The sequence below is a fragment of the Myripristis murdjan genome, chromosome 10 (assembly GCF_902150065.1).
Source record: "Myripristis murdjan chromosome 10, fMyrMur1.1, whole genome shotgun sequence".
NCBI classification, from domain to species: Eukaryota; Metazoa; Chordata; class Actinopteri; order Holocentriformes; family Holocentridae; genus Myripristis; species Myripristis murdjan.
Genome location: NC_043989.1, coordinates 23,218,934 through 23,279,881, shown reverse-complemented (window position 1 = coordinate 23,279,881; position 60,948 = coordinate 23,218,934). Strand labels below are relative to the sequence as shown.

General features: G+C 43.6%; 2 protein-coding genes across 2 annotated transcripts; both read left to right on the top strand.

Annotated features, from left to right (window-relative positions):
• Window positions 1–888: 888 nt before the first annotated feature.
• On the top strand, window positions 889–26,708 carry jakmip1 (janus kinase and microtubule interacting protein 1). The gene is made up of 23 exons (XM_030062000.1): window positions 889–1,377; window positions 8,265–8,587; window positions 9,661–9,993; window positions 10,455–10,616; window positions 11,790–12,002; window positions 13,225–13,338; window positions 13,619–13,765; window positions 14,054–14,221; window positions 15,462–15,521; window positions 17,424–17,552; window positions 18,030–18,158; window positions 18,936–19,019; window positions 20,012–20,074; window positions 20,379–20,477; window positions 21,700–21,801; window positions 21,937–21,990; window positions 22,109–22,174; window positions 23,077–23,145; window positions 23,413–23,490; window positions 24,629–24,838; window positions 26,146–26,211; window positions 26,427–26,502; window positions 26,641–26,708. The coding sequence occupies exons 2-22, from the start codon at window positions 8,432–8,434 to the stop codon at window positions 26,475–26,477; spliced, it is 2,553 nt and encodes an 850-aa protein (XP_029917860.1). The 5' UTR covers window positions 889–1,377; window positions 8,265–8,431; the 3' UTR covers window positions 26,478–26,502; window positions 26,641–26,708.
• Window positions 26,709–26,862: 154 nt separating this feature from the next.
• Window positions 26,863–41,692, top strand: LOC115366511 (rootletin-like). Its single transcript, XM_030061999.1, is given in 19 exon segments — window positions 26,863–27,244; window positions 27,751–27,971; window positions 28,379–28,526; window positions 29,152–30,021; window positions 30,787–31,305; window positions 31,596–33,098; window positions 33,212–33,319; window positions 33,727–33,882; window positions 34,112–34,228; window positions 34,639–34,758; window positions 34,865–34,921; window positions 35,168–35,728; window positions 36,414–36,647; window positions 36,854–37,630; window positions 37,633–37,648; window positions 38,528–38,658; window positions 38,769–38,822; window positions 38,926–39,112; window positions 40,424–41,692. Coding segments are annotated over 17 exon segments (5,661 nt in total). The 5' UTR covers window positions 26,863–27,244; window positions 27,751–27,801; the 3' UTR covers window positions 39,046–39,112; window positions 40,424–41,692.
• The last annotated feature ends 19,256 nt before the right edge of the window (window positions 41,693–60,948 follow it).

Here is a 60,948-nt window from a genome sequence, read left to right as displayed (position 1 = left end):
GTCCACTGAGCGATGATCAAAGAAGAGGAAGATGGTGAAAACACCCCCAGACAATTGAAACTCATCCCTGGCTGTCTCCTCATCCTCTCCTGCTTCCTGTGTCCCATGCACAGCCCTGCAGCAATAGGCCGCATATGCTGCTGCAGCCGCAGAGAGTGCTGATGTGTGTGGCGCTGCCTGTGAATGCCAGTCAGAGAGGCAGAGATAGGCAGCTGGGCGTAAGTAATGCATCCGCCAGAATCTGGGTCACACTGGCACCACACACACCCTCTCATATTGTCAGATTATTTCACCTACTTTTGTGATTTCATAAGTCATATTGGCCTAGATAAACACACTCAATTTTGAGGCCCCATCTATATACACCTGTGAGAGCTTCCCCCCTCAGGTTGAAGCCTTATGGTTGTAATGCGTCTATATAACAGATACAAACAGTGACTATTTCAGACACTTAGAGAGCGAAATGGGAATATCCCTATATGATGATGACACTGACAGTGGTGGTAGACATTTTTGTAATTTGGGTGAACTGCTCCTTTAAGAACAGATTCTTATTGGATTCCAAGTGATGGCTTGGCAAAAGGGAAGAAGCTGGGAGATTGGAAGAATAGTGAGAAAACAACAACAATAATAACAACAACAACAACAACAATAATAATAATGATGATGATAATAATAATAATAATAATAATAATAATAATAATAATAACAATAATAATTATAAAGCATATTTTAGTAATACAGAAAGTCTGTGTGGGGGTAGGGGGGGTTGTATGGTATCTGTACCACCGTACGCTCTGACGACGTACGTTCCTCCCGCACCGGCGTGTGCACGCATTTTCCACGCGCGGTGTCATTCTTGAACACGCAGTCAGGTGTCGCGGTTCTATCACGCTACCGGTGGCGACGCCCGGCTTTCCCCCCACGTCGCACTGCCAAGGAAATCGTCTCAGGTTTTTTTTTCTTTCCTTTTTCCTTTCCCTCTCCCCCTCTGTCATGGGGCGGAATAGTGTGTTTGAAATGTATAGAAGCGGGTGACGTCGTGTGTGTGAGTGTGTGTGTGGGCGTGGAAGAAAAATGTCAACGTGCGAGAGAGGAGAAGCCCGGAGCTGAATCCGGTCGGAGCCCCTGCCCGTGATTAGTGCATATTAGCGGAGGGGATACAACTTGAGCCGCCGCGTTAACTGTAGGAAGGGTGGACTGTGGGGCGAAATAAAGTTTGTAGATGCGCCCTGGCTTTGCGGACAGCTCGGCATCTCCAAATGCATGAGGTGCTCCACCGAAGCCCAGCCTCCCTCCCCTTGCCTGGATGTGAAACAAATTAAGCAGCAACATTTCAGCGTCTGTCGGCTCTTCACCGCTGGACCTCCGATTAAAGTAAGTTCTTCCAGTCTGTCTGACATCTTCAGTCGGCCAAACTGTAAAGTCAAACAGGCAAATAGGTGCCGTGCTAAACGGCTTGAAACGGTAGGCTTGCCCACTTCATCATATGGCCACATTATGTGCTTCCTATAACCCCAGCTTCGTGTCAAGACAGTTAAATATCGTGTTTTGGCTGCTAACAGCTGCAGTGTGAGCCCGGGCGACACCTCCAGCCTCTGGCAGGCACAGATACCCCACCAAAGAGGAAGTACGACGGTGCGTGAAACATGAGCATAATGTTTCTTGGCATTATCTGAGCCATTAACGAGGCTTTTGCTTTTTGCCTGCTTAGTCGTATCCCGGTCTAAGAGGCCACCGGCGGCGAATGGACCCCGCTCATCAGTAGGCGCTGTGTTCGCACTAAGGCGTCAAAACAGCTCGGTGAGCACGGTACATGACAGTTGCATGCCCACATATATCAACGCATCTGACATGCAGTTTCTGTGCAAGGACATCCGACCTCCGTGGTGGTCGGATGCTGCAGCAGCAGCCGCACGCATATCGCCGTGGGGTGTGGTTGGCCAGGCAGGCAGACAGGCTGTCAGCTGCAGCAGTAAGCAGTGTAAGTAAGTCCTGCCGGCAGCAGACCTCCACTACCCTTAATCTCCCATGCAGCCCGGCCGATTTGACAGCTCATTAGAGAGCTCGCCGCCTCGCATTAGGCCATCCCCATTCTCCCGCATATCCCTCTACCAGCCCATATCCCCTGCCCGTCCCCTGTGTTCGCCGTCAGGGTCCCCTGTCTGTCATAACAGCTCTTGGAGATGCTCCGGAGGCTCATAAATCTTCCCCCGGTGGACAACCAACATGTGTTGCACACTCACTCCTGCCTGATCAGCCTGCTGTGGGCATTTTGTTGAAGACTTGACACATGCTGTTGTGCCAGTATGTGGCCAGTGTTTATTGCAGTCAAATTGGATAGGACTGGACACTTGACCTGAGTGATGCTATAATAAATGTCAGAGGCGCATTGTGCAGATAAATTCATGTAACTCCGCATTGGGGTGTAATTGAGATCCTAATGGTGGAAAAACAAAACATACAGCACAATACAGTGTTATTGTTAACAGTAGAAGGGCTGGTTAAGGTTCTCACAGTAAATGTTTCTTCGTAACTGGGGTTCAGTGCAGGGTAGGGATACAGATTTTGTTTTAAATCATATTTTTGTGGTTGAATGCTCAACAGTGTTTTTAATACTCTGACCTCAACCTGTCAAACTGCTCCACAGTAGGTATAACATCTTCATGAATGCTGACACTGGCTGGGATTTCCATTTGTGCCTCTGTCTCCCTCTCCTATTTCCCTCAACCTCCTCGCCTCTCTCCAACCTTCCCTCTCTAACTTAATCTATCCCACTTATTCTTCATTCATAATCCTATCTCTCCCTCCATGCCCCTGCCTTCCTCAGCGAAAGGACTTGACTGACAGGCCACTAGCGGGATAATCCCAGGGGTCTATACTCATATGTGCAAGCCTCTCTTGGCATCATCATAGTGTTTTTTAACCCCGTCGTCAAGATATACAAGGCTAATTCTTCCTAGAAAGAAATTTCTGTGTTTACATGCGTTTGAGCAAGAGGCTGAAACGGCTAACTAGCACTGACTGATGTAGTTAAACAGGGAAGCAGCCTTAATCACATTACTGACTGCAGTATCATGTCTTCTCGAAGAGGGAGAGGCAACACACACATTGATGTTTTACATGGATGCATACACACATAACTCAGTCACACTCAAAAATGATTGACCAAATTTTGCACAGATCTAAGCCTATGAATCTGGCACTGACTTGCAGCGTGCACTGCAAATGTTTCTTTGTTCTAAGGAAACTGAACATATAAAACAAAGTGGGAAGGTGGTATATGTGTGTGTGCGAGAGACTTTTTGTTTATTTGTTGTGGTTGACTAGTCATTGGGGTCAGCAGAGTCAGCCAAACTAATTTTTATGTCACATGGTCCGCTACTGTTGCCCTTGGCTGGGTTACTCAGCTTCTCAATGGGATCTTTAGAGTGCCTTTGGAGTGTCAGCTCTTTGCCTGCTTTGTGCGTGCGTTTGTGTGTGTGTGCGTGTGTATTTGTGTGTGTAGGTGCAGTATGTATGGAGTCTGGAGTGTAGCCAGACCCGTTCTGTCACTCTACACTCTCTGCTCATGCTTTGCATCACTGATGCTCTGACTTGGCTAGAAAGAGAGTGAATGTGTGTGTGTGCGTGTGTGTGTAAGTCTTAAGAGGCTTTGTAATGAATCTACAGCATGTGTAGGAGTGTCACCTCTGTCCCTCCCCCACCTTGTTGAATTTTTTTTAAACCCAGACAGGGAGTGAGACATTGCTCTTTGACTGCACTTTTGCAGGACTTTTATTGTATTTATTGGGCATGTGTGTCTCACTGAAGGCACTTCTAGTTGATGTTTAACTCTCTGTGTGTGTGTGGTCTGGAGGAGGTCCATCTGTGTTTGGGTAATAAGCTCTTTGTAAGGACATCTGTCTACCTACACTTAAGCATTTTATTGTACTTCATTTAACAAAATCAGTTTTTGACTAAATATTCAATTCATATTCTATTTTTCTCATAATTGCAATGTATTAATGTATTCACCCGTGGGAATTGTTCAATTGCTGCATCATCTGGTTAAAAAAATTAGCATCTTTAATTCTCTCCACAGACTTTCTGTCTGTCTCTATATACTACACTGAGGACCAGCTTATTAAACTACTGTAGATAGTCATGCCAATTCACTTGATAGTATTTTAGATTTATAATTGCACGATAGTACACACAATAGGATATATGAGGTTTGCAAACCCGATAAGATAAAAATGGGCTGAAATGACATTGCTTTTTATAAGGAGATAGAGAAAACCACTGGTAGCAGGACATTAACTTTTTGCCCCCATGTTTCTTAGTTAAGTTTTTTTTCTGCGTCCAGAATATATCTTTTCGTTAGCCTTTGTGTGTCAAAATAATTACACGTTGTTGCCACGTGCTGGATTTGAATCGTTCAGTCAAAAGGCAAAACCAAGGAGAGCCTACACACTGTTTAACGGTTGTAACCCTACGCAGGTCTGTCATTTCACAGAGTGAAAAGGGATTTCCTGAAGCTGTTATGAAACCACACGTTTGTTTTTTCTTGCTTTTTCTTGTTCAGCCTGTTGGGAAAGACTGAGCATGCAGCGTCAGCTATACGGCTGGACAGGTGTCAGCCCCAAGCCTTGATAAAGTTGTGCTTATTTATTAGTGTGTGAGTTAAGCACTGGTATGTTGCACATTTTTTATGACTCCAGGAGTCTCGCCCAAGTTAACTTCATTTCTCAATAGGGAATTAATTGTGAAACTCCTTAGGGACTGCAAAATTTCAACATTTTTTTTCTTGCCACAGTTACTGTCACGTGATTTAGCTCCATTGTTTTATTAAGAAGATTGTCTCAGTGCCACATTTGCAACATTTGAATAGGCCTTGAAGGTGCACTAGTGTCTCTCGCTCTGTTTCCCAATTTATAGCTCGTTGCAGAATAAGACTTGTGAGAACATTTGATGAGTCATAGTGCATGAATAGTTCAGTTCTGAATGTAGGATCATGCCATCTCTATCCACAAGGAATGATGTGAGGAGTGATAACATTAATCTGAGCTGTCAGTTTTGTCTGTCACAAGGTTTTGTTTTTACCTTGAGGCCTCCTAGCAGAAGACAAGCTGAGCTGAATGTTTATATTTGGACTGGACGAGTTAATCTTAGGTCTGTGACATGAACTGGCTTTTGTTTGCTTCTGTGAACATTAAAGGTGCTTGTTAGCTTCTTGATGCCCCTATAAAACTTCCCCAGTTTCCCATTATAACATTCCTGGTTTTCCATGGACCATAAACTTAGAGACTTGGCTGCTGGCTCCTAGCATGGGAACATGTGGCTCCAGGATGCTTTGTGGGAGATGGATGTGTTTGATGTGTTACCTTTTATTGTGTGTATGCCTCTCTGTCTACCTGTATCTATGCGACAGGAAAAAAAATCCTCAGCATTGTAGACATTATGCCAAATATGTAATGACTAGGAATTCTGTCCTGATTCAAGTCTGTTCTGTCAGTAAATGATCCTGGATCCAAAATGTGTAGAGAGATATGATCACAAGGAAGCAACCAAATAATTTATTAGGCCACTCTAAGAACTGCCCTTATTGTTATTTCTGCCAGGCGGCAGCCTGAGGGTAGATCATTTTGTGGTGTGTGTCTTTCTGTGTATCTGTTTGTGTGTCTGTCTGCACCTAATCTTGCATATTACTGGGCCTGTCAGCCAAATATTTTTTGTGCATAGCTATGAGTGAATGATCAAGGACCTCTTGTGCTTGTTTTGATTCAAAACTTTTGAAAAACCAATTTTATACCGCAGTTTATTGTTATCTCCTCAGCTGGTTTTTCACCTAAGTCTGAGCACCAGAGAAGGGGAGATATGCCTGGTGGAGATCCTCACTCTACTGAGTGCTTTCTTCTAGTTTCATTATTAAAAGGTTTTATGCTCAGCCCAGATGTTGGTAAGATGAGTGTCTCAGCCTCCTGCCCAGACACAGGCATCCATGGTGCTCCGTCTGAGTTGCTTCAGCCTGAGTGCAGCTCGGTTTCTGATGAAGTACAGACAGACCTAAAACATGTTAAAAACAGGCCAGGAAAATGGACACGATTCACTTCATTGCTCTTGTAAATTCAATTTGCACATTTCAGTACTCATGATTGTGAGTCAAACCCGTTGAACTGCTGTAAACAAACAAGTGTTCGTTGGTGTGAATCAGTGCTGACACCTTTTTTGTGCTGATGTCAATGGATGTCAGCTGAATCTGTCCCTAGTTGTGCTCTGTAGGACTTAGAGAATGTGCGCTTGTGCCTGTGCTTTTCTCGATGTGAATGATCTCTGTCTGTGTCTCTCCCTGTCTGTGTGTGTCTCTCTGTATGAATGGAAGTGAGATCACTGAATGCCTCTGCTCTGTAACATCATCATGCCAGCTTGCAGGGGGAGGTGGGGAGTGGAGAGAGGTTGGAGGTGCAGAGAATGTAGGCCAGCATGGGGGGAGAGAGGTTGAGGTCCATGTTGTTCTCCCTCCTTTTCTCGTTTGCTGCGCTTTCTTCCTCTCTGCCTCGTTCCCTTTCATTTCTCTACCATTCTGTCTGTCTTTCTTCCAGTCTTGCTCCTCGCTCTATGGGAATCCATGTGGTAGAAAGCTTCCCTGCCCTGCAGCATCAGTGCATTTCTGTTTCTCAGTGAACCTCGGCACAGAGATGGGAGCCAGATAAAGAAATCATGCGTGTGTTTTTTACAAACGAGCCGTGTGCATATGTGTGTGTGTTTTTCAAATGTGTAGCCCTATACAACGTGTGCGTGCGCGTCAGTCAGTGAGTTTGTGTGTGCATAATCAAATCCACCATGAGGCTCGTTCCTCCCTCCCATCATCCTTTGCTGTGGGAGGAATGGACTTTTGAGAGCAAGGGTTGCCTTGGTAACTATTTCAGCCATCTGTATGTATTGTATAAATGTGTGTGTGTTTGGGAAAGGATGGAGGTGCCTACGGTCTTAATGCTTCATGTCCCTCGTTGTTGCATTATTTATCTAATAGTCAGCAGAAAGACTGGAAGGTCACTGGGTTACAGTTCATTCCAGGAAGAGATTAGAGGTATCCACTTCCTGTGTGGTGAATGCCTTACATGTCATAAACAGAAATGCAAAATATAGATTGCTGAGACATTACTGTAGCTGCCTTTATAGTGGAAGTCCTTTAATATTTGCCTCAAATTCTGCATCTGGGTTGGATGTTTTCCTTTTTCTAAAAGTGCAAAGAAAGGGTGTTGTCTGTTGCTTGCATTATTACGCTGCTTTTTATGCACATTAAAGTCATACATACACACTCTCCAGTATGTCTGGAGAGGAGAAGGTGGAGCCAGATGCTGGAGGTGTGTTGCACTGATGGATGGAGTGTGAGGATCAAATGGCAGTAATTGAGGTAGCTGCCATCTATATGCACCTGGTGCATATAAATGGGATCCATTGTGCTAGACAGAAGCAATCAGTCTCAAAAATGTAAATCCATCTGAAACAGTACTTTTACTCAGGTTGAGAAAGGAGTGAAGATAAAGCAGGGAATGGAGACAAATGGATGACCAGATGGAAATGAAAGAACGAGATGAAAGTCTGACTAAGAGCTTACAGTTTCCTCAGGAGATTTCTCTGGGACACAAAGTGTGCTGTGCAAGGTCGATTGGTTGAGGCTGTGAGAGCTCCGGGCATTCACGACTGAAATATCAAAGGAGGGTCGATAATCTGATTTGTTTTCATTTATGTAAACTTGTTGTCATGTGAAGTGAGCAGTCATGCAAGACCAGCACGCGTGCATACAGTTCCACAGCAGGGGAGATGGAGGCATCTGTGGGCGGAGGGGTTTAGAAAATCACCAGTAAGAGAGAGGATTAGTTTGTCCGTCCATAGAACAAGAAGACGAGAGGGAGAAGATAGACAGAAGCTAGGGACCCAAACTATTATGACCAGACACATTTTCATGCACTGTGGAGCTTCTAACCATAGCCGAGGGAGTGGAATCTGATTAAGATTAATGGCCACAGAGCTGCCAGTGCTGGATGCATGTGTATTGTGAGAATGAGACAGAGGGCAAGAGAGGAGAGTGTGTGAATGTTAGACCCAAAAATAGGCCATTTTCCCCTGGCTGTAGTGCGTCATTTTGCTTTGGGCTTGGAGCTCTGTGCAGAAGTGTCATGCTGACTGTAGTTCTGTGTAACCCAGTTTCAAACACTGACTCACCCTTTTTCCACCTTCTCCCTTCTTCTCTTTGTTGGTCTGTCTCTCACTCGCAGGACATTTGAGCGCCTTCCAGCCATGATGTAGAAGTGACAACGATGATGATGATGATGATGATGATGTGCAGGATCAGCCGTGCAGGGAGGAAGAGCAGCATCTGACTCTCCTCCATTTACCTAGACCCGCCACTCTATGTCTGTCCGGAGTGGGCAGCCCGAGTGCTATGTCATCGACCACGCCTCCCTCGGCCCCACCCCTTAAAAAGGGAAGGAAGCCAGAAAAATCAGAGGCGATGGCCGACTCAGTGCAAGCTACCAACGAGGAGCTTAGAAGCAAACTGATGGACATCCAGATAGAGCTGCAGCAGGAGAGGGGCAAGGTGAGGGAAGGGAGAAGGAAGAAGATCCACTGGGGAGAAAACTGATGATGATAGTGATGATAAAAGAGGAAGTCCTGTACTCTCTGGGCTGAGGATGACACTGGAATACTTTATAGTTTCATCCCTAGACATCCCATTTCCTGCATCCTTCATGGTTGCACTGACAGGGGTAGTGGTTCAATTCCCACTGGGGCCAGGATGCAAGGAATGTATGCACTTGTGGTAGTGCCTTGGATAATAGCATCCACAAGATGGCATATGGAAGAAGGGGTGTAAGGATATGAAAGAAGTGTGTATGTAATACTGGCAGTTAGAGTTGGACAGCTGGATGAGTGCAACAGATGTACATTTCCCCAAATAATGTTTTGCTTATTAAAATTAATTTAAATTGCTTATTTGATATTTTAAAGGACCTTATTGGTCCTGTTTCACAATGTGATTATATGTGTATCTGTTATCTGTATGTGTATCCGTTGCACATAGCGTGCACAGAATATATTTTGGTATCTTAGAAAATCAGGCTAACTTACCCCAGTTCACTCCCATTCATGTTGAAAAAAATGCGAAAAGTGAAAGCTGAAGTTGCTATGCATTAGTAATTCCATCTTGTGAATACTTGGCTGTTTTACTGTATTATAAATTCAGTTAAAATTCATGCATTAATGACAAATGTGCTCCACGTTCCTGGAGCACTCGGGAGTGAACAACAAGTAGAGTTGTAGTAGAGTGTAAGACACTTAACTGGTGAGGCACAGCCAGGGATAAAAAATACTCAAGTTGATTTTATATCCATTCAGCCCAATATACAAAGTAGCCAAAACACGTCCTCATTTAAATGACTTGTGCTGTTGCTCTTTGTGCTGCAACCTGATAATATCTATCAGATTTTTCTTGACTGTCAGGGCTATAATTATAGTTTCAATTATAATTTTAGTTCAAGTGCACACTCTGCTCCACACTGTCTGCATGTACGGATGCATACACCATGGACTGCTGAAATACAGGATGATGATTGACAGGAGGACGTGCACTACTGCTCAACCCCATTGGAAACTCACTTTTGTCCGTCTCAGGTGTGTAAGCTTCGCGAGCGGCTCCAGGAGCAGCGGCAGGCCCGAGAGCTCGAGCAGCACAAGCATGCCGTGGCACTCACCGACCTGCGTGCCAAACTCCATGAGGAGAAGCTACGTGAGTTAGCTGCCGCCCGTGAGGCCTTAGCACGGCAGCACGAAGCCGAGCTGGCCCGAGCCATCAAGATCCGGGATGGAGAGGTGCAGAGGCTCCAGGGGCTGGTGAACGCGCTGCGGGACGGGGCGGCCGACAAGCTCAAGAATGCCCTTCTGGGAGAGGCCCGGGAAGAGGCCAGGAGGGCCTTCGATGGAGAGAGGCTAAAGCTACAGCAGGAGGTAGGTTATCTTGTGCATATGCAAGAGAAATAAAGCAGTTAATTGTGTTTTGAACTGAGGTTGTAACATCACAACAATGTGTAAAGAGTGTATGAAATGGAATACCTTCTGAAGGCACTGCCTGTGGCTCCTGGCTGACCTTAATATTTTGTTTTGTTTTCTAGTAGAAACTTTGCATCCTCACCTCTCTTTCTTAGTTAGTGTTAGGGTTAGATATGAGCACACACATGTATGGGTGTGTGTCTGTTTGTGTGGAAAGTTGACATGGGACTTGTAAATTTCCTTCTGAAAAACAGGAAGCCGTATGGAAAGGCACTCACTGCCAAGCTATTGTTTCACTGTCGCCTTTCCAAAGAAATAGGGCATCTGTCATTACCGTTGTTTGATGGCATTCAACCTGTGTTTATATCTGTGTGCAAAATGGGTCTCTTTGTTGTTTTTATCTGTGTGTGTCCTCTCAGGTCCAGGAGCAGAAGACAGCCAGGAAGCAGGCCGAGGAGGCGCTGGCCAACGCACTACAAGCAGACAAGGCCAAAGCAGCCGATCTCCGCTCCGCCTACCAGCAGCACCAGGATGAGGTGCATCGCATCAAACGGGACTGTGAGAAAGACATCCGTCGACTGGTGAGCACATGACCACCCTGGAGAATAGACCTTTTCCCACTGCATCCATTACATTGATGTCACGTTCTTTAAATCACAAGATATGGATGGAGGTTGTGATGTTAATTCAGATTGCTGCCCACCACAATAGGCTGACATGACAGGCTTGCATGACAGACCCTGGAGTGCGACAAAACCCTAGTCTTCCTCTACATTACTAGTCTGTCCCAACTGCAATTTGAATGTCAACATGAGTTCCAACACAATGACGCCTATTCACCCTCTCGCTGAAGCCCAGCTCCAGCTGGGTTTATCTCACTGACATAGTGTGCAGGTTAGAGGCTAATTGCTGCACTATCTGCCTTGCCCTGGCTTTTATGTCACTGTGTGGCTGAGCTTATCTGCATAGATTAAAGACCATATTTCTACTGCTACCCATTACCCGCATTGCCTGCAGTAAGGACAGAATAAAAGGCATTATTGATATCAAGGGAATGTTTGAAGAAGGGGGCTTTTTGTATGCATAATCACACTTGGAAGCTGAAAGGTTATATGAATAAAAAGTTGGCTGATTGATTGAGAATGAAGAATGCAGGAAATGCCAGGAGAGAAAGAACAAAAGAAGGAGGGAAGTAGAAATGGGGACAGTTGTAGAGGAAGTTGTGTTAACTCAGAGCATGAACAAAGCTTCATGAATTAATTAGAGCCAGAGAACAATATTTGTCCCCAACATAATTTGTTAGTCCCGTGCTCTGTTCCTGAGCTCGAGAGCACACGGCTTTTTCGTTTGAAGACAGGAAGGGAATGAAAGTGAGCTGGAGTGGCTGGTAAATGCCCTTTTAACCGAACATGTCTATACATGTATCACACAGAAAGAAAGTTTACTTGATTTATTCTCTGATTATTTCCAAAAGGGCAGTAAAAAGGTGTGATAAGCTCAAATTCGCAAAATTTTAACAATCTTAAATTGCAGTTTTGAGCAATTTTTGGCCACATTTGGTTTGACCCTTCACACTTTTGTACCACACATTGTATTTGCATTTAATGTGAAACAAATTCAGTAACACTGATGGTGAGTGAATGGACAATATTCACTCTAAGCAGAATATTACTATAATGTAATTATAATAATCTCTTCCCACTATTCCCATCATATACCGTCCACCACCCTATTCCCCTCCATCCCTTTTCCAGATGGATGAGTTGAAGGCGAAGGACCGGGTGGTGTGTGCCCTGGAGAGGGAGCTGGGTGCGCAGGCGGGCTATGCCCAGAAGCTCCAGCTCCAGAAGGAAGCCCTGGATGAGCAGCTGGGCCAGGTACGAGAGGCTGAGAGGCACAACCATGGCAGCCCCAAGAGAGAGATGGTGCCTGGGCTAGGAGACACTCCCGACCTGCTCAACAACCAGGTACACGAACCACACACACACATGTATGCATGCACATGTGCACATGCAAATTCGCATGTAAGGCAATTTTTGAAAGCCGATATTCTTTAATCGTTGCTGCCAGTAGCCAAGATATTGTGCGGATGTTAAATATCTTTAATTTTACTATTTTCATGCCGAAAAGTAGGGAAAACTTCTTTTGCAGCTTCAATATGAATAAAAACATTAAGAGGCACATCAGAAAACATAAAATACAATAGAATTATCAAATAACAGGGATCCATACATCTTGATAAGAATTTAAAGCATATAGACTTCAAACCAGCTGGCCTATGCAGATCAAGTGAGTTTGTTTAGTAGTATCATAGCTCTTGGTACCATACAGTTCCTACATTAATCATTTTTCACCAATGAGCCAGGGAACCTCTTCTCTCATGGGAGGAGAACAAACTCACTGCAGGGAGGGAAAGTGGATCCATTAAAATGCTTTTCTGCCCTCCTCATCAATGTGTGGTTAAAAAATGTGGACAGATTACACTGGGATCCCCGATGAGTTTCCCGCTAATGTTTAAAATCCTTGAAAATTCATTTAAAGCACAAAATTCCAAAGGTTCCATGTTTCTCCTAGAAATTGAGTATTGGCATGGTAGAAAAACTTTAAACAACATTTGGAACAGTAGGTTATGCTGAAACATTGAAATTCACATTATTTTTTGTTGGGTTAGCAGCTCTTTAAAGCAGGTTAATTCACCACGCCTATTCAGAGGGAGAAAAACTTGGAAAGGAAATTGAAGGAGGAATTAATGATTGGCAACTTTTCACTTCAACAAGCAGGACAAACTTTGGTCAGCGATGAAGATCCGTCATATTGGGGTTGGACAACATTACTGGCCAATATCTAGTTTCTAATAAAGTTCAATACTGGCCCGATATATTCATCTGACTCCAGTGTCCACGACATTCTGTTTGCCAACATATGCATATGCATAACTACAAAAACTACAAAAATATGCATAGACAACAATGAAATTTCAGGCACACGTCCAGTGTGACAGATATGCATGCACACATTGCACACATGCATGTGGAGCACTGCATTGTATACAGCACAACAACATGCCAACTCATCTCCCATCTCATTACCTCCTCCTTCTCCTCCCATCCACCTCCACTACCTGCATGCATGCCCTCCCTTTCTCAGTTTGTGTCTTCCTCCTCCTCCTCTCTCCCCCCTCTCCCCCAGGAGGTTGAGGAGCGTGATGTGAGGAGGTTCCAGCTGAAGATAGCGGAGCTGCACTCGGTCATCAGGAAGCTGGAGGACAGGAACACACTGCTGGCTGATGAGAGGAATGAGCTGGTAAGGAGCACACATGCTGTGTGGTGTAGTCTTACAGGTACACACGTTCACACACTCACAAAAACAGACATACACACAAATATACTTGTATGTAAAAACACTCAAATTTGTATTATCATACTTGTGAGGGCAATTCATTGACTTCACTCTCTTACACCCTATAGCCTTGATCTTGCCAGTCACTGCTAGCCTGGAAGCTCTGTGTCACTAGTAGACAATGACTAACACAACAGACTTTCCCTTCCCTCTGTTTCCTTCCTCTGTCTGCTTTCTTCCTCAGTTGAAACGGGTGCGAGAGGCGGAGAGTCAGATGAAGCCCATGTTTGAGAAGAATAAGCGGCTTTCCAAGAAGAATGACGACCTCCTGCAGACACTGCAGCGCATGGAGGAGAAACTTAAGAACCTCAGCAGAGAGAATGCTGAGATGGTGAGGGGGAACCCTTGACTTTTTACTGTCATTTTCCTATGTCCTTTACTTTCGTTATTAACCAAAGATAAAGTTCAAATACCAGAAGGATGAAGTACATGCCCTTATTTTAATCATTGGGAAAAGGGGAGCTCAGCTGTAGGATTTAATTTTGGTTCTCATGGAGGATTTCAGCCCAGGGAAAGCAAGACCTCCAGTGGCCATTTGAGGAAAATCATAAGAATAAATGCTCACTACTGTTCTCTACACAAACATAATGTCGTCTCTGTCTCTGTGTCCCACCCTCAGAAGGAGAAGGCCTCCTCCTCTCGGCCCCAGTCGCAGCAGTCCCATCAGCCCCAGCTGAAGCGGCCAAGCTCTCTGACAGACCTGAGCCACGCTCATGAGGAACAGGAAGTGGAGTTCCTCAAGCTGCAGGTTGCTGAGCAACGCGGCATCATCGATGAGCTCACGCAGGTTGGGATGTTGCTAAAAACAACCAGTCACATGGCCTGTCAGTGGGTTGTTGAGATTAATATTGGTGCCTTAAATGTAGGTGATATATAGATCTGTTTTTAGTGGGGACCAAGGACCCTTGAGAGCCTTCCAGGGGGTTCTCAGTGAAATGAGGAATACTTTAATATCACTATTATTTAATTCATCAGAAATTGTTAATGATACAAAAAATGTATGAGTGATTTTTTTTTAAGGGTTATGCTTTCACCTGAACAGGGGTTAAAACTTAATACTTGAAACAAAATACCTTTTTGTATCACGGTCCTAAGGGCACAGTTGTTCAAAATGGGGTCTGAGGGTTAATAGAACTTAAATTGCAGGGTCCAGAACATGAGAAAGTTTGAAAATCCCAAGTATATATGACTATGATTACATCAGGCATCGGTGTAGAAGAAAAAGTATGTTGTAGTCGTCTGAATGGTCAAAATGCTGTGAATGCATGCATCTTCTGTAACCTCAAACTGTTCTTTGATTGTGATTGAAGACTCAACTAAAAATGGTGACATTTCCATATACAAGTACCAATCATTCATTCCAAGTGGCTTTTTTCTGTCTCAGACCCATACATTTTTACCATTTGATCAAACATTTTCAGTAGGGGCACAGTGGGCATGAAAGGAAATAAACTGCTTGGCTGAAATAATGCAGAATATTGTTTTGCACTAAAGCCACGACTAACAGATTCGTGCAGCAGAAGTTTCCTGCCAGGGTTCTTGTATTTTTCCAGACTTTCTCCCACCTGCCCACTCACCTTCACTCATCTGTCTGCGTCCCCCGTCCGCGTGACCTGTCCTCCTCAGCCCATCTCGTTTAGATCAGTGTAATCAGTAGCTGCTAATTCCCTCATTATGTAGAGCTTCCACCCACGCGCGCTCTTCCTCTGATTATATTGTTCAGTGTTCAAAGCCTAACATTATCACTCCATCCAAATTATCAGTGAAAGTTGGAACCTTCCTTAACTAATTCACATTTACACAATTAGATCTTTATAATGTTCTGTTGTCAACGCTTATATTTTGTGGAAGTAGCACTGACACTTCCTCATCATTTAATATTTAGACAGTGCTTTCTGTTTTGATTAAACTCTGTGTACCTGAACCTGTGCAGCTCACAAACTAGAATATTAACTCTAGACACGAGGCTGGCGGTGTGTCCCACGGGTGAAGTGTGAGACACTGATCTGCTGTGTGTTTCTCATCAGGAACGTGATCGATTGGTGATCAGCAAAAAGAACAGGAGGAAACCTCTCAAACTGTCTAAAGTAAGTTTGCGTGTGTATGCATGCATGTGTGTATAGACACACTGGTGAGCATCATTAGCACGATGATATGAGATGTGTTTGGGATAAATGAAGAGAATGGCGTGGTTTCACCGATTTGACATACTGATTGCAAAACAAAAATATTGTTATTTTACTATAAAATGGCTGATATTGACTGATATATAAATGCGTGTTTGATCTGAGCATTGTTGAAAAGGAAATTACATATTGGGAATGGAGAAAGTACGCTCCATGACAGTGTGCAAGTAATGATGGAGAACTAAATACTTGTAAGGTTATATTTGATGTCATTGACATAAGTGACAACTATCAGTGTTTTACGTTTGTTGTCATTTCTTCACTGTGTGTATGAGCGTTTGTGCGTGTATTATGCACCCGGCCACACACAGTTACTTCAGCGGTGTTGTCACTAAGCAACCACTGTATGTGTGGTTGACTGATCCTTATGCTCTGTTTTATTGGGATTTGGATTGTGTGTGTGTGTGTGTGTGTGTGTGTGTGCCTAATTGGGCTCAGGAGACAATAATGACAGCATCCCTCACAGCTTAGCACACCAAATTGAGGTAGTATACACACACACACAGACACAGACACACACACTCATACAACTCCCACAGCTAGTGTAAAATGCCATTATTTCACTGTTTCTTAAGTTATACTGAAGATTCAACAATACAAAACTATAAAGCTGAATTTGTGCTGCAGCAGCTGGTTTGGGGATTTGTCTGTGGTTCTGTGAGTGTGTAAGGCAGCTGAGTGGGAAGGGGATCTCTAATTAAATGAGGTGGCTGTTTTTGAGATAATTGCTTAGATAGGTGTGTGCGTGTGTGTCAGTGATTAGGCTGGACCATCAGGGGAGCCTGCAGAGTCTGTGATGTTGCTAGGGGAGGAGGAGTTTGTAGATTGGCGACACATATTTTCTCCCTCATCTCCTCCTGTTGGAACCAGTGGATACAGGGATGGGCACGGCTGCTCAGCGCTGGGACGTGGACCTGGAAATTTGTCTGTTTTTGTTGGGAATTTAAAGCTGAATACATAAATTTGGAGACACGAACTAGAACAGACTACTTTGTTTCTCCAGAAGGAGTAGAATGGATGCTCCCAAACTTTTTATTGTCTGATCTTTTGTGGTGTGTGGGAGTGCGATCGAAAGTACAGTTCTTAACTCATTACTCAAGGCCTGCGGTGCGCAGTATAGATTGGCTGCTATAGATCTGAGCATGATAGATGTATTTTGGGAAGGTCCGATATAGCTTGTTACTGGCAACCTTAGCCTGTTTGCAATATGACAGAGTACCTCCTCCTTATCCTCTACTTCTCCTCCTTTATCTGCCTATGTGCTCTTGTCTGTCTCTACTTCTCTGGCTGCCAGGAGATGACATATAAGCATGATGGTAAGGGCTTTTTGAGGTTGAAGCGAAGCTAATAGCATATGGTGGACTTGACCTGACATGACCTGACTTAACTTTAGTTGACAGAAAACAAATGTATCCACTGGCTGGATTGATGCTCTGTTGTGTTTTGGTGACATGTAATAGGGCAAGATTCATACCAGCCTCAGTATGAAATGTTGATGAGTAAAGTTACTGTACAAAGGAAGCATCAGTGTCAGTGTACGGACATGTTTTTTTTTTTTTTTTTTTGCATTTTTTACAAAGTAACTAGGCTTGTGAAGTGTGGGGGCATTGGACTTTATTGGGTTGATGCTGTAAACCCATAAATCTGAGATTTGGATGGATGGTGGCTTTTTCAAAGATGCAGATTGGCTTTCTTGGTAGTAACACATTGAGGCTGATGTTAATGGTGCCTGTTTTCTCTGTGTCATAAATTTTATGTTACAGCATGACTCCCATTTTTTCCTTCCCCTGTTCCTTTTTGTAGAGGCATGTTGTGGAGACATATTTTGGATTTGATGAAGAGTCCATAGACTCTGAGACCTCGTCCCTGACCTCCTACAACACAGACCTGACTGACCGCACCCCTGCCACTCCAGAGGAGGACTTAGAAGAAGTAAGTAATTCCTCTATGTATACTATTCAGAAAAAAACTAATTCAGGTGAAGAATTGTCAAAAAAGAAACTTGACATAGGTTTTATGCATTTTCTGGGTTTATTTACCAAAGGACTACCCAATGACCTCTCTCTGACATTTGTAAAGTGATCCTGTTTCAGTATTTGTGCCATACTGTAATGTCTCTCATTTAATAAACCCATAAAATCTATGTCAAGTTTCTTTTTTTTTTTTTGATAATTCTTATTTTCACCTGTGTCAAATTTCTTTTTGGAAGAGTATATACTGGGCGAAGCTACAATTTACAGCATATTATAGGATGTTTTTATGGGCTCAAAGATGCTTTGCCTGCCCTCAATAGTAAGGTAACAGTGAGTATGAAGATAAATGAAGATGGTTTGTGGTTGCAAATAAGTTAGGGTACAGTTGGTATTTTATTTCTGGTGTCTTTGACCCCATGACTCTTTGTCACCACAGGGCGTGACCCGTGAGGAGTCAGAGCTGCGTTTCCGTCAGCTGACAAGAGAGTACCAGGCTCTCCAGCGGGCCTATGCACTCCTGCAGGAGCAGACCGGAGGCTCTCTGGATGCTGAGAGGGAGGCCAGGGTTTGTAACGTGTTTACTAACAAAACTCTCTTTCTTCAGCTGTGATTTTTCTTCCTTTGCCCCCTCTACCCCTCCAGTGGTTCTCAATGTGACCTCACAAAAACAAAGCAGTGCTTACTTGCAACCCATCCGTGCTTTCCCTTATCCAGAGCACAAGTGTACGTTAAATATGATTTCAAAGTATTGTGACTAACAGTATACCCAGAGATAAAGGAAGATATTACATCTACAAAAAGTGACTTTGAGTGCTAAACAGAATAAAATCAGTAATGTAGGGGTCTCTGGGACCCCTACATTACTGCAGGAACTATTTATTGTGAGTTAGTGTGCTTAGCTGAATGAAATCTGGAACCATTTAGGTTATATCATTCAATTATGCAACCAGTCAGTATCATATAGCCTCAGTGCTAGTGGAAATCTTTTGAAAATCTCATCATTTTACGACCACTAATTGCACTATAGCTTATAATTATGTCTTCATTATAAGCACTAGGCTGAGTAGCAATGACAGTAATAGTGCAGTTACTTATAAATTTTTGACATAAACTGTGATTATTTTATACCATTTAGCTATATTGAAGCTGTCGGCTCTGTGTTCTTTTCTGTTTTGCAAGTGCTCAGCACTGCCCCCTGATGCCCAAAAGTCTGTACTGCACTTTTTTCTGTCTGGGAGCAGTCAGTGGCTGTTTGTTGTTGTTGTTGGTCTGGTTTTCTCTCTCTATAGGGTTTGGTACGCCTTTATAGTTTTCTGTGATTGGTTGATCTCCCCTTCCACAGACACGTGAGCAGCTGCAGGCCGAGCTGAGCAGCTGCCAGGCAAAGATCATCGACCTGGAGAAGGCCCTGGCCGAGAGGGGGCAGGTAACAAAGACTAAGGGCGGGGACAGGAGCCCCCTGGTCCTGCTCTCATTGGCCCTCATCCTTGTCTGTCTGGCCGCTCTGCTCCTGGCCTGGCGCTATGCCGACCGGGTCTGCCGCAGAATCCTGTGATGTCACTTCTGCCTGTGTGATGTCACAGCTCTGTGTCTGCACGCTCCGCCTCACCCTCTCTCCCTCCCGTTGTTGGTTCCTTTTCTTTCTGGGCCTTTCAGTGCTGTCGACCTTGGAGAAGAGGCTGAATCAACTTTGATCGGTCATAAATAAATAGATTGATACATGCAAAAAGTCTTGATCCAAACATAACTGCCATATTACAAATATGAGGACACAAAGGAGAAGTTGATATTAGTTTATTTAATACCTGGGAAAGTCATCATAAATCAGTTCATTGTCTAAGAACCAAACTGATTGATGTGCAGTACACTTAAAAATGTGTCATGCTGAATCGATAGAAAGGTTTATTGAATATCATAGGGAAATATCATTATAATGCATAGTTCATAACTATCCCCTTAGTTTTCTTTTTTCTTTATTTGTCACTGCATGTTCACTGCATGTTGCCTGTTCCACTGTGGCTTGATCCAGCACTGTCTGCAAGTGTTATGTTGCACTGCTGTTATTCACCTCAGAATGCCTTCTCTTCCTCTGTTTTTGTGAACACTTGATGACTGTGAATGCAGCTCTTTCTCCTCTGTAATCTTGGGAGTGGACTTCCTTTCTTTGGATCAATAAACTTGTGTTACTGCCATTCTGTCCCTGTCTGTTTGTGTCTGCGTTTGCATGTGTCACCTGGCATAACAGTAGATGGTCACTGTTATGATTTGGGCGGGAGGTTTTGGGGGTTGATTGATGGTGGTATATTTTATTGTCGGGGATCCTCTGTCTCCGTTCTTCTCCTTTTTTTTGTCCCCTGCTGTTTGCTATGCATCTGTTGGTGTATTTCTTGATGATGTTGTGTTTGGTTGTGGTGGCAGGACTCCAAATGGGTGGAGGAGAAGCAGTACTTGCTCAGGACCAACCAGGAACTTCACGAGAAGGTATCAAAACATTGCTTTATGTGTAGTGCTCATATGACGCCGGTACACTAACTGTCATCCTATTTATCTATGAACCTTTTCATGGATAAAAAAGGCACCATCATCAGCCAAAAGTGGAATTATTGTGTAGAACTGTGGAGATTTGCATACTTGGCAAGCATGTACGCACTGATACAAAGTTACTGCCAACTAATTTGTGTCAAACAGACCTTTGATTGTATTTTATCACAATTATCACTTTTCGATTTTTTTGAGTGCATTTTTTGTTTGACAGATTTTTATGTATGTGTGTGTGTTTGTGCAGATGTGTGCATTGCAACAGGCTGAGTCACGGCTCCAGGCGGAGGTTCAGGACGCACGGGACCAGAACGAACTCCTGGAGTTCAGGGTGCTGGAGCTAGAAGTAAGAGAGTGCACCAACGTCAAACTGTCACCAGGGGGCGACACCAACAGCATAACCTCCAGACGCAAGACCTACATACAGTGACTGACCAGACAAATAGAATGCGCACACTTTTTCACACAACCATTCCACTGTATTGTTCCTGCATTTCCTTGTTTTTGCATCGCAGCTGCCTGCACACCCCTCTCACCGAACTGGAAATTTTTTTTTAATGGAAGATGAACAAGAATGTGTTGAGTTGAATATAATTTTTAATGGAATAAAAATGTATTTAAGTTTACCATCCAACTCCATCTTTGTTCATTTTGTCTCTGATTTTTGCATGCATATCTTAAGTTTTGCTTAAATTGTCCCCAAGATAATGTCTGAGGTCTGTGTATACTACAGTATGATATAATCCCAATCCAGTCTTGGATTGTCCCTGTAATTTATCTACTCAGTAACTTAAATCATCAGCATTTAAGTTCTCAATATACCTGTACATTTCCTATATTAAGCTGTGTAATACATTTATATACAGGTTTAATTGCATTCCCCAACCTGACTGAATGAGAACTACAGCACACAGCACTCATGTCACTCGATGTTACATCTGTGTTTGTTGCTGTTCTATCTGAATCCCTGGCGAGAGCAGCACCCCTGTGAAATCACATTCTCATTCTTGAGTTTCAGCATGTGTTTTCAACCCCTCTGTTGCTTTGGTTTGCTTCTCCCATTTAAAACTGGGTTTCCACCTCCCTCATTTTGGCAGATCCTGACAATGCTTTCAGTACCATGTAAGTACAATTCATCACTCATTTAATCCCTTTTCAATCCATGTATACTGTTATTCACATACAGTATATGTGGATCATGATCGGTAGATGGCATTCACAATCAGTTCCTCCCTGCTCACTCCCACTGATGGTACACTAGGCCTAGGATTTTCAAACTTCTTTATGATCTGGACCCCCAAGTTGACATTCATTAAGCCACAGACACCCATTTGAAATGATATTGCCCTAGGGACTTTGATATAGAAAGATTTATTTTGTGTTAAGTATTAAATTGTTTTGATATTTTGGTGTGCTAATTAAGCTATTCCTCATTTTGGAGACGATCCCCTGGAAGCCCCTGGAGACTACTTTGAAAACCACTGCGCCAGACTGTTCCATTTCTTACACTGTTGCTTTTTAGGTTTGTTTGAATGTGTGAGCATTAACATGGTGTGTGCTCATTGTAGGAGAGGGAGCGCAGATCTCCTGCCCTCAGTCTCCATATGTCTGCCTTCCCTGAGAACAGCAGCAGCGCCCTGCAGATCTACTGCCACCAGGAGGGAGTCAAGGTGACTCTCTCTCCCTCACACACACACACACATACACACCTGCACACACAAACACAATAAAATCCACCTTTTTGAGCAGTAAAATTCATGACCACCCACTCAAATCTGATGTGTCTGGTTTTGAACTCTTTGTAGGATGTAATTATTCCTGAGCTGATGAAGAAACTAGATATCCTGGGAGATAACGGGGTGAGTTCAAATACACTAATGCAGTTTGTGGACTGCTGTGGGCTCCATTACCTTTAATAGCACCAGTAATAGCTTTTTTCTGTGTGGTAACACTACCTGCCTGTGGTGTTTTATGTAGAATCTGCGTAATGAAGAGCAGGTGGCGGTGATCCAGGCGGGAACGGTGCTCTCTCTGTGTGAAAAGGTTTGTGGAAAGCCTCTCAGTCAGGGGTGTAACAGCCCATTCACTGCATTGATGCATTGATTGTATTTTTTATTTATTTTTTTGTTATTTTTGCCAATTCCATTGAATCTCCTAAATCTACTAAATAAATAATGAATCACTCTCAACTTCAGCATGAATCGATACACTTTGAGAAAAAATACATAATATTGTTGTGATCTAACAGACTACTACAAATTGCAACTGTTGACTCACTGATTCATAGTTTTTTTTTATTATTATTATTTTTTTTAGCATAACTAATGTTGGACTAGTTCTTTTCCCATTTCATAGTTTTACAATATTCCATATGTTTATTCAGTTTTGGCTTTGAGTGCAGAATACGAATTATTCCAAAACAGAAAAATCATTCTGAAATAGAGCCGCCAACTTTTGAATCATAAGTCAAATTGAATCTCTGTGAAGCCAAAGATTCACGCTTGATCTCTCAGTCATAACCTGCTGAACTGTGCTGACACACTGTGGACAAACACTGTCATGACACAGTTGGCCTCCACTACAGCTCATCCATTTGGTTTATTTCTGTCAAGCCAATTTCCTCATGACCACAAAATATAGAGACAAAATCATGTATCACGATGATATCTTTTAGCAAATACCTCGATATTGATACTATGATGATATTGTGGAGATGACTTTTAGTGCTTTTACAGGATTTACACACAGGAGACTTTTGGTAAACAGGCATTAGTAACATGGATATGATGACCAATGCTTTCAGAAAATTGCATCCCTTTACTGCAATGCAGCCTTTAAAACCAGTAATGACAACACTCATAAATAACTTGCGCCACCTTTTACCCTCTTTGACAAAATATTTAACCACTCCTCTCCTCCCCTTCTTTCTCCCTTTTCCTTTCAAGTGGTTGAAGCAGATAGACAGCACAGAGGCTGCCCTCACCCAGAAGATGATCGACCTGGAAAACGACAAGGTGAAAGGCACATTTAGCATCACAATACGCAACCTCTACCTCTGTATCCTCGAATTTGATTTATTCCCGGAATTGCCACTATTCTCTGCACAAAACAAGTTATTTATGTGCTGGTTTTTCATTGCTCCACTTATGTCACAAACCCTACCTGGGCTACTAAATTTAGCCCAGCCTTTGTTCTTGACTTTATATAGTGTACCTTTATATAGTGAACCTTCCTTTTGTGATGCAATGTCCTGCGTTATATAACATCCCATCATTTTGCAGGAGCTGTTCAGTAAGCAGAAGGGCTTCCTGGAGGAGGAGCTGGACTACAGGAAGCAGGCCTTGGACCAGGCCTATATGGTACGGAGCCTGGAGCAGTATGGAACAGCGACGCTAAACCTGTAATATCTGTGTCTTATAGATGAAAAGTTGGCCAAGCCTCTCTTATAGACAAAAAACAACCAAACATTTATGTTAATAACAGAATTAATCAAGGTTAGAGAGGTTCATGATACAGTGATATAGGAATACAAAGGTGGAATGTTGTCATTTAAGCATGAAACATAAACATTTTGGACCCCATTAAACATCATGAATCCCGTGTGCACCATGAGGGTATTAACTGTCATACTGTGTTGGGATACTGCATCTTTTCCCAGTGAAGTCTAAGTGCTCTGTACAATGCAAGCCACTGAATTTACTGTGGTATTTGGCTACTTGTTCACTGGCCTAAAGCCCTCTTTTCTCAAAGAAGGCCAATTGCTGCTTTAATCTCTCTTTAACTGGGGAGAAAAGAAGATATAAAGCCTTTATGAACATCGAGTATAGCTCTATTCAAATGGACTGCTGAATGGAGAGAAGGATTCCAGGCATCAGACTATGGATGTTATAGGATTTTGGTATGAGATTAGTGAGCATGTCTGATCTTATAAAATAACTTCCCTCCCCTCTCCTCTTTCTTTAAACCTCTGACTGAAACAGGCTGTAGTTACACAGCAGGGCTAAACACTTACATCACTCTCTAAATGATTTTAACCATTTGATTTGGTCGGTTGTTTCAGTGTTGGTTTGTGTTTGTGGTCCCACTTTATATTGTGCTGGTTAAAGCTTTAAGTATTTACATGGTAACTGCACTGGAACAGCGGAGTACACACAGGAACACATGAGAGGAGAATTTGAAGGGAAAATGCTGTTGGTGTTATAAGTATTAACAGTAGTTACTATGTAAGTGCCAAGCCCAAGTATCCCCTCATATAAAGTGGAACAGTGTTCTCCATATCTGCCATGGTCACAGTGGTGTGTGCGTGTGTGCGTGTGTTTGTGTGCACGTGTGTATTTTTGTGTGCGTGCATCCGTGTGTGTCCTTGTGCATGCCTGCATGTACGTGCATGCGCATGTGCACGTCTATGCGTGTGCGTGCTTGTCTTCTTGTGTGTGTGTGCTTGTGTACCTGTGTGTGTGTGTGTTTGTGTGTGTGTGTATGTGGCTGGCTGTGCAGAGGATCGAGGAGCTGGAGGCCACGCTGTATAGCGCTCTGCAGCAGGAGCAGCCGGCAGGCCGGGCGGTGGCCGAGTCGCTGACAGACAGGCAGAGGGAGGAGCTGAGGCTAGCCGTGGACAAGCTGCGGCGTCAGATTCTCCGGCAGAGCCGGCAGTATGACAGTCAGATCTTACAGGAGCGCATGGAGCTCCTACAGCAGGCCCACCAGGTAAGGCTGAAAACAAACCTAGTCAGGTTACCGAGCCCTGCCCGCTCTCAATCCGATCCCCTGGTACCCGTCTGAAACCTCTGACCCCACCAAACGTCTGGTGCTCACAAAAAGATGCAGTATCCCTGTTTGTCTTACCTGTAACTGTTTGGGGAAAGTGATTTTGTATAAGTGGAAGAGTGAGAGAAGGAGAGGGAGAGAGAATGGCATTGTGACCCTGTGTGTATGTGTGTTTGTATCATTATGGTCTGAATATCCCTCCACTCCTCAGCCCTCACAATAGTCCTGTACCCATGGCTTGAACTGTATATTCATTGAAAACATCAACAGCCATGAACTTGACCTTCATTTTAATCTCTTACCTAACCTAACTAACCTGGAGCTTTTAACCTCTAACCACACGACATTAACAACACATTATTAATCAACTACACATCAGAAATACTAACAATTTTAGAATACATTTAGTCAGGCCTAGGGGGAAATTGTACAGTGCACATACTGTATACTTACCTGCAATGCAGCTAAGAAATGTAAGGACTATTTTCAGACACAATGCTGAAACGGAGCGTCATCTATAGAATTCATCTCAGCATCTCCTCTCACTTCGAAGTCTTGTAAAAATGTTACCTGTTGCCCATGGTTGGCATTTATTCACACACTTCTCTAGCTGACTCATTTGTCAAGAGATTAGGACCTAAGCAGCTTAGGGGTATTTTTGTGGATCAATAAGCTGTGTTCAGTGGAAACTCTCACATCAGTGTGGATAGTTTTGCTGTTTTGCAACTCCAACAATCAATTCACGAGGAGCGATTTGTTAAACTGCAAATGCCTCTATTTTAGTTTCAGGATTTCAGGCCTGGTTGAGTCTCTTCTTTACTCTGAGTGCACTGAAAGGAAGCTAGAAGAGGCTGTTTTCTGCGGCCAAAGCACAATTTGGAAGGCTGTGTAAGCTGTTGTGTTATCCTGGAGTCAGTGAATCAGCAGCTCAAAGATGGAGTCCTTTCCACTGTTCGTTCGGTCCAGTTGCCATGGCAGCCCATTCTCACTTTACACTGAGCAGCAGCTGCCATAGAGACAGAGGGCATGATGGGAAGGAAGCAGGATTTGGGAATAGATGCGGAAGTAGTCGATTTCACTGTCTGAGTATCTGTTCAGTAGCCATGGTTAAATGAGATCTGGCCAAACCGTTTTTAAGCCGTTTAAAAAATAATAAAGTTGCAGATTCCTTCCTTCGTTTGATAGTCTTTTATTCTTATTTTCACACATTTGACCGTCTAAACATTCCTGTCTCGTTTGCTTTACAGAGAATTAGAGAGTTGGAGGACAGGATTGACGTGCAAAAGAGACAAATAAAGGAAATAGAGGAAAAGGTACATTACGCATCTTTATGTCTGTCTCTTTCTTTCTACGTGACTGGATAGAGGAAGCATGCATATTGATAACCGAGAGATTAGCTGGAGAGAATGTGAGGGAGTGTGTATCTGCTGATTCCCTGTGCTTTTGTGTCATGACATCAATTTATTGACACTCTTTTTCTTCTTTTCTCTTTTTTGACCTGTTGATGAAACCCCTTGTGTTTCTTTAGTTTTTGTTCCTCTTTTTGTTTTTCTCTTTAGCATTTATTCTTTGGCCTTAATGAAAGCGACATGGACCGACATCAGGTAACACCTGCATTCACTCTGTCTATAGAACAATAGGCATATTCATACATCTGCACTATCTTACATTATTTAGTCTGGTGATGATAATGACGATGACAATAGAAAGACGGGAGCTAAAGATGTTTTCCTTTTTCTCAGGTGCTAAGGCGCTCAGGAGGCAAGTGAGGACGAAACACAACCTATTTGTTTTTTATGCATTTATAGACAATTCACAAAAAACCCTATGGCCTTTTTGATAAACATGCACTTTTTGTGGAAGACTCTAACCTGGAATGCAAGAGTATTTGAAAATCTAACAAATAACCAGATACAAATGAAAGCAAAGTATGTTTTATTTATAAAAGATATCTACTCCAGTGGTTCTTGGACCCGGAACATAAACCCTAACTCCTCTGTGAGTTACAAACGCATGGATTTACTGGGAGCAAACTCTGAATCAGAGGGAATGATTAAAGAGGGAAGAACCACAGCCTTGGTAGAAGGAATGCCAAGCCAGAACGACAGAAGAGTGCAATCACAAAGGTTGAGAAGGAGGGAGGAGAAGAGGGGAATAACAGAGGAGAGAAAGAAGAGGGTTGAGAGATGGAGAGGAGTGAAGGGGCGAATAAGCTGGGTGCTGCCAAAGTCCAGCGTCCATGGCGTTTCCAAGGAAACAACAGTACACTAAGTTCACCAAGGAAAAAGTGAACTCACTGGAGGCAGCACTGAGAAAATAAAACGACACTGTGGAGCACAAAATCAGGTTCGTACTTACGTTATTTAATTTACTCCTTCATACATCCATTATTAGAGCTAATGTGAGGTCAAATATAATGACTTTTATTGTGTTAGAATACAATAACACTGCATTGTCAGATTTACTTCTGTCTTGCCATACTAAAGTGAACTAGTTATCCATTTGCTTGTCTCTGCCAAGTTATGTTGTAACCAAACTTACTTGCATAAAGAAGCAAAGATCTTAGGTTTTTCAGGATGGAGGGGTTTGTGGAATGAGGGTGGAGGAGGGGCAGGAGGGGAAGAAGAGACATGGTGAGGTGGGGTAACTTGAGAGATACCTGTGTTCGGCAACTTGCTACCAAGCTGTTGACATTGTGAATAATAGATAACCGTATTTGTGTGTGTTTATTTGAATGTGTATCTTTTTCTATGATTACCATGTGGACTTGAGAGGAGGAATTCATGGGTGGGAGTTTTTGTTTGTCCTCCCTGTGCTGAAAAATCCTGACACCTCTGGTTCCTGTGCTGCAGGTACAACTCACCTAGTGGGCACATGCCACTTGTGAGTCCCGGGTTCATCAAATGGAGGATCACGTGGACACGGCAGGGACCGGAAGTGGTTCTGTAGCCATGGTGACAGACTCGCCAGGTAGTGACCCGGACTTGGAGCTGCGGGTCCTGTGTGACAGAGTGAAGGTCTTGGAGCAGAATGCCAGTGCAACCAACCAGTCTGACAGCTACCTGAGGAACAGGTGAGGGACTGGGAGAGAGGGTATCCAGTGACACACACACACACACACACACACACACACACACACACACACAAACACACACACAAACACCTGCTATTTCATTCTCACATATGGCCAAGGCGATATCACATATCACACACCTGACTGCACACTTACACACAAACCCGCTGTTGCTCATGTCTACCCTGGAATTATACACTAGTGCGGATTTTATTTGCTTGATTTCATCTTTTCTCACAGTAGGAGTTAAAGCAGAGTCAGATTTGTAGATTTCAATGAGCAGAACCGAGGCAGTAATTAAACCTCTTGGCTAAATGCCATATGCTCATCAGTGCACACTTAATAACTTGAATGCTAACGCCAAGCTAATGTAATGTGAGCTTGTCTGTGTGGTGCTGTGGCGACAGGATCCGAGAGTTAGAGACGGCAGAGAGGACTCTGCAGCAACAGCTCAATCAGCTAGCCTCTGCCTCCCACCTCCACTGGCCCAGCATGCAACACTGCCAGAGGCTGGACCAGAGGCTCCACATGCTCAGGCAGGAGGTCAGGACCATGGTGAGTACTCTGGATCTTCTAGGCCTAGGGATGCATTCAGAAACATGGGTGTATGAAGAAAAAAGGAAGCCTTTCAGGCACCACAAGGTGTTTGTTAGTTTTTTTGTGTATCACATTGCATTTACACTCCTTTTAAAAAAGATGTTTTGGGACTTTAAGTCTGTTTAGTAATAAAAATAAATCCAATTTTATTTGCAGGTATTCTCACAGCTCCTTTTCTTGCTTTGTATAAACCATAAATCAGTGTGAGTCTTTTGCTTTAACAGAGATTCAGTTCGATTTTTGATTGATTAATTGGCAATTTGATTTTAAGAATTATATTTCTTTGGAGTGGATTTAATTTGATTCAGATTTGATTTGAGGGAATGATTCAATGAAGTACTTTTAGCCAAAGTATTTTATCCATTAATTGAATAAGCATGTGCAGTAATGTCAGTCATTTTTTGACTGGAGTGTGTGATCCATTTGTTTGTATATTTCTGAGTGACTTAAATATTCAGATGTTTATTTGAATGAACCTGTGTGCTTGAAATTACAGTGTAGTGGTAAAATGTGTAATTATTAACTCAATCATTCAAGGGTGTACAGCTGCTTAAATCTATTGCGGTGTCTGTGCCCCATTCAGACTCAAGAGAAGGAGCGAGGGGAAAGGTTGTGGAGGGAGCGTCTGCAGCGCTGCCAGAACCAGCTGAAGGCCAAAGAGGAGGAGATGAGTCGCCAGTCCCAGTACTTTCATAACTTTAAGACGCAGCTCCAGCACAAGCTCAGCCTCGCCCGGGACAGAGAGCAGAGCCTACAGAACCGGGTCCATACCTTAGAGAAGCAGCTACTCGACATGACGGTGTCTGCCGCCACCAACATGGCAACTTTCACTGCTGTCAGCATTACTGCTGGATCTGCAACACACTGGGAAGAGCATGAGCGACTTTTTTCCCTGAGGGGAGAGGGGGAAGGAGAAGAGGAAGGGGAAAAGAGGAAGAAGGAGGAGATGAGGAGGCAATGGCAACGGAGGTTGGGGCATCAGAGAGAACGAGGACAAGATGGGACTGAGGGAGAGAAAGAAGAAGAGCAAGCGAGCAAGGGTTCAAATGAGACCAGGCTGCAAGGATTCATCCTGAGTCTGCAGGAGGATCTCAGGGTGCTGCTGGAGAGAGAGGAGAAGGGGGTGGTGGAGCAGAGGGGGCTGATGGAGCAGCTACAGGAGGCCCAAGAGAACAGCCACTTCCTGCACTGTAAGGTGGAGGAGATGAAGGCGGATGTGAGTCGGCTGAAGCTGTCAGAGAGCTCCCTGATGGAGGAGGTGGAAGAGCTGAGAGAAGAGAACCAGAGACTCCAGCAGAGCCTCAGGGAAGCAGCCAACCAAACAGCCAGTCGGTCCACCGCAAGCCCTGAGTCTGCCTCCCCCAGTCCAGCCCCAGGTGCTGTGTCCCCCATGCCCTTCTCAGATAGTTCTACCACGGGACATCGGGTGTGTTCATCAGGTGGCTCTGGAAAGGTGTGTAAGACAAGAATTTGTTCAATGCTAATCCTCTACTCATTTTAAAAGTCACAAAATGACTTTCTTCTACTGAACAATTGATACATAGCGGCTCAACAGTTTCTCTGATCTGCGTCAAATTACAATTTTAAATAGATTAAGATACTTTTCTGTGATTGATTGATCTTTATGGCACAATGTAAGCAATTAAAGGACCAATCCAAAAGTGCACAGCACTGTTTTTCACCCTCAACTGAAATGAATACTGTAGGTTCAAATATCTGAGGGCTCAATTCATTTTTGATACGGTTTTGTTGTTGACTAAGTATTAATGCTTTCTTATATTAACATAATAATCAATAGAGCATGAAAAGTGTGAATGCTGCCTTAGAGTGAAAGCTCTGTTGCTGGGATTTGCATTGTTACATAACCAGTGTTAAATCTAATCCATTGTAAATGCCTACACAAGTGTGTCTGAATATTATTGTTCACTTCAGCTGACTGAACAAAGAATTTGGATTACAAGTAATTGTCATGAAATTGTATTATGTTGGGACTATATTTGTGAGCTTCTGTGGGACCAAAGTACCGCTAAGTGGCAAGTTAATCTCACCATAAAGAGACCTCATTATTAGTGTTCTTAATTAGAGTGTGTGGGTGCATTCAAGTGTGTGCATGAGAGAGACACAGAGAAGTCTGCTTAATTTTGTAATGTTCGTATTCATCTCTGTTCACTTTCAACTTCTGTGCCACTTGTGATACTAAATGACACTCTGTGCATAGGTCCAACTAACCCTGGATGAGCGAACAGGCAAGCCACATTCAGCTGCAGTTACACCTGTCCACCACCAGGCCACAGCAGAGAGCACAAAGAATGACACAGAGGATCACTCTTCACATGCCAAATCAGACATGTTGCCTTTACCCAAACCGGACCTCCTGAACCTCTCAGCCCACTTTGGCTCCAAACCTGACTCCAGCCTGCAGTCTCGCTCTTTGGCTGCAGAGACCGTCGAGGTGGGGGGGTTCAACCTGGGGACCTGGTGCTCTGGAGGGGCCCTAAACCTGGAGGAAAGCCCCAGTGAGGAGGCTGATGCCCTAAGGGAGGCTTACAGGAGCCTTGGACTGGGTGAAGATCTTGATGCCCTCCAAGAGCAACGTGGCCTCCTGGAGGCGGCCCTGCAGCAGACACAGGAGCAGCTACAGCAGCTGGCTCAGGAGAACGCCCGGCTACAACTACAACTCAGGAAACAGGCAGAGGAACAGGAAGCAGAGGCAGGGCAGGGGTCAGCAAGAGATAAGGTAGGTCACAGGCACTGCACACTGAAAAATATATCAATTTTATCAAGCCATTTCTTGTCATATTGAGCCTTATAATCTTAAAAACACAATGGGGTAAAAAAAAAATGTAGTCCCACTTGTTTCCAGTGCAGTTTCAATGGTTTAAGAAATTTTTCTGGGTTCAAATATAAATAAGAAATAAGGCAGATCAGCCCACAAGTATCAAGCCAGTGACTCCTGGTTCAAGAAAATTCTGAAAACAAGTTGAAAATGATGAGATCTGATAAAATCCTACCTCTCTGTTTACTCAGGTTAATGGCATGCCGACGCAGAGCATATCACACATCTCTGACAGAGGTGACCATCTCCTGTCCTCTCCCGCCCAAGACGACATCATCCTCACTCTCACTCAGGAAGACCTCACCCAGGCCCTGAATCAGGAGAACCGGGCCTTAGCAGAGCGCATCCGGGAGCTGCTGGCCCACATTGAGCTCCGGGAAGGGGAAAGCCTCAGAGAGCTAAACCAGCTGAGGGAGCACATCTCCAGGCAAGAGGCAGACAGAGCCAGGCTGGAGCAGGAGATCCAGGAACAGGGATGTCTGATCACAGAGCTCACCAAGAAGACTGAGGATGATCTCAATACGATCATGGAGCTTCAGCAGAGGTTAGCAGAGAGCAGGCAAAGTATGGAAGAATCACAAGGTCACACTCTGATGCCCAATAAAGAAATGTATGGATTGCAGAGCAAAAATATTGCAGAAATATCAGGTATAGGGAGTGCCCAATTGAAGAATCTAGAGGGATGTGTGGACAGTTTGGTGGACAGTCTACTACAAAGTGATGAAGAGCCACAGACAGTGTCCAGTCAGAACGAGGATCATTTGACCAACGCCTCAGCACTTGGCTCTCAAGATAATAATTCTCTATGCAACAGCGTGCAAGGAAGTACATGTGCTAATTCTTTGACTGGTCAAATCGATCAGCTGACCAAGTCAATCCAGAGCCTCAAAGAAGAAGAAAAAGAACTGACTGGCTCCGTAGGTTCTTTGAGAGAGGAGCAGAGAGAGGTAGCTCTGTCCGTCCAAACTCAGACGGAAGAGAAACAGCAGCTAACTCGGACAGTTTGGGGATTGAAGGAAGAGAGAGACCGCGTCACCCAGTCCCTCGCCAGTCTCAAACAAGAGAGAGAGCAGCTAACTAGGATGGTGTGCGGGCTGAAAGATGAGAGGGAGCAGTTTGTACGGTCCCTAAGTGGACGGGAAGAGGAAAAAGAGCAGCTAAGCAAGTCACTGTCTGGGCTTGAAGAAGAAAGAAAGGAATTGTTAGAATCTTTGTTGAAAGAAAAAGACGAGAGAGACCAAATTGTACAATCACTAAAACGTTTACAGGAAGACAGGGACCGGTTAAAGCAGGTAGTGTGCAATTTGAAACAGGAGACAGATGAACGGACAGATTCCCTCAAGTGTCTGAAAGAGCGGAGAGACCAAGAAGAATCACTGTACACTTCGAAAGAAGAACGAGACAAACTGATGCAGTCAGTTCGCAGTTTGAAAGAGGAGAAAGAGAGAATTGAACATTCAATCTCTAATTTGACACAGGAAGAACAGCAGATAGTGCTTTCACTTCAGGGCCTAAGAGAGGAGAGAGACAACCTCCAGTTCGAGGTCGCTGCTGAGGGACGGAGTCAGACGCAGCATCTTTCCTGTCAGAGCAAGACTTATGCAACAAAGAAGGAAGAGGCTACAGTGTTTGGGACAGGAGAAGGTGCTGCACAGAAACATCTGACTGCTACCTACAAAGGGACGTTCACACAGGTAATAATGACTTTATGATCTTGGAATTTATGTCATACAAGATTTTATATCAGCTAAAAATATGACTTAAACATGATTTCTTATGGAGATATGTGATTATTGTCCTTACACAGCAGGGTTTGGGTGGAAACCAGGAGCAAAGCGATCTGATTAGGGAGATTGAATCTTTGGGGGCAAAACTCAAGAAGTCACAAGAGGAACTGGACAAGACCCATTCAGAGGTAAGTCAACACAACTTCCTCTTCCCTCATTCAGACAGGGAAGTTGGAATAGAGGATAAGGTGAAAGAGAATAAAGTTAAGTGATCCCTTCAAGCAAACTGAGTGATTGCAGAACCGGCAGTTAGAATAAGATGAGAATAAATTGTATTGGTATAAGTATCCTAATCTTAGGATATAGTAAATGAAAGATTACAATACAGCATCTTCATCATGTTAATTCAGAGCTCCTGTTGGCTTGAAAGAATGTGTGCTGTTTACTACAGGTTAAGAAATGCTTTACACTCCCATACAGGAGCATCCTGTGTGTGCAAATGTGCATCATTGACTATACTTGCTTTTCAGATTTACAAGGCTGAAGTGCATCTTTTCTTGTGTGCGTGGGTGTGTGTATTTGTGTATATTTGCAGACCAAACGGTTGCACAGTGAACTGCATCAGTCAGAAGCCAAGAGGGAGGAGACAGAGAGGAAGGCAGCTCAAGCAGCTAGTGAGGTGAAAAGGATGACAGATGTAGCGAATCAAATGGAAGAGACCAGGAAGGAAAATGACAACCTCACAACTCAGGTACTAACCCATAAAAATTTAACAGGAAGGTTAGCCTTGCTTTAGACCTAATAAACCTAAATATATCCCCTAGTTAGGAGTCTCCTTTAGTTACCTGGTAGGCCAATATATTCAGTCAGTTACAGACACATCCTCTTTGCTGTTTATTCAACCTTCCCTCCATGTACAAAGGCACAATACCAAATTACACTTTGTGTATTTCTGAACTTGGTTGCTGTGTGTGCTGTAGGTGAAGGAGCTGCAGAGCAGACTGACAGGCCTGGCCAGGGAAAAAGCTGGTGCTCTGTCACTGAAGGCACAGATGGAGCAGCAATTCAGGGTGCTTGAGGCTCAGCTCAAATCCAAGGTAAGTTTGTGTGTGCACACGCATTCTTTTGGGGTTTGTTGCATTCTGCCAGTTATCCCTAAAAGCCTCAAGATGTCACTGTTGCATGTTGCATGCCTCCTGAATCGCAACACAGATTATTAAGTAACCTAGTCCGGCACCTTTGTACTGGCCCAGTGCCTTTGTGCCTTTGTCTTTGGGGATACAGAAACACAAATGTATGCAAAGGAAAGTCACTCAAAACAAAAACATTTTGACCTTAAAAGCAACTTAATAAGTCATATCCAAAGACTAGTAGATATACATATCCATTGTTGGCATTTCTGCAGGAGAGTGGATGTTTACCAGCTATGTTCCTCTGTGTATGTGTGTGTGTGTGTGTGTGTGTGTGTGTGTGTGTGTGTGTGTGTGTGTGTTCATGTTCCTCACAGACAGTGGCTCTAGAGGAGCTGAACTCGGAGTATATCACTCTGAAAAGGCAAGGGAGCAAAGGGGAGTTGAGCTCTACTCTCATATCACTCCGGTCACGCTACGATGACATCAGAGCTAAGGTAGGCAACAAGTCAGCTGTGCCTCATTCTTGTAAAATATTCAGTTGTAAACTAGGACTTGATATTAACTTACAGAGTATTTTGTTTGTGATTTGATTGTTTATAGTACGATGTGCTGCTGAAAAAGAAGAGCCAAACTGATCTGGATATAGCTCCTTTAAAGGTGAGGACAAGGAAGCACAGCTTTTACACTTGCCATTCATTTCTTTGTCATTTATCTTGCTCATAATACTTCCAACTCTATTATACTACTGATAACTTGTTGAATCTTGTTCAGTAAATGTCACTATTGTTGTATGTCAGTACCGTCCAGTGGCTTTTTGACATTTATTTTATAAGTGTTCTGCTCCATGACACACCAGCCTGTCTGCAGTTGATTTTGATTGACGGATGTTTTGTCCAATAATAGGCCAAACTGTCGTGCCTGGTGGTGAAGTGTCAGGAGAGAAACAGCCTCTTGGTCCAGATGATGAGAGCCATGCACAGGCACGGCTGTCTGGACTTCACACTGTCACAGCAGGTAGAGCAGCTGCTCAGTGACGCTGCCCTGCAGGACTACACAGCAACATTCACACTAGGCGCTGCTGCAGAGATCCTGGATTACAGTAGTGGGATTACACCAGGATTTATGTTCAAAATTCAGGATTATGATAGTGGATTCACACCCGACCAAAGATACTCGTCTGTATTCCCACCTGCTGTTCAAGGTGCTAATCCACAACACAAAAATCAGTTCACCCATGAAGCTGGAGCAAAACACCAAGAACAAAAAAACGGATCCATCACAGATCTTCAGGACTGTAGAGGGGAAGTTATAGTGACACCAACAGGAACGCTAAAGAAAAATGCCAACTCACCAGTGCCAACTTCAGCAATGCAAGAGCATGCCAATGTGCGGGCGCCACCATCAGCTGTTGCTCCAGCACAGATGGAGAGTGCCAGTAATTTAATGCCAAGTAGCTTAACACAGGTAAGCTAACAGAAGAAGGTATCTGTTGATTTTTTAATCTTTGTGTCAGACCAGTTCAGCTTTGGAAGCATTACGCACAGCATAACATCATTAGCATCAGTAAATAACATTCACGTTAACATCAATAAATCATCACCGCATGAATGATTGACATATTTGCTATCAACACATGAGACCATCGCCAATAAGATTTGCAGCCTCTACTGTGCTTCACACTTTGTCTTACATTGTATGGCACTGGTAAATCACTTTTTATGGGACACAGTGATATTGCTTTTTGGCACAAAACAGGAAAATGACTGATGTTCCTCAAGTGCACATAGGGCTAAAGCTTTCAGAGTGTCACATTGGAAGGTGGTGAAACAAGTGAAAGGAAAGGAAAAACACATCTGACATAAATATCTTTCCTCTTTAGTCAAACAAAATTGAAAGATCCTCTTTGGACAGGAAGCAAAGGCTTTATAGAAAATGTGGTCTGATTTTGTGAAACAACACAACTAGCCAATGACTGCCACTTGTCTCAACTATGGTGTCATTTATTATTTAGAGTAGTTACGCCAAGGAATCATCATTAATTTGACAAAGATATTTTGATGTTTAGCAATGCTACACATTGTGCCTTTAAAAGTTTTTACTTAAAGGTTGTAAACAGAATTATGACAGCCTTTCCTCAATTCTGCAACAGCCATGTCTCTCTGTCAGTGGACTAGTCCAAGCAACAAGTCGTCCAGAAGTGAAAGGGGAGTCCTCCACAGGCACGGCCAGCCTCTCAGAGGAGAGGGGGACCTTCCTGGGTGCTGCTACCTCATCCCCAGACAGATGTGTCAGTCTGTGCAGGAGGCTAAGTAGCCCTGAGAAGATCATCAGCCTCCATGAGCAGCTGCAGAAGACTCTCTTGAGCAGCCACACACAGACACAGGTCCGTGTCTGCTGAGCTGCAGAAAAGCATTAATATCATTTTCCTCAGCCAAGTGCCAAATTGAAACCAAAATTGCAATGTTTTATATAATGTTTTTCATTTCTACTCTCAGTGGTTATGCAAGCTCAGAATCTGATGTGAAGATGTGTGGAAGGAAAATGAAAGCAAATTTTGTGCTAATGACGCAATTTGTCTTTAATTCCCAGGCACCAGTGGTCAGAGAGAGAGGGCTGCAGACAAGGAAAAGCCTGTCAGATTCGGCCGCTGCAGAGCTCGGCCTGACTTCTCAGACTAAGATCCAGAGCCTCACTGTCAATATTACAAGTCCCATCCCTGTCCCAGTCACCACTGCTAAACACGCACCACAAGTACCAACTAAACCTGTAACAACGAATCCATCAACAACGTTGTTCACTGCAGTCGCCTCTAGATCTGCCAACATTACATTCAGCCCCAGCATGTTTACTCACACTCTCTCTAAAGCAGCCACAGACACTACGATAACTTCAGCTATTTCTAGCTCCTCCTGCTCTCTTGTTACCACGTTGACAACGAGCAAAGCTAAATCCACCACAAACAGGAGCATTTATAGTTTTAGTACCCCCACTGTACCAATATCCTCAAAGCCAACAAGTCCTACTATCCCTGTAGCATCTGATACTTCTACACTTACAAATACAAATGTAACTCCTAGGACCACTGCCTCGATTACTGATGCTGTGTGCTCTGCAGCAGCTGTCCCTACTGTCTTAAAAATTCTGTTACTAATCCAAACACCACTGCCTCAGACAGCACTGCCCCTAGCACACCAACTGCCCCCAAGGTACATTTTTCTAATACGATGTCTAAAACTGATGGTGCTGCACCTATATATAAAGCTTTTGGATCTGGCATGGGCTGCACTGAATTTGCCCCTCGCTCTCCTGAGAGATACTACATGCCTGCCAGAAGGTCCACTACTGCTTCTCCAGAGCCAGGCAGAACAGCCAGACCAAAACCAGGTTAGTTTTATGAAGTTAAAATACCTTCATTAAGCTGACAGTTTTTTAAAAACTTTGTATAACTGTGAGTTATGGCTTTGGTGCCTAATATTGAATCTTTTTTGCAGTGCCATAAAACACTTTTCAGTGTCATACCACTGCAATGTGATAATTTATTCTCTACTTCTGTCTTTGTTTGGGAGAAAATGTCACATCAGACTCCACTGTAATTCCTGGCGTTTGGATGTTTCTTTGTTTATTGGCCAATATAACAAATCGCTGACCATGACTTAACACCTCCACTGAAATCCTAGACTCATTATCATATTGCAATTATTTTGACATGTATTGCAATACTATTTACATATATTTCCATATTTTAATAGGAGTGACCTTTTTTGCTTTTTATCTGTTATTTTAACCGGAAAAAAAATAGTGAAGTGAGGATGATGTGATTTTTTGCTAGGGTCTGCACCAAACTATCATGTTTTTTTTTTTTTTTTTTTTTTTTTTTTTTAATCATGATTTGTAGGCCAGGGTGTCTCCATATAGCTCCACAATACATTTCTAATGGTATACTGTCACATTTAACCTTTATCAAAAAATCGCAGCTGCTGCTGTTTGGTTAATGCACTTATCCAAAATGCAATTTTGATACAATTTTGCGCCCTATTCCAGTGGTATTTTCATTATAGATTAGATCCAACAAAGTGCATTTATTTTGTTAAGACTTGAAGAATAGCAGGTGAGCCCGGTCTAAGAGTAACTATAATACTATAATGAAGAAACAAATACAACGGCATGTATTTTGGCAACTTTCATACCCTGTATGTGCAGCAATAACAAGGAGGTTAGGGGCTAATGTCTGTGCTTATCTGTTCTTTGTGCGCTCTCCTCCAGAGGCTCCAGCAGACGTTGGCTCTGTCGAGGTCATCAGAACGGTGGGCCAGAGCAGCCTCATGATTGGCTGGGAGAGACCTGCACTCGACGACCTGGGCTGCAGTAACGGCACCTTCGTGTATGGATATAGGGTAGGCAGGCGTCACTGCTTTGGGTTATTTTAAACCCTGATTATCAGCTGATGTTGGTGTTAAAAAGTGTGTTTGATTGCTTTTACATGACGCTGTTTTCCTCCTCTCAGGTCTACGTAGATGGGGATTTCCACAAATCTGTCATGAGCTCAGCATGCACCAAGGTACCAGCCTCTTCCCTAACACTTACTACCTGTGCAAAGCTGATAATTACTATACAAACTAGTCTCCTAATAACAGTATATGTCTGTTTTTTTGTTTTTTTAGTGTATTCTAGAGAATATTGACCTGAGCGTCCCGGTCCACATCAGTGTCCAAACCCTGGGCTCTAACGGTCTGACTTCAAACAGGGTCCATACCATGTACAGGACCCTCCAGCTGCACTGACTCACAGCCTTCCTCTCCTGGTCACAACCTGCCACACACACACAGACACAGCGGCCCAGGTCAGCAAGTGAGTTGACATTGCATGCCCCTGTTTACTTCCTGTCCACTTGTCATTGCATCAAAGCTGATCGTATCGTTCAGTTCAGTTATCATTCTCGGCAGAGTTCCAGCAGCTCACCTCAGTCAAAATGTGCATCACCAGTCACCACGGCTACAACAGTAAATTGTGTGTGTCTTTGAGCCTCTGTGTCCATGCATTTTGTACTGTATACTTTGCATCTGTGTTTGTACAGCAAGGGTTTTACTATAAACTATGATAAAATATCCAACAGTTTTAGAGCTGCAATGATTAGTCGATTAGTTGCCAAATTAATCGCCGGCTATTTTGATAATCAATGAATCGTTTTGCGTCTGTTTGAAAAGAAAATGTCCAAATTCTCTGATTTCAACTTCTTAAATGTGATTATTTTCTGGTTGAGTTGAGGATTGTTGGTTGTGACAAAACAAGACATTGGAGGACGTCACACTGGGCCGTTGGAAATTGTGATCAACATTGTCCACCTTTTTCTGAAATTTCATGGATCAAACAAATGATGATCAATCAATAATACTTAATTGCTAATGAAAATTTCACCACTTAAATTAATTTTGATTCATTTTGATTAGCATGATGACCTTTTTTGATTAGTGTGTTTTTACAAAGTCATGGTTGATGCTGTACATACTGTCCAGCATCAACCAGGCAAGAACTGTGTAGCTCTTCCATGTTCAGTGGATACATATTTGGTACATATGGATGTTTGTTCGTTTGCTCTTACATGTACAAAGCACATTTGTTTTGTTTACATATGCTGGTGTTCTTTTAAAGCTGTTTTCTTTTATCCACCATATGCACAATTTGCATAGCTCTCATGGCCACAGCACTAATCATGCATAATGCTGTTGATATGCTTGTGTTGTATATTTCATGTGTTAACATACGCCGCTGGTTGTGTTGTTTGTTTTCATGCAGACGGTTCATAGTGCTGATCATTTCTGTGGTGATTTTCATTACAAAACACTATGAAATGATTTTGGTGTGTATTTGTACTATATAATATTTACAGCACGTATTTACAGTATCATGATAATACTGAAAACAGTGGCAAATTTTGTCACAGTAATCATGATTTAGATGTTTCATATCATCTGATTTATAACTGCAATATCTGCATGTTGTTGTTTTTCATTTATCTCAAAAAAGGTTTGATTCCTTAGCATCTGTGTGCCTTTTGGGTGCATTTGTTTAAAATTTCAGTGCTGCTCAGCCTGAAACAATGCAGTGACAGATTATTTCTCTTTGTGTCCTGTGTGTCCTGCATCTGCGTGTGTCCTCCAGTGTGTGGCCATCTATAGCTACAGCCCTCTGAGGGACAGTCCTAACTTTCACCCCAGCAGAGAGCTGGCTCTGCATGAGGGGGACACCGTCGCTTTGCTAGGCAACGCTCGCCAGCCACCGTGGCTTCTGTGAGGCCCGGGGTAGCCAATAAGAAACACTCATCTCACAAGGTCATCGCCCACCACTGAGCGTGCAGTGACTCATGGTTGGCCACTGTCACTATGAACTTTAAAGTGGAGACACAACTCACTTCGTAAAGACCAAGGGGCATGATTTCCAGTGTATCTACATGTTCAAAGTCAGTGCCTGGAGAGGACTCGCATCCATATCTTTGTTGGACGAACTTCCTGTTTCCTGAGTCCACGGACAGGGCATTTTAACTACCAATCAGAGCAATTGGCAGATGAATGAGCAAAGCGGCTGCCAATCAAAAGAGAAGAATCCGACGCAAAACCGCTAAAGTATAAATCACTGAAAATGTTTAAGAAGGCAGTGACGCCATCAAAATCTGCCTGTGACATCAACACCTCTGAACATTACTCAGACAGGACACAAACAGGAAGGTGGTGTGCCGCAGCTGCACTCTCTTACACGGTGCAAAACATGTCGCGGGATTATGTGTCATCTTGAACTTGCGAAGACCCCCACTGCTGTCTCTGTGGATTCTGTCAAAAATGGACATTTGTGAAAATTGCCTTTTGTGACAGCAACCTCTATGACGTGCCGAAGCAACATCGTACCCGAAGGTCATCTTACTTGATTCTCAGACATCAAGCCAAATATGAGGGAAAAAAAAGGCGGTTCATTCCAAAGATTTTTCTGTTTTTCCTTTCCCCTCATAGCTCCGAGGTATTGCTTTAAACACAGAAGCCAGATGTTATTTTAGTTTTGAAATTTGCACACAATCATCTCAAACAAGAAAAAAAGAAAGAAAAAGAGATTATCACTAATATTTTTTTGTAGAGAATATTATTAAAATATGCCAGTGGTATATTGAAAACAGTATAGCATATGTTTTTTTTTTTTTTTTTTTGTATGAGTGACACTTTGATCTTCACATCTCAAAAGGAATTCTATATGCACGCTCATTCTGTTTCATGTTTCCCACAATGTTCACAACACACACACATGGTGTCCTTTCACAGTGTATGTATGGGTGTGGAGTGACCATGGTACGGCAAAGGTATTTTTCTATCAGTAATTGTTTACTGGTTTCTCACTGGTTCCTTTCAACTGTACAGAGAATAAATGTTTATATGGTAACTGGTATTGAGGTGTGTGTGGATTTATGTTAAATAATGTATCAAAATCTTTGTTTGGGCTTGGATTACATGTAAATGATCTTTTGGTATTGGTTAAATTGTTTTTCTCTACTCTTCTGTCTCAACGAGTGAAAAATGAAGTTTCACTTCTGTTTGTGGAATTCAAACACTTCCCATCAATCAACACTAGATGGCAGCCATTACCAGACAGACAGCCACGATCCATTGACTTTGAGGCTAATGTGCTCTGGATGTAACTCAGTCACTGCATTTGACAGGTGCTTTCGCTTCTGATTTAGTGAGTGGATAAGGCTGACTTGCATTCAGAGCAAGTTCTGAAGTAGTTTAAAACATCTTAGTGCACACTCCCCATCCAGTACCAACCAGACGCAGCGCTGAAACACGGGGAAATGAAGGGAGAAGAAGAAAAGGCATCAGCAGCACCAGCAGCACCAGCAGCTTAATATTCACCTGCTGTGCTCGGCAGGTTTGGGAGCTCCTCTGAGAATGTCATCCCTCCTGCTCAGCAGAAAGTGCACTGGGTGGAGGGTTTATGTCTGTGTGTGTGTGTGTGTGTGTGTGTGTGTGTGTGTGTGAGAGCTGCGAGAATGAGATTCGGGGCGGGGGTGGGTTGCTCATTAACTCCTCAACCGTGAGGAACAAAATAAAAATCTGTTCACCATTTTCCCTCTAATTTCTCCTCCCACTCTCCTCTCTTCCTGTCTCTGTGTCTTGCATTAGGTATGGCAGATAAACTCAAAAACACACACACATAAGAAAAAAATGAGCCAAAAGGAAAGTTCACTTTAATCTTAACCATTTTTGTATCTACTCCATATTATTTCATGGTACTGAATTTTACTACGTTATTGCTGCAAACCCTTTAATTGTGAAAATCACTCAAAAGAAGCCTGGGAGTTGACCCAGTTTAATCAAAATGTGAAACCGCTGTACCAGGTTATAATAAGACTGCCCTTATAAAGGGTTTATAAATGGTGGATTATTAGGTTATTAATTAGCTTGTAAGCACCATTACTCATTAATAAACAATTACAACAGCTATAACATGGCTTACATTGATGCAAGCTCACTATTTGGCAGATCAAGTTACTGCTGCACTGCATCTTTTCTGTTAAATCTAAGATCTTACTAGTTGCTGAGTTTACTTTATCTTGTCCGTTATCAGTCAGCCATCCTCGGCATCTGCACTGATGTATGAAAACTTATTTATCATTGTTCATTAATCATTTATAAAGTGTTTACAACCTAATTAACAGCCTAAACCTTTCATAAACCCTGTATAAGGGTTGTGTTATTGTAAAGTGTGACCGAAACTTCCACACACTTTTTGCTGACTGAATTGTTTTACTTTGCGTCAACAAGGAAATTTCCATCAACTATGCAAAAAACAGCAAGTACATTTCAACAGCACTGTGTGTTCAGACCATAACACCTGTTTGACACACTGGTTGATTCAGAAGTCTTAGTTTGTAGATGAATAAGGAGCTACTGCAGGCTTGGAAAAGGCCTCGGTGAAAAGTGCAGGTGCAGCTGTGTGATGTAACTGGCCATGCATTCAGCCTTGAGAGTCAGCTTGACCCAATAGACTCTCATTACACTCTCCTAAGAGATTCACCCTCGATATCAACACACACACACACACACACGACATACATCCCCCAGCAGTGGTAGTGTGTGCTTAACGTCTTGTTTACATGAGTTAATGACCTCTGTGTTAATTAATTTTTCCGTGCTGGATATTAATGATTCCAGGCTCATCCCTGACTCTTCTCATGTAGGCCAGCGTGAGAGAGAAGAGACAGAGCTCGAGCAAGAATGGAAAGATGAAAGGACGACAGGAGCTCCAGATAAAAGGAAATGTGAATGCACGACTAGCCTTGCGCAGCCTATTTCTCTCGTTTTTTCCCTGTGTGAGTGTGTTTGTCACAGGAGCGTTGGTGACAGTCACAGCTGAGCTCCAGCCTTGTGCAAGAATATTCTGTTGTGACGCAAAAACACACCTCTGGAACTTTGTGTGTGTGTGTGTGAGTATACAGCAGTACTTCAGGGGATAGCTCTTTCTTGCAGAAGTGTGTGGTGCCTATGCAACAATGCACACACACACACACACACACACACACACACACACACACAAACACACAGCTGTCATCAGCAGGGTGTCCCGAGGGCAGGGGCTGGTAAAGGAATAGCAGATGAGAAAGATGGAGGGGCGGGGAGGCAAGGATGGGATGGTGTGTTGAGTGTTTAATTTCACCCAGAGGGGACATTGTCACTCCATCACCGCCACCTACACCCATGGTGTCCTGGGCCCAAGTGGGGCGGCTGTCTGGGAGTCGATTTCCAGACCCCCGGCGCAGTGCTCGCTGCTCACACCCAGAGAGAAGCTCTAAAAGCGGGGGCCTACCCCACTGCCGTGTCTGTGCAGATGGGTCTCAGTGCTGGAGGGCTTCTGTGATGGCTGTTGCTTCCATGAGAGGGTTTTAAGATTGTTTTTTTGTTGCTTTTGCATTTTGATGGCTGTGATATTCGGCTTATCATTTTTTTTTCCTGTGTGGGTGTGTGGATGCTTGATGTGCAGGCATGCATATATGTGATGGCTGTGGGCACATGCATATATATTGCTGTGTCTGTTTTGCATGCATATTTATGCATAGTGCCCATTGCAAAAGAAAAAAAAAAAGACAGAAATTGCCAACTGGTGAGTGGTGATGAGCTGCTTTTGTGTTTGTATGCGAACAGATTTGCCATCCTTTATCGCGCCTTCCCCGTCTCCACTGCTCGGATGCCTCTTTTATTCTTGCTTGCCCCTGTGCCTGTTGTTGTGGCCTTATCAGTCCATCTTAGAGCCTGTTATATTTAGAGGCACAGTGCTATCAGAGCTTACAGCTGGCCGCCTGTGATTCAATTCTGACACATCTACAGCGTTCAAAGCAATCCCCTCTCTTTTTGTCTCGCTCATTTTTCCACCACCCCCTTTCTCTTGTCATATCTCCTTCCCCTCTCCTCTCTTCCCCACTTCTTTCTTGTGGATTCACACTCCGCTCCATCCATTTCTTCCACTCTCATCATCTGTTATATTAATTTTCCCCCTTTTCAGGTTCTACACCACTTCCGCCCCCCTGCCTCGGACCACTCTCACTCCTCTTCTTTTGAATTTTCTCTTTATACACCTCAATCTCCATCTCCGTCTTATTCATGCAGTCCTCATCTTCCTTTGTGCTTTTCATCTCCACTTTATTATCCATCAAACTACTCTATACCACTGCTGCTTCTTTGCCAGTTTGCTCCATTCCCCCCGCTAAGTCTATACAATTTGGTTTGTGGTGTTTTATTGCTATAGTGCATCATCAAACTGTATATCTCCCCCACCTCTCCTTCCTTCTCCCCTGTCTTCACTCCATCCCCCCTCCCCTTTTTTTCGGCATCTTTATCATCAGGTAAGCTCTCCCCTACCAGGCAGGGAAACAAGGGCTCCATCACTTTGAGGTAATCCATGTTGAAACAAACATCAAACAGAACACGCGTTCTAATTTGGGAAGAGACAAGCAATTAGCTGCTATTACATCCTTGAATCGGTGCGGAAAAGCGCCCCTAATCTCATTAATCATGAACAATGGGGGCGGTAATGGAGAAGCATGTTTATGCAAATTCCCCCACACAGTAATCTCCTCAGTGCTTAATAGCTAAAACAGTGGCGGTTCCTCAAAAAAAAAGAAAAAGAAAAAAAAAAATCCTCGCCCTTCTTTTCTGTGCTTTTATTTTCAACATGACTCCTCTCGCCTCTTTTTTCCTTCTATTCTCCAATCATGTTGTTTTCCTCTTTTATTTTACTTCCTCCCACATTATCTTCATGAAGTGAGAGCCAGAAAGCCTGCAGAAAACTATTGATCCCCGACCCAGCCAAACCTTTCAGTTTGATAGCAGAAGTGCAAGTGTGTATGGGACACTGAGTTTTATAGCCCACCTCTATCACCTCTCCACTCCCTGGCAGCCTCCTCAGCTCATTCTCTGGCTCTCACATCCATTCTCCCTATTTCTGAGTTTTTTATGCTTTCCATTTGCATTTTTATTGTTTCATTGCTTCTCCGTCTGTGTTTGCATTTCGCCCCATAGTGTCTGTTTGCGTCTTTTTTGCCATTTTCTCCTTCTCTTAACTTCACCATTATTGCTATTCTGTATTTTCGCTTTCCAGCCCTCGGTCCAGTAGCCATATTTGATTCAGAACTAAATATAGCCCGGAAGGATGTTATAAGATTATCTCCCTGCATCGTTTCTTCTTCCTTCTCTCTCCTCTCCTCCCATCTCTTCTCCACCCTTTTTCTTCTTTCTTACTCCTTTGTCATCTCTCTTGAGTTATGTGCTAGTTTTGGATGATGACGATAGCAGAGTGTCAAGCCAGGCCAGAATAGAGCAAGAGCCTATTAAAGGTCACCAGCATGTGATCCATTACAACAGGGGCCAAATTAAACTCAATCAATTGAGTGGCAGTGAGGCCATATCTTTAGATGTATTGAGATGTGGTCAAACTAATCAATAACGTCAGAGTAGGGTAACCAGCAGTTTTATTCACAGTCAGTAGTGATTGCTCCCTTAATGGCATAACTCATATTGTGCAAATAATATAGCAAAAATGTTCAAATCCCATTTTGGAATCAAAGGAACAGAGGAACTTACAGAGGAAATGGTAGATAAGACACAATGCATTTCATGAACAGTGTGTAGTCTAAATGTTTTTATATGTTAGGGGTTGTGGGAGGGGTTGAAGGAGGAGTGTGTATGTGTGTGTGCCTACAGAGGGAGAGGGAGAGAGAGGAAGAGAGGGAGAAAGAGAGAGAGAGAGGGAGAGGGAGAGAGAGGAGAGAAGAGGGAGAGAGAGAGAGAGAGAGGAAGAGGGAGAGAGAGAGAGAGAGAGAGGGAGAGAGAGTGAGAGAGAGAGAGTGAGAGAAAGAGAGAGAGAGAGAGCAGAGCAGAGTGTTTGCCCTGCGTTGTAAGGAGCTGTCCACCGTCACTGGTGCTGAAAGTGGATTACTCCTCTGCCACTTAGGGGGATAAACACAACTGGGAGGAGGGCAGAGAAGAGAAAGGAGACTGAGCCCGGAAGACTTTTATGAGATGTCTTCATTACTGCTATCCCAGAGCCAGGCTGCAGATTGAGAAGGAAGTTTTTGGAAACTTGGATTGTAAGAACGCCGCTAACAAGCTGTTAGTTGCTCTACTCAGTTTTCTTTTCCTTCACACTTTCCTTTTTTCTCTTCCTCCTCTTTCCCTCTCTCTTTCTCCCCTACATGCACTACACAAACAGAGACACCAATTTTGACACACTGAGGAGGGAGAGGGAGGAGGAGTGTGGGTGGAATAGGGGGGAGGGGGCACAGAGGGAGATCACCGTATCTTTTTTTTTTTTTTCCCTCCAGCTCAGCAGGACTAAAGACGGCACGGGAGGAGCACACTCCTCTCCCTCTGTTCCTCTCCAGTGGATTCACTGCAAGAAGTTCCTTTTCATTTCCACTTCATTCCAAGACTGCCACTGCTGCTGTCCCGCAGATCCCTGTCCCACTTCGGCCCTGCCCGGCCCGCTCCGGCCCAGGTCACTGTCAGGATGACGGGGTGCGCCAAACGCTGCAAACAGGGACTCGTCAAGTTTGTCGTGTCCCTGCACAAACTGGTCACCGGAACGCTCATTAAAGGTAAATGACGGACTCGATGCATATGCTTGTGTACATGGGATTTGTATTTGTTCGTTTTTGCACAAGTGCAAGCAATGGTTTGAGTTCTTGTTTATGAATGAAAAGACCTGGTCTGAAGTATGTGCGTCAATAGGCAGCATGAACAGCACATGGATGCCAAAACAGGCACAGAGTATGTAAAGTGAGTTTTTATTTCCATGTCTGCTGGTTTATGTTGCAGTAAGTGAGGTAATAAATTTACTTTACAGCACTAGAAATGCAGAAGTGGAGGCACAAGCCAGTGTGCTCTTCATCCTTCATCTTCATCTTCTCTTCTCATACAACTCTTTTCTTTACACTCCCCCGCTCCTCTCTCGTCTGCAGTTGACCTCGTTCTGTTTGGTGTGCTCTCCAGAGGGAGGAGTGAAGGAGACAGAGATGGAGGGAGTAAGCAGCTAATAGAGAGGAGAGATAAAGTTGATATAGAGCAGTGTGTGTGTGTGTGTGTGTGCGCACTTGTGATGAATGCGTGTAATAAAACGTGTCGGTGTGGCATCAGAGTGGCACAAGAGGAGGGTTTTACTACTGTGGTTCATTAAGTGTTTGTGGTCTGTGGTGTGTGCGTGTGTGTGTGTGTGTGTCTATGCAGACAGTACGATAACCTCCAGGCTACTGCTACACTGTGTTGAGGCTTTTGTGTTCGTCTTCCCCTTGCTGCTTCCCTGCCTAAACAATAAAGCCACTGGAATGAGAGAAAAAATCACATTAATGCTGCACACACACACACACACACACACACACACACACACACACACACAAGTATACGTACAGATATATACATACATGTAAGGACCCTTATATAAAGGCACCTACCTATGTACACACACACACACACACACACACACACACACACACACACATGCGCGCACATGAATACTCTAAGAGCCAATTGACATTTTGACTGGAGGGATAACTAGCATCAAAGGAGTCATGTAGTTGCACAAACAGACACACACACGCACACACACACACTCGTGGAGTGGCCAGGCCGAGTGGATAGAAGTGCCCTCCAGTTCTCACACGTACATGATGTCACGCGGTGGCTGTTGTAAGGTTCGGTTGCGTAACAAATTACTCCGTAGAAGCTGAAACCATACATAGTCAAAAAAAGAAAGTTGCAGCAAACATGAGCATTAAGTCTCTTTTACTCTGTCTTGCATATATGCACAATGTACACACACACACCCACACACACACACACACACACACACATACACACACAGGGACATAAAATACACACAGTAGATAAAAACAAGCAAAAAAACACCAATGGCTCACATACAGCGCCATTAAAACACCCACACAGACAATAAGGAAATGAGAGGCAGTAACAAGAGATCAGGGTCTGCATAATATCAGACACCCAGACACACACACACACACACACACACAGACACACAGACACACACACACACACACACACAGGTCTGCATCTGTTCTTTTTCAGCGCTCCGGTGGGAGCTACAGCTACATCTGCATCTGCAACAACATCAGATTAGAGAACGGTCATAAAGGCAAATACACGCCACACACACACACACACACACACACACACAAGTGAACACTCACACATACAGACACACATAAACTGCTGCTCCTTAAAGGGCCATTACTTTTTTGTAGCTTTATTGATTGTGTTTACTACCCATTGCTTTTCAATTTGGGGCCGTGGTGCTTCATGTGGATGTAAACGTGCCCTGTGCCCTCTGTTCAGTTCACGTGGAGACAATGACAACACTGTCAATGTCTTGCTACTACTACTACAACCATCCTGTTATCGTAGTAGATTTTTGGATATGACTTAGAATGCTAAATGTGTTCTTGAGCATCAAGTCAGATGGTTTGCTGGCATTACTCACAAACACAAAATCGCAAAGATTGACTTTCCACTGTTTCAGATGAGAGTTAATGGAGAATAGATGTGGTTTCTGTGGGAGCTGCGGGCAAAAAATGAAAAGGTCACCGTGAAAAGATTCACCTCCTACAAAGGTCAAAGCACAATGTTTCCACTATGACAAAGTACAAAGACGACCAAAAATAAATAAATAAATAAATAAATGAACCATCCCTTTCAAATTTGCAGTTAATCATAAATAAGTGCCATATGTCAGTGGCTGATCATTTGATAGCATTGATTCATAGTGGCAGCCAGTAAATCTTGTCCTTCAGTAAGATGCTGACAACAGCGGGCAGATCAGGCTGGTTTGGCTGCAAGTGCTGCACTCCATTGTCTTTCAGACTGTGTTTTAGCGAAAAGGTGACCTTTAAAAGTCAGCAGTTTAGGACAGTTTAAGAGGTACAATAATAAAACAGTGGATCCAGAGTCGTTTTACAACCTTTGCATCCCGTTCATCAGGGGCAGCAGGAAAACACAGAGCCTGTGGCTGTCCATCTTTTCCCACTCAGTGCTGGTGAAGGTGTAAATATATCAGAAACTACTGAAGCTCTCTCTTTGCAGTGTGTGCTTGGTTGTTTGTGTGACAGGCAATACAGATATAGTGAGGAAAGACTTCAGCCCTGCACAGACTGACTACCAGAGCAGCACTGACCTCTGCTGGTATGGTTGAGAAAATACAGGCTGAGGGAATCCGCACAATAAGTGATGCTGATCTCATCGGCCTGCACTTAAGCGGTCAAGTCTTGCCAGGGCAACTTACAAAAAAGCCTCTCCATTACACAGTCCCCTCTGAAAAAATAACTCTCACCTGCTTTTGATTCTGTTTTCTCACTGAATTTCATGACGGACTTGACAAGTCACACATGTGCTGTTGTCGAGGGACTTTCATTCTGTGGAAAAAGCTGTTAAGGAGCAAACACAAGGAAAGTGAAGACGACAACATGAAAAAATAAAGAAGAAAGTTAAAATGAATCACTCCTTGAAAACTGCCATCAGTATGCTTTAGCCTCTAAATGCTGGGAACCTTTTTGTGCATTTACCTCAACATCTGTATTTCACATGTGATCTCAGTGGCCACATCCCACTTAGCACTAGACATCATTAAAATATTGCATCTATGCTTTAGTTCTCGTAGGCCAAGCAAAGCAATAAGAAAATACATATTTAAAGGGTAACTCAACACTCAATCACATATGGCGGAAAACTTCTGCTGCACTGCCCTCAAGGGGTTGAAGCGTTCAGGCATGTTGCCACATCCAATCAATGATGTGGCAGCAGGTATTTTTAGCAGCTGTGAATGGCAAAGTACCTGTGACTACATCACTGTGTGGGTGTGGCCAGAAGTGCAACGTGCCTGAAAGTTTCAACCCCTAGAGGGCAGTGCAGCAGAAATTTAAGGGGTGTTGAGTCTCTTTTTAAGTAATGCAAAAACAGTTATTAATAGCAAGTATGTGTACCAGAGATGTTCATATGTACAAAGCAATGCTTTATACATTTTGTCATAGTTTTTATTTATTTATTTATTTAATTAAAAGGGACAGTACATATTAATGAACACTGAACGTTGAAAAAAACCCCACAATATAGAATAAGGGAAGAAAAACAAGATAAACAAGTCATACACAAAACAGGTACACAAAATCAAACAAGACATACACAACATGCATATACCATCAGAGCCAGTGTGCAAAAAAGAGAAAGTGATTATTACAAAGTGCAAGTGCAAAAAAGTGCTGCTGCACAGACAGAATACATATATTCTCTATCTATATTGCACAATGCCCTTAAAAAGTGCTAGTGCATATTATACAAAGTGCTACTGCATAGCGTCAGAGGTTATAGATACAAGAGAGGATTGCACATTGCTCAAAAGTGCATATTGCGAATTAAGGTGCTGAGAAAAAAACAAAAAAACAAAACAAAAAAAAAACTATTGCACACGGCCCAATTGCACACTGCTCTTCATTGGGTATATAGAAATGTTTACACATAGTCACAGATCTGGTTGTTCTTTATCCACACCTTTAGGAGCCTCTTAAATATTATGAAGACATAGACATTCACTAAACATTCACTTTTAAACCTACACCCAGTCTAGGTCTAAACCTCTACAGCCATTTAGACCTCTTTTAAATGTTTTTTTTCTTTTAATGTAAAATTGTTAATCTGTTTTTCATTTATGTCCAAACATGACAGGACCCACCAACTGGGGTCAACCTTTAGGACTCAGATTTTCACTGGAGGTTTACCTGAATTGGGTTTGGGTTTTGAAAATCATATAAAAAAGAACAAACTAGTGAAATTTCACTCTTAAGACGGGTTAACATAAATTTCAGGCCTCAGTCAAGCTGTGCTCTCTTCCTTTAGCTGGAGGCAGATCTGTTCCAAATCTGCCTTGTCACCTTGGTTTTCTCCTCTCTGCCTCGGCATGTCACACTGCCTCAGCTCTGACTTCCATGTAAGCTTCCTGTCCTCTCTAAAACCTCTGCTAAAATCCTGCTATAGTGTGCCACACAGTAAATATTTCGCTTGCTCTTCCTTGAGACTGCGCCAACCTTGATTACAGTTATTCCGTCCACACATTCTGCCCTCCAGCACTTCCCGGTGACACACAGCTCCAAACCTGCCTGTACACCTAATTTGCTTTGCTGCGCTGTGGTGGTCTCAGGACACATGCTTGCGCCTGATGGCTGCTTTCAGCACACAAAACCCTGTTTGGTGAGGCATTCAAATCAAAACAACAAATACAACAGACTCAGCCACAGCATATCGAGGACGCCTCTAGCTATCTGCTCAAGGCTAAGAATGCAGGCGTGATGCATTCAACTTCATGAATTTAAATTCAAATCATGACCTATATTGTATCCCATCTCCTCTCTTTCTCATCTTCCCTGTGTTTCCCACTGTTTAACATCTTATATGTTTCTCAAATTCACTGCAACCTACATAAACTTTATTACATTTCCCCTTAGTGGCTCTCCAGTAATAAATAATCAACCAGTGGAGGAATCCTACCTAGAGGTGCAAAATAAGAAAGTCTGAAAGTGCTTACTCCTATCATTCTTCAAAGCCTTTTTTTTTTCTTTTGGGAGTTGGAGGAACATGCAATCTTAATCATCGTTCCCCTCCTTCTAGTCTGTTTAGCACGCTAACATGAAGAGCTGGTTTCCAAGATGGAAGAAATGAATAAATGTTCAGTGCTTCTTATTTAAAAATTACAACAGCTGGTGATTAGTGTCATGTTTGTCAGATTCTTTCATTTTGGATTTTTATTTCTACCTGTGTGCTGTATTATGTGCATGTGCTCAGGATGCACAGTAGATGGCGGCAGACTCCTCGTCCTGTTTCCCACCATCAATCCACACATTGTCACAGCAGAGCAGAACAAAAGTGGACAGCCTTGACTAAATGATGCTTTAAATATTCAGCGTCCCAAACTACTTGCTGATGAAGCAGCTCTGCCTGTTATGGTTAATGAATGTTGACGGACAGTGAGATTGATTTCACACTGAGAGTTCACCAGTATCGGCCACTAGGACTCAGATCTGAGGTGTTCTTCATAAGTGCTTAATGAAATATTCAGCAGCCCTTTTTCCATCAGATATTCGCTTCAGGTCTCCGCTTTGAGTCATAGAGATTCGGCTGCACTTTTGTATTCATAGAAGAAGAAGGAGGAGGAGGCGGTGAGAGGAAATAAGGATGGAGGAATGAAGAAGGGAGTACAGAGAGAAAGGGGGAAATGATATGGTCTGTGTGTGTTTGATTATGTGTGTTGATAATTGCATTCATCTGCACATGTATGTGTGGGAGGGAGTGCATGTGCGCTTTTGTGCACACATGCTTTGATGTGGCTGTGTGTGTGTGTGTGTGTGTGTGTGTGTGTGTGTGTGTGTGTGTGTGTGTGTGTGTGCACTGCTGCTGCTACTGGCTCCAAAATGCTGTCATATCACTTTCATTGCGCCAAAGGGGACACAGTGAATGTTTAATACAAAATATAATGCATAATAATTCATATGGAAAAGGCTCTCAAGGGAGGAGAGGCTGCTCCTCCAACACTGTAATCAATCCCCAAGCTGCATACAATTAACACTTCCATCACTCTCATCTGCCCAAGAGAAAGAATGGAGCTGTATGCATGCACGTCACAAACACAGAGGGCACTCGGGGTGCGCTAGGTAGAGGAACGCAGTTAAGTGAAATTTAAACTTTGAGCATTTTCTCATGAACTGTTGAAGAAGCATGCATCCTGGTGTAGTCATGTGCTAATAGTCTTCTACTGTGTCCAGGAATAGTAGGAGGGGATGACAGGGCTTTGGTACAGTAACACCCCTAGGCAAGGTGAAGCTGTCTGTAAAACATTTATAGCTTAAAAAAAAAAAAAAAAAAGTAAATATTTCAGCCGGGCTGAAAAATGAAAGAACATTTTGGTGTGAGTGTGTCTCTCACTGGCTTTTGTCCCGGACAGCATGACATGCAGGCTGTGTAGGTTCACCTGATGCTGACCGGGTTTTAAAGAGCCCCGCGAAATGTGTTATCCGTGTATTGACCGGAGGGAGTGGGTTAGATGGTGGCAGGCGAAGTGGAGTGGTTTTTCACATCCTGACAGATGACATAAAACATGTGGGTGGCTTACAGCGATGAATCTTTCTTAGAGATTCTCTCCGGGACACAAAGCGCAGCAGCCGTGGCCTTGCTGAGAGAAATGGCCTGTTGTCATGGAGAGGGGCTGTAAACAGCACAGCTCTACACAACACTGGCCCCGCGCTTCCTAACATATCCTTGTTACTGCTGATGAGTCTGTTAGAAGTGGGCACTGATGTAGAGATTTCACATCATTCTCCTTAGTTTAGATGAAGTGCCTTTCATGTAAATCAGATACATCAGTATTTGTAGAATCAATATGCAGCAAGTGACTCAACACTGCCAAAATGCCTTGACTCACTTGGTGAATATTGATTGTAATCGAGCCAGCTGCACAGTTTAGACACTGTTCTTTGTACTGTGTCTGAACAACTTACACATGATTGGCTGTTATAACTTGACCACCATGAATACTGGAATCTGATTCGCCCATTAAAATCCTATATTGGGATTATGCATGTATATACTGGAACTTGGTTTACCCGCCCAGGGACTGGTGGTGAATATAAGCTGTCTAGCAATATCTCTGCACAATGCATTAAACTTCTTGGAAATTTATGTTTTTAATTGTAAGTGCCCACTGTTAAATAAAATAATAATAAAAGCTCAATAATACTTTCAGCACGTATAAAACTTTTTGTCTCTCAACCAGTGCTAAACTAATTAATTGCATTACGTTAAGCAAATGCTGCATTCAGCTAATCTGGAATTGAATGTAGAGGCCAGGAAGATCCCCGTCAGTATGACTTGTAAGTGTAAACTTCATATCAGTCGGAGAGCAAAATAAGTAAACAGGAAAGTAAAATAAGATATAACACTATTAAACCATTAAGTTAACAAAATATGCTCAGTTTTATGGTAGGGAGAGTTGGTTTGTTGGTTAAAAAACTTGAATGATAAAACTGGCTTTCCAGATACTTCTGCATCACTAAGAACCTTATCTGATATATAGATATAAAATGAATAATACAAAAATGAAATTCCTAGTTTTAAATACAAATTCGATGTCACATGTACATTTCTTGCTACTCAGTATTTATGATAAATATGACATAAGCGCAGCATGACTATGTTAGTTAGCTGCCACTCCCTGCCCCATTTTAAAATTATGACTGCCTCAAAATTATTGTGATTATTTTCCAGCAAATGACATTGGTATATCACTAACAGCAACACTGAGCTAGCCAAGTCATTTTTTTTTCTGTGGATATCTGCTGTATTTGACTCTTTTAGGAACTCTACAATGTCTACAATGCTGTGGTTCAAACTAAATCGCATTACCTGAATCAGCTGGTAGTGTCTGTGTTGCTAGGCTGCTGCAGATATTAGTCTGACCTGTGTGAAAACAGTGCAGGCAAAAAGTTTTCTCTGAATTCATGAACGTCCCTTATTTTTGAATGTTGGCAAGTGGCCATGGTACAGGTGCAACAGTGTGCTCCGAGGTGTCCCTTAATGGACAGCCGACATGCGTTTGAGTTTCTGCGCCGTGGCATATAAATTGGCTGGCAGCTGCATGTGTGTCTCCTGAGCTGGATGGCTTTCAGTGTTACATCTCATTTCCATGTCTGACAGGATGGTTGAGCTTGTCTCCTCTCCTCCTCAGTCCAGTAAATCAATCTGTTTGTTCTGATGACTCAGGCGGCTGGGAGCCCATTCAAGCCACTGTGGTCGCTGGAGAGAGTTACTGTTTTCGCCGTGTGCAACACATTCGTCCCTCTCCCTCGGAGTCTGGGGGAATCAGATTCTGTCTGTCTGTCTGTCTGTCTGTCTGCTCGCCTCCCTCTCTTTGCCTCTGTCTGTCCCACCCTCCCTCTTATCTTGTGCTCGCTCTACTCCCTTGCTCCCTCTTTCCATCAACCCCCTCCCTCCTTTCCCTCCCTCCTTGCCTCGCTCCCTTCCATCTATCCTGGCCTCCCAATTCTCTGCTCTCATTCGTTTCTCACCATCGCCCTCCCTCTCCCTCCCTGCCTCCCTCCATCTATCTCGCCCTCAGAATTCTCCACTCTCATTTGTCCCGTCTCCTCCCCCTCCTTACCCACCGTCCTCCCTCTACGCTCTCTTCCCAGTCCTCTATCTTTTTTTCCCCCCTTTCTCCTTTCTCTCACCTCTCTGCTGATGCTCTTCCATCTCTCTTCTTCATCGCCCCTCTCCTCTGTGGTCATCCCTACGACAGACTCCATCCAGCCTCTGCCTGATAAGAACAGGCAGCAGCTAACCACCGGTACATTATTTAATGTCTGCCTGCCTGGCTCATTCCCTTTGCTTGTCAACACCTTTTCTCTTCACCATCAAATTCTTGCTCTCCATCACCTTCTCCCTCACTCCACACGTCTGCCGTTCGTTCTTCTTCTTTTCCCTTGCTTCCATCCATCCATCATTCCATCCACCGATCTCGAGCCCGTAAAATGTATGTTGTGTAACAGTTAATAAATCATGAGAGACAGGTAGACTGGCACTCCACAGCACTCAGGGTGGCACTAAGTAGCAGCGCTGATGATGCCACGCTTAATGTCTCGGAAGAGTTCAGCACTTAATCTAATGTGAATGATCTGTTGCCATCTATTGTTATTGCATCAGTCTTAATAGTGGATATGTTTTTGCCCTGTTGGTCTATTTGTCATCAGGGTCTCTCAAATGCTTACAAATGGATTTCCATTAAAGTGATTTTTGGTGGTGATAATCTGGGATTCCTGCCTTTGGACAATTACCGTTCTTCAACCACAAATCCGAAAAAGACTTGAGATCAAATCCTCAGAGTGTGTTTGCAGGGTAAAAAAAATCTATTTAATTCATAGTTAAAGTGTTAATGATGTGTTTTGGTGCAACATCACAGCAAGATGGAGAGTTATTCAGTATTGAAGGAGGTTTCTAGCTTGTCAAGGATTTCTATTCTATTCTATTCTATTCTATTCTATTCTTGTTCCATTCACTGATTGGATTCCGTGGCCCCAGGTACTGTATAATTTCTTCAGCCCATAGAGGAGCATGCAATTTTTCAATTGAAGTTTGAATATAAAAGTCATCAGAAGCAGAGACTTTAAGGTTTCAATCTTCTCTATCCAGCCTGGCCCACAGAATAGCATCAGTATTTTTCAGTGTGTGTACCCCAAGGCCCATTTCTCTGTCCGCTGATGCATTTCCTCTGTCAGACTACCTGTGGGTATTTCAGCGTGGTTGTTTATGTGTGCATACGCGTGCATGGGCTGTATGCATGTGATTGTGTGTGAATGTGCGGCGCCTCGGTGGAGGAGGCTGAATTGGAATTGCTGTCAAATCAGTCCCTTTCTGCCGGGCCATAAAGGACTGATGGGTAGTGAGAGAGAGAGAGGGAACGAGAAAGAGGGAGAGGAGTGAGGTGGGCTATTGACGACTCTCATATACCCAAAAAATGCCACTCATCATTAAACCTACACCTACATGAGCTGCTTGCCCCTCTTTGTCTGCCTCTACCTACCCCCCTCTCTCTCTCTTTCTGTATTCTTCATTTTCTTGCTCTATCTCTCTGTGCTCCCTCACCCCTCTCCCTCTCTCCTCCCCTCTCTATCTCTGTCTCCCTCCCTCTCCCTTGTTTTCTTTCTGCATTGATCCCCAGTCCAGGCTACTGCAGCCAGCAGGTTTTAATGAATGCCATGGCCTAATGTCTTTATCATTGGCCTTGATGGCCTCAGCTCAGCACACAACTCACCATAGTGAGGGCTCGGCTATAAATTGTTTTCTTAACCAAAGCCACGAGAGGAATTTCAATGGGGGCTGCAGTCGATAGTGGAGGCGCAGCCTTGCCAATCTCAATAGGCGGATATTACACAGAGGGCAGCGAAGGGTTAAACTTGATTGACAGAGGCTGTCGGGAGAAGGAGTATGAGTGTGGGCTGGTCATTGTGTATTATTGTCACTCCCCTGGTCCTGTGTTGGGGTTGTGTGTTGAAGTAATGGGCTGGGCTGGTCGTGAATGTGTGTGAGTGTAAGTGTGTGTGTGTGTGTGTGTGTGTGTGTACCTGGAGGATTAATCTGCAGCCGTAACACCACGTCTGATGAAGTGTGTTGACACGGTAATGTAAGCCAGGCGGTAACATGTATGAGGTGGCTTTACCGCGCATGTAGTGGTGTCAGATGAACAGGGCTTTGTCCGTGACCCACCCACTGGTAGAATCATTACGCACACACACACCCTCACACACACACATACACACACACACACACACACAACCTGTCAGACTTGTGCATGTGGAGATAAAGCAGCGAATGCACTCTCCACAGTCAGATTGTTTGCCTGCTGAATAGCAAAGGTGGTGGTGGGGATGGGGGGGGTGGATCAGTCTCCCCCTCCCTTTATCTCCCCTCACCTCTTGCACTCTTCATCTCTCTCTATCTCTCCTTTTCACCCCTCCCCTTCCTCCCCTCCCTTCACCTCCCCTGCCGTTTGTGAATTCTCCTAATTCGTCTCTGTCTCTTCTCCCTCTCCCCTTTTATTCCTCCTTCCATACTCATCGCTTATTCGTGTTCCCCCATTTCTCTCTCTCTCTCTCTCTCTCTCTCTCTCCTGAGGTTTTCCCTGCTCTCTTGGTGAGGCAGAGCAAGAGATAGACCACATCTTCCTCTCTCTCTCTCTCTCTCCCTCTCCTTTTTTTCCCCCGTGCAACAGTGTGCAATCCCTCGTTCCCCGCCAGACAGACAAAGAGACAGAGCGACAGAGACGAATAGGAGGAGAGGAGGGAGAAGAGAGAGGAGCAGATACATAAAGAGGCACAGAGGAATTGATGGAATGACAGTCTGGTGGCAGGGGACACACACTGAAAGAGAGAGTGAGATAAATAGTGAGAGAGAGAGAGAAAGAGAGAGAGAAGAGGGAGGGTGGGCAAGGGAAAGAGAGAGATAGGAGAGGATGTAAAATAGGCAGCTTCAGTGACAGCGTAGACAAAGGTAGCTTCAGAGTGCATGTGCGCCCTCTATTTCATTCACACACACACTCGCGCACTCAGTCACACACATCCTCTTCCTCTGTCTCTCTCACTCACACACACACACACACAGACACACGCACCCTCGAGCAGAAGCAGTAGAGCTGTGTGGGTGTTAGGCAGCATGAGAAGTGATATCTGTACTTGCACACACACACAGTCGTGCTGATGGACTAACTTAATTGAAACACACACACACACACCCTCTCACACATTCTCACAGACTTAGGTAAGCAGCCAGACAGACATACACACACACACACACATACACACTCACCTTGTTTGTTACCAGAAGTCAACATGGGGCTTGTGGTAGGAACCTTCTCCATGCAATCCAAGCAGGTGAACTATCGTAAAGGTAAGAATTTATCTTTGCTTTTTTTTTTTTTTCCACAGAGTTTATAGGGCCTGTGCGTATGTCTGTGTGTGTGTGTTTCCGAGTCTGCGCATGTGTGTGCATGAATGTGAGCACATGCATGCTGGATGTCATATGGGAGAAACACCTGTCATGTTGCATTTTTTGAACATAATGACGGATCCGTGCATGTGTATTCAGAGAAGGATGCATTTTGCATAAGCAGTGCATTATGGCAGTGAGCTGAATGTATATTGACCGCAAAAGCGATGCAAAGTTGGCAAAAAAATGAATTCATTATCGGTTTTCGGATGCAATCTTGGGGCCATCTGTCCCCCTTGTTTGAACTGGGGATTTACAAATGGTGTGTGTGTGTGTGTGTGTGTATGTGTGCATGCAGCCGTGCCATGGGGCATGTCTATAAAAGGTGATGGTATTCACCCCTGTCTGCTCTTCAAACCAACCTGCCTCCTGTCTATCCTGCTACTGTTTGACAGGAGGAAACTGGCACTGACTCCCTCTCTCTCTTTGTGTGTGTGTGTGTGTGTGTGTGTGTGTGTGATTGTGTGTATGTGCATACACCCAAATCAGTGTGTGTGCATGGGCGGCTTTGTCCATGAAAATGTTTGCACACATAAATCGCTGTGTATGTGTGCATGATAATGTGGGAGTGTGTGTGTGTGTGTGCTGTGCGCATGTGTGTGTGCGTGTGTGCGAGTGTGTGTGTGTGTCAGACTGTTTATGGTGTGTGTAGTAAATCAGTAGTGTAATCCGTCAGCCTGTGGCCATGGTCTGTCCTGTGTCTGTTGACCTCAACACTGACTGTTATCTCCAGCTGACACAGAGCTGCATCACGCAGAATGGATTCACACAGACCTAGAGCTAGAGCAACGTAGATTCACCGAGCTTCCACATGTAGAATGTAAGAGAAGAAGAGAGGAAAACATGCAGAAATGATTAATAGCAGCATAGACATTGCTGTGGTGCAGAGGCAAAATGTGTAGGCGATGAAGGTTTTGTGCTGTTAATATTTCATAAATCCTGGGTTAAATTTATCTATATTAATAGTTAGACTTTATACCTGTCAGATGTGCGAGAGAGCTGGACCACACAGACTATTTAAAACTGCTGTAAAAACACCCAGGAGATGTAATAAATGGTTGTGCCAAACTACAGCTTCAACCATATGGCGACCTGCATGGGATTTTTCCCCCCCCTTTTTTTTTTTCTAACCTTTGGCTCATTTCAATCCATAATAAACTGAGATCTGCAAGTGGCTCTGAACAGACACTTCAAACGCATTTTAAAGGAGAATATTTTCTGTGGCCTAAAATATGAAGCAGTGGGAAATTATTGAAACAACACCTGCCCGGTTCTTTTAAAGAGAGAAACTCGGCCATGTTGTTCTCTCCCATTTTTTTCCCACTTTTCAGCCACAACTCATTTGCCAGCTGGGGGAAGACAACAATGCTTAGCAAGCAGCTGAGATTATTTATAACTTCGAATCTTGTTGCGGGAAAGGCTATCCTCTAGCTAGGGTAACCTCTAAATAACAGGCGCTTTGAAGTTTGCGCTATTGTGGTGTGAGGCTGTGGCTGTGGAGGAAGGAAGTCGATGAGTTAAAGAGTGGGAGAAAAGTTGAGGAAGGAGGCAAGGTTGCTCCTC

Bases quoted from the DNA above. Each gene is read 5' to 3' on its own strand.
- jakmip1 (XM_030062000.1), top strand. From the start codon at position 8,432: ATGTCATCGACCACGCCTCCCTCGGCCCCACCCCTTAAAAAGGGAAGG. The intron at 13,339-13,618 runs GTAAGGAGCACA...TTTCTTCCTCAG, and splicing joins CTGATGAGAGGAATGAGCTG to TTGAAACGGGTGCGAGAGGC. The intron at 24,839-26,145 runs GTAAGGCTGAAA...TTTGCTTTACAG, and splicing joins TCCTACAGCAGGCCCACCAG to AGAATTAGAGAGTTGGAGGA.